The following is a 72,089-nucleotide window of genomic DNA, read 5'->3' as shown; positions in this document are numbered from 1 at the left end:
TGTGTTTCTCTTTAAAAAAAAAGGTTTCCTCAACGATTCTGTCTATGTGGTTTTTCTCGACAACTGTCAACCACAAGGCAGAAACTTTTTCCTGTGACGTCGTCCAACAACTGTCGTCGGACAAGTTATTTTTACTTTAGATGTCAAATACTCAATGACATTAAAGAGGTCAAAAGCAAAGTTCAGACTGATGTCAGATTTGTCACATCGTTGGTCATACTGGAAATATATTTCCTAAAAAACTTAATTAGCCTCGGGTAAAATGTAAAATTGATTTAGCTTGACTCGGCTCGACTCTATTCTGCTCGATTATCTTATTAAATAAATTTAAAAATCATAAAACTTGACTTTGGCTTGAATTGCTACCGTCCAGAATTCAACTATTTATTATATTCGTCCATTGATGGTGAAGCTTATCTATCAATATTTCAATTAGATAATATGAAAATATAATAAATATATATATCTCAAATAAATAAGAATATTAAAATAATAAATAAATTAAAATTTATTTAAATATAAATGATAATATAAAAAATATTTAATTTAATTATTTAAAAGAATTTATATATCCGATGTCATTTAATGAGATAAAACTTTATTCTGATTGTTGAACAATTTTGCATTAGCCAATAATTGAACTTATAAGCTCGCATTGAGCTCGTGATTGCAGATCGGCACGGACTAGTCGCGAGTCGCGGCCACAAAATGGTTGCAAGTTTGTGGCTCGGCCGTGAGAACTCACAACCAAAGAAACCCTTATATGCCATTTACACTCTTGAGGATCAGAGGATGGATGTAGAAAAATAAATTGCATAAGTGTTGAGATAATTTTCGCTTGTAAACGTATAATTTTGAACAAATCTTTCTTCATGATTAATTTATTTCCTCTTTTATTCGTTCATCTGGATAAACAGAGCATTCGTCTGAGTGAAGGAAAAGGCAGAGAGGTGACTGAATAGAATACAATACTACACATGTGAAGACGTGTTGGACTCTGTTCGAATATATTACTCTTACACAATTCATTGTTTATAACACGTGGATTTTTGCTAATTTTGCACAACTGCAAACTTCTTTTTCAGTCGAATTAGATGAGAATGCTGAACGACCAACCATTTGCTGCAAGTTTTCTTCATCTAACTGATAAAGACTCGATCTGCTTGTCAGTTGTGTGGATATTTTAGAGATCAACTACTGATTATACACAAGTTGTAGGTTGGAACTCGGACATGAACTTATCAACGTCAAAAGTTAATTTATAGATGATATGATGCGGAAACTGCAGAATAAATTTTTGAATGTCATAACTTGATTCGGATATAAGGACGATACGCACTAGATCAAATTGTTTTTTAAAATTCTATAATTAATTACCGGATGGAGCCCATAATAGATCGGGTTCGGATCTAAAAATAACATCTAAGATATTCTTAGAGACTCCAAGCAATTTTTATTATTATTTAAGATTATTTTATCTTTTACATCATTAGATTTTTGAAACTATTTATATTTTAAAAAGTTTTTGATAATGATAATTTTTCAACTGCCGTCTCCTTCCGAAGATACATGGGACATGTAGTTCGGATCCTCTGTCCAGAACCTTCTCTGTCCTCATGTTTCATTGTCGATCGGACGGTCTAGATTACATCTCAAGGCTACCTTGCACATCACAAGGATACTGCACACATCTTAAAGATGCCATGATGCCTTAAGATGTAATCTGGACCGTCCGATCGACAGTGGGACATGGGGACAGAGAAGGTTCGGGACAGAGGATCCGAACTATGGGACATGGGGTTGGGTTGAAGAATGAGTCTGCTCTCCGGTATGTGAGAGCTTGGGATCGTGGCATGCTCGGTGCTCGGGCAAGTGTGTACATTGAGATCTTTTGGTGCAATGCTGAAGACTCGACCGGGAAGTCTATAAATATTAAATTATATATTTATTTATTTATAATTTTAAAGATAATTTAATCATTTTTCTTTTTATATTTAGGGTTTAAGATTTATTAACTGGACTATATAAGATTTTATACTCTGTATTTATAAGAATTAATTTTGGATTCAATAATATAATTAATTTTTTCTTTTTTTTAAATTTTTACATGGTATCAAAGCGATTCTCCTTTTTTGATTTAATTTTTTTTATCGCTCGTTATTATTTTCTGTTGCCGCTATCGTCTCCTACCGCTGCTATCGATTTTGACGCCGACATCTTTTCTACTGATTTTGGCGCTGATTTCGTTTGTTGTTGATTTCAACGATGCTCTTTTCTACCAATTTCAATGCCGATATTCTTTTCTGCCGATTTCGGCACTGATGCTCTGTCCTGCTGATTTCGAAGTCGATACTCTTTTTTGCCAATTTTGGCTCTGAAGTTCTTTTCTATCGATTTCGGCGCTAATGCCCTATGTTGCCGATTTCAGTGTCGACGTTCTTTTCTATCGATTTCGGTACCGACACCCTGTGTTACCAATTTCGGCACTGACACCCTTTTCTATTTATTTCGACACCGACACCCTATGCTACCGATTTCTACGTTTGACATCCTTTTCTGCCTTTGATTCTTTGTGTGACCACGGATCGTCCTGACATCCATCTTTACGGATTATACAGATGTGTATCCTTACTGTTTGGTTATTCTGAGCATTATTCATTTTGTCATCATACCTGATTGTGCAGATACTTCATAGAAATCTGATCTGTGTATGTTGGAGCAGTTTTAACAATTTCTTATTTCACAACCCTCTGTCATGTCAGCTTCCTCTTGTATAGGTTTATCATCGTATGATATTTCAAATATATCTTCATTCTTATAATTTTTTAACTTTGATGTCTCCCATCATATGTCATCTAATTTATCATTTTTGTTTCTTTTTCTTCCCGTTCTTCTATATTTATTGTGACTGTTGATGGTACTCCTATTTCATTAGTAGGTGTTGATTCAATTATTACATTTTGTTTATCTCTTACTAATGTTTATTGTACTCCGAATTTAATTGTAAATCTTATTTCTGTTAGTAAATTATGTGAGTCTGGATATCATGTTTCTTTTTCTTCATCCAATTATTATATTCAAGACCCGCAATCTCAAAGGTTAATTGGGGCAGACCATAGGTAAGAAGGACTCTATGTTTTAGATCAACTCAAAATATCTAAAGTTGTAGCTTCGAGTGTGGATTTATTATCTTTTTAGCGGAGTCGTTCATTTTCTAATTTTTATTTATGGTACTCTCATTTAGGTTATGTTTCAGCGTATCGTTTGCAGTTTTTAGCTTCTACAGGAGTATTAGGAACTTTAAAAAGTTCTAATATTTCTTATTGTAGTGGTTGTAAACTGGTCAAATTTTCTACTTTATCATTTTCTAAAAGTCTTTCTTTTTTCTTATGCTCTATTTGATTTTATCTATTCTGATGTGTGGAGACCATTTCCTATTCCTACAAGGGGGGGTCAAGGTATTATGTTTTGTTTATTGATGATTGCACTAGTTATTTTTGGGTCTATCTTATGAAACACGGGTCTGATTATCTTACCATTTTCAGTAACTTTAGAGCTCTTGTGAAAACTTAACATTCTAGTGTCATAAAGTGTTTTCGTTGTAATTTAGGGGGTGAATATACTTCGAATCATTTTTCACTTTTACTTGCTTTTGATGGTACTATTTATCAAACCTCTTATACAGATACTCCTGAATAGAATGATATGACTGAACAAAAACATAGGCATCTTGTTAAAACAACCCACTCATTTTTATTGTCTGCCAGTGTTTCTAGTATCTTTTTTTAGGGGGGGGGGGGAGAGAGAAATTCCTACCGTTGCTCATGTGATTAACAGAATTCCAACCTTATACAATTTAGGTTTGTCACATTTTGAAAAATTATATGTTGGATTGATGCATGCTAGGAAGGGGGGAGGGTGAATAGCACTCGTGACTTTCACGTTCGTTTAAAACAATCTCAGAGTAAGACGCAGCGGAATAAAGAAAGAAAACAAAATATAAGCGCTAACACTTTTGGTTACTTGGTTCGGAGCATGTGACGACTTCTACTCCAAGGCCCGCGATCATCGATCATTTTCATTGGGCAATCACTATAGATTCGGAAAGTTACAACTTGAAGTACAATTGCTATATAAAATTAAGTTACTAACAATAAAGGATTAAGAAGATGTTTGTCGATTATCGGAGCAGCGGTTTGGCGTTGTTGAGTAGTTTTGGAGCAGCGCACACGTTAGAAGATCATTCTGTTTCAGTTGTTCCGAAGTGCTGGTCGAGGCCCCCTTTTATAGCCAAGCTAGACCTGATCTAGATTCACTGATTTTGGGATCATGTTTGACTCGACGCTGATCGATCGACATATCCAGGTGTTCGATCAATTGAACCTGCCCGGCTTTCCATCTAGATACTGCTACTCGGATAAGAGTCTTTGTTCGGTTGACCGATCCCGTCGTTCGATCGACCGATCCTGCTTTCCTAGCTGGCTTATCTGATATGATTAACTCAGCCCGACCATTTCGACGCCTATCCATTATTTGGTCGACTGAACCCATGGTTCGACTTATCCCTTGGTTGAACCTGATCAACTAGTTAGAAATTTGATCCTTTTGTTTGAGGGTTCGGTCGACCGATCCAGACGTTTGGTCGATCGAACAAGGCACCATCTGACCCTATAAAAATGTTAGTCTTTCTGCAAAACAGAGTTAGACAAGTAGCAAACAATAGAGCAATAAAATAATAACTTTTGACAACCTCCAGATTGTCCGGTTATGATTTTCGGATTTCCCAGAAACCTAGGTCGAACCGACCCTTATTGTTCCCTCTTCGGGGGAACGCGTCCTCACTTACTCCTCTCATGAGAGTTTACCTTTTTCCAGACCGGTCCTCCAAACCGTTTGAACTTTTGTTCAATGTCTGAGACTTCAGGTCTTCATGCTGAACGTCCACTCCACGACCCGTCAGACTTTCACCTGATCCGCGACCACCAGAATCTTCACCTAGAGTCGTCGACTCTAGAATTTCGCCCAAAGTGCTCGACCCGCCAAGACTTTGCTAGTTCCTCGGACCAAGACTTCATTACCTAACTACAGCTAGGACTTTCCATAACGTAGGGTTACCACCCCTAGGACTTAGGGTTATCTCCCCCTAAGGTTTTCCATCTTTCTAGAATCTACTAGGATTTTTACTTAAGAACACTTAAGACTTTCATAAAAGCTCATTCATACTTGTTAGACATCAAGTAACCTTAACTTTGAACTCCTTTCCATTATCAAAATACAGGTTCAATCGTCTAGTGCTCCCTGCACCAACATTATATGGGCGTGCTTCTCTCTATTCCTTGTTGCGTGTTTTTGGTTATACTTATTTTGTCCTTCATTCACATGTCGAGCGTAATAAATTAGCCTCTTAGTTTGCTCTTTGTGTCTTTTTGGGTTATAATGTTACTCAAAAATGATATCGTTGCTTTGATCCCATTAGTAAAAAATTGTATGTCTCTCGTCATGTTATATTTTTTGAGCATATTCCATTTTTTTTCTATTTCAGCTAGTTTGCATAATATAATAAAGTCAAATTTGCTTTGCATTGATTCTTTTAATAGTGACATTAAGGAAGTTTTACCCATAGCTCCTACTGGTAGTTCAACTAAATCTGGTACTTTGGTTCCTGAGATATTCGCTCCACATGCTTCTCCTTTTGTCACTACCTAATCATCTCTTGAGGTTGCAGATGATTCTTCTCTGCACCGTTGACAATCCACTCGTGTTTGTAAGTTTACTAAACTACCAGATTTTGCTTACTCTTGTTATTCTCATTTTTTTGCTTCATTTGTTACATCTATTCATTATCTTTTTGAGTCTGTATCATATAGAGAAGCTATTTGTAATCCACTTTGATAGAGTGCTATGGCTGAGAAATTAACTACTTTACATCAGACTCATACATGATATTTGATTTCATTGCCACCAGAAAACACACTATTGGTTCTTGTTGAGTATATAAGATCAAAACTAAATCTGATAGATCTATCGAATGATACAAGGCTAGTCTTGTTGCTAAAGGTTATTCTCAAAAGTATGACATGGATTATGAGAAAACATTTGCTCTTCTTGTAAAATTGATGACTGGTCATACTCTGATTGTTGTTGCTTCTGTTTATCAATGGAGAATATCTCAGATGGATGTCAAGAATGTATTTTTAAATGATGATCTTCATGAAGAAATTTATATGACATCTCTTCCTGGTATTTCACACCAACCTGGTGAAGTTTGCAGGCTTCGTAAAGCTCTTTGGGATCCAAGCATCATGTTTAGATACTTGGATCCTAAGGTAAACTTTTCTAACTGTTCTTTTAACTCTTTAACTTGACTTTTTAAGATAGAATTTTCTTCCTCAAGATTTGTAGCTTGAGTTAAATTTCTATTTTGAACTTCGTCAGTTAAGAAGGTTGAGCTTAGTTGTTCCTTAAGGATGTTATTTTCCTTAAGGAGGAGTTTAGCATGTTCCTCGATTTTTGTTAATTTTTTGTTTAAGCAAGAAATATTTTTTAAAAAAAAAAATTTATGGTATAATTAAATGTTACCCTAGTTGGTTCATCTAAACCAAATGTGGATCCGTTGCTCGACGCGTATTCAGATTCTTCTTCTTGATTCGTTTCGCCTCTAGTTGTCATCAGCATGAGGTAGCTAGTTTGCTTTGGTTCGTCAGCTTTGGATCTGTCTGAGGAAGACTCGTCCCAAGTTGCCTTGAGTGCTTTCTTTTACTTTTTCTTCTTGATCTTGTCTTCATTCAGGCATTCGTGTTTGAAGTGCATGTTCTTGTTGTAGCCGTAGCATGTGATGTTAGCCTTTGAGTTGTCTATCTTTTTGTCGCATTTGGTAAAGTTTTTCTTGCGTTTAGTGAATATCTTTCTTACCATAATCACTAATTGGTCTTCTACATCTGATTCTGAGTCAAATTGAGTTTCTACCTCGAGTTTAGCTCTCTTCGAAGTACCTGCAAAAAATGCAATTCTTTTCTCGACCTTTGTAGTATTAGTTTGTTCATGTAGCTCTAATTCACAAAATAATTCATCTAATTTTAATTTTGAAAGGTTCCTCGAAACTTTATAGGCATCTACGATCGATGCCCATAGTGAGGTTCGAGGAACAGTTCAGAGCTTACAAATAACATCGCAGTTCTTGAGTTGATGTCCGATCATGTGCAGGCCATTGAGAATATCTTTGATCCTCACATGTAGTTGGCTTGTTGTTTTTCCGTCCTGTATTTTAATATTAAATAAAGTATTTAGAAGAAGGTGCCATTTAGTTACCTTGGCATCATTGATTCTTTCATGTGATTCGATGAGCTTGTCCCATAGCTCCTTTGCATTTTCGTGCAAGCCAACTAGGTTGAGTTCTTCTTTCGTGAGTCTGCACTAGATCGTGTTCAATGCCTTCAAGTCAATCTGAGTCTTTTTTTTATCATCTGGGTTCCATCTTTCTGGATCAAGTGATAATTTAGTTGCTTTATCTACAATCGTTCGGTACCCTCATCAGATAGTGAATTATTGCTCGATGCTCGTCTTCAAGTAGACCTCTATTTTCTTCTTCCAATATGAAAAGTTGTTTCCATTGAAGAGAGGATGATGAGCGATGTTGTATTCCTCAAGTTGGGCCATTTGAAATATCTTGCAAAAAAAAAAAAAAAAATATCCTACGACTAAGTTTTGGATTAGCAGAGTTTGAGGTAAAAATAAATATCGAAAACTCTAGTGGTGTTGCACCAACTTCGAGTTAAAACCGAATGAGAAAGATTTATTTGAAAAGGTAAATGTTACCAATTCAAATAAAATACTAAAAACTAAAATCCAAAAAAATAATTGTCCTGGCTTGATTAGTAGTTGCACCAATTCAGAGCTAACTTGGCTCTGATACCATTTGTTGGATTGAGACGCATGTGAGACGGGGTGAATCACGTGGTTTTCAAAAACTTTTCTTTTTTTTTTAAAAAAAAAAAATCAAAGTAAGTGCAACGAAAATAAGAACAGAAATATAAAAGGATAAGAATGCAAGCGATTTTACTTAGTTCAGAGCCTTCGGCGACTCCTATTCCAAGACCTAGGTCCCGCGGACATATCAACGAGTAATCACTAATAACCCCTTCCGAAACCGCTAGAAGAGGGGATCGAGTACAAAAAGAGTAGGACAAAATGTAACATGCTCCACTTTTCCTTTTGCAATATTTAAGTATAATATTAGAACTCGTTACCCAACACTTTCGAAGATGACCAAATCATGTTCGATGTTGGACGATTTTTCAGTGGCAGTTAGGCATAGCATAGTCATAGTAGGGTAGCAGTAGGAATTTGGAGCAGTCATAACGCCAAATAGACACGTAGAAGCTTGTAGAATTGATGTGTAAGAAGCCTTGGTCAAAATGGTCTTTTATAAGGTGTGGAAGGCGTCTTCCATATCATTGAAGGCACCTCCAATATGTAAAATTTGATCCTGAACAGTTCACTCCTTATTGTCGATAAAGTCTGATTTTTTCCATTGGAAGGCATCTTCCAAGCTCCCGAATGCACCTTCCATGAACAGTACTGAAGGCGCCTTCCGTCGTCTAGAAGGCGTCTCGGGTACTATTCACCCGAGGACTTTTGTGCTTCCATTACCTGTAAAATATGTTAGTCCAATATAAAATATTTAACCTACAAAACAAGGTTAGCACAATAATGATATGATTAATTTATGACTTAGACCATGTCCTCCATATTATGAATTAGTCAGAGTCTCAATTTAGGTTTCTGAAATAGACCTAAATTGGATCGACACTTACTGTCCCCTCAACTGGGACGCGCCCTCACTTAGTCATTCTCCTCCAATGACTTACCTTCACTTACGAGTATTGAGTTATCTTCTCGATGTCCAATCTAACCCACCAGGTCTTCCTACCAGAATCACACATTCGGATTTCGCCAACTGGAATTCGAGCATCCCGATCTCCTATCGGAATAGCACATCCGGACTTCCTCCTGCCATAATCCCACATCTAAATTTTGTCAATCGAGAATTAAATATCCCAACTAGACTTCCTACCTGGTGTCAAGTCTTCTTGACCCGTCAAGTTAGTTAACCTTGCACACTCGATAACAAGGTTAGATCATAATATATCTAACTTTAACCTATTTATCATTAATCAAAACTCAGATTTGATCATTGGTGTTAAATGCACCAATAGTGTCCTTATCCAGAAAAAATTGGTCTAACAAATTAGATGATGCTCTATAGGCAAACCGAGCAACCTAAAAACTTCCATCGATACGACTCTGTTTCAACTATTTTATGGAAAATTTTGTCATTCCAATAGAGTTAGAGCATAAGGCTTACTAGACAATCCAACGCCTAAACCTCAACTTAAAGACAGCCAGTGAAAAGAGAAAACTTCAGTTAAATTAACTAGATGAATTGAGGATGGATGCTTATAGGTATGAAAGATCATATAAGGAGAGAACCAAGCGGTGTCATGACAACACATTATGTGAAGGGAATTTAATGAAGGAGATCTTGTTTTATTCTTCAATTCAAGGATCAGACCTTTTCTAGGAAAACTAAAATCATGGTGGTTGGGACCATACATAATCAGGAAGGTATATTTGTATAGAGTAGTAGACATTTGGAGTAAGGAATCGAGATCTTTTAAGATGAATGGACAAAGATTGAAGAGGTGTTTCTTTAGCATGCCCATTGAGATGGAAGAGGAGCAAGACTTCTTCAAGTTAGGCACCCCAAATTAAGATAAACAAAGGTTCCTCCTCCTCCTTATTAGTGTTTTTGTTTTCATTAGGGGTAATGAAATGTTTAAGTCTAAGGATATGAAATGTTTAAGTCTGAGGATATACATATGTTAGCCTAGTTTTTAGTTTAGATTGATTAGTTTTGTCATGTTTTTTATGCATCATAATGTTTTTTTTATCATGCTTACATGTTATCGTTCATGCATATACTTGTTTGTTTCTTATAGCATGACATTAGCATGATAGACTTTATGTTCTTGTGTAATTTGCTAGTATGCTTAGTATTGTCTTTTCTTTTATTAGTAGTAGCATGACTTAAGTAGCGTTTTGACTGTAAGAGTAGTTTTGGTGTTAGCCTAGTTGTTTAGGATCTCTTTACACTTATGCTTGATTTTGATAGTGATATATCTGAAAATAGTCATGATTTATAGGATTGGTCTAGTATTCTTATTTCCTAGGTGACCCCTCAACTGCATTTTAGTTACTGTATAAACTCATATCATAGTACTCATTGAAAAAAAAAATCAAAATCCTAGAAAAAAAATAGAAAAAAAACAAAAAGTTGTTCAAAGCATTGCACCTTACTAAGAAAAAAAAAGAGAGAAAACAAAATATAAGATAAAAAATAGTTATCATGAGTGGAAACTAACAACATACCCTTTTAAGACCGAATTAGGTTACTGAAGAAATACTTATTATATTTCTCTTGATACCAAATAATCCTTTGAGACATTGTACAGATGGTGCATAACACTTTTGGGGGGGAACAAACCTTGCTTGTCGCAGGAAAGTGTCTATCGTCGGAAGCATTAGGAACACGATTAGAAGTTGAAACTAGTAAAAGTTGAGCCACTTTTTGCATTGAGCATGGAGAACTTTCAGTTAGGCCACACTAACAGAATTTGGTTATCTTGCTCATTAGCGAAACTACGTGATAGAATTAGGCTAATTCGTTAGGGATTATGATGCATCAATCACACACATAAGTCTAAATTACAGATTTTACTTGAGGACAAGTAAAAATTTAAGTCTGGGATATTGATATATGCGTTTCTTATATGATTTTTAGCATTATTTCGTATACATTCTATGGCATCTCTAGAGCATATTTCATATTTTTGCATCTTCCTTTTGTTTGTTTTACTCTTTTAATTTGGATATATGTTCTTTACTTATATTTATTGAAAGGGCATATATCTAGAGCAATAATGGAGTAATTAAGCATTTTTGGTCATGCCCCAAAATATGGGTGTGTTCCTTAAGCTAAAGTCAATCGAAGAACTGAGCAAAAATGACATTTCCAGCACTTGACATGGTTGTGCCTCTCAGGAATGATCGTGCTTTCCTCCACAGTGTTGGACAACTACAACTAGGACTTGCCAGTCATGGTCGCCTCTCATGCACGACCGTGCTTTTCTCCACAGAGTTAGACAGTCGGACGCCATGACTGTGCCTCTCAAACACGACCATATTTTTCTTCACAGAAATAGATACAGGCAGGTAGTGCCTTTTGTCACTGCACTATGTTAGGACCGAAAAGTAGCTAGAGGGGGGGGTGAATAGCTTCGCGTGTGCTCGTCGTGCTTCGTTGCTTGTTTCTTCAAAGTGATGCGCAGCGGAATACAAAGAAACAAACTACAACAATGCTAACAATAGGATTTTACTTGGTATCCACCTCACAAGAGGTGACTTGTCCAAGGATCCACGCACACACACACACCTCCACTAATAAACACTCCTTTTCGGTAACTACCGAAGGCGGAGAAGCCCTACAAGACTCTTAATACAAGTAGAAGAAAGGGTAGTAAAGAATAAGCAAAAGCTTACAAGAGATGCAGTAAAAACCCTAGCTTCTTCTTCTTCTTGTTGCAACTCGCCTCTTGACTTGGATGAACCTCCAAGAACCTTCAAGAACTGGCGGTGAGGAGCTTAGAGAGTGATGGGGAGGAGCTGTGATGAATCTGGAATGAATCGGTGAAGTTCTACCGAAGGAAATGAACACCTGCGGCTTAAATCGACGCTAACGGTCGAATCCCGATCGATTGAAATGGTCCCAATCGATCGGGGAGGCTTTGGATCGATCCACGGATCGATCCAGAGCGCCTCTGTGCTCTGGAAAAACTTCTGGATCGATCCACTGATCAATCCAGCGCTTATTGCGCGAAGAAGCAGCGTCTCAATCGATCCACTGATCGATTGGGACCTCTGGATCGATCCACCGATCGATCCAGAGGGGTTCTGTTCGCGGGGACTCACCGGATCGATCGGTGGATCGATCCACTGATCGATCTAGATCTGCTGGATCGATCCACGGATCAATCCAAACCTGCTGGATCAATCCACGGATCAATCTAAACCTGCTGGATCAATCCACGGATCAATCCAAACCTGCTGGATCAATCCACGGATCAATCCAGATCTTGGTTTTTGCCCAAAACCAAGCCCAAAGCCCCCTAAACCAACATCTAGTCAACCATGACTTGTTGGTACATAAGACCTAGCATCCGGTCACCCTTGACCAGCTAGGACTCTCTCACCAAGTGTCTGGTCAATCACTTGGACTTTTCTCTTCTTGCCAAGCATCCGGTCACTCCCTAAGACCTACTTGGACTTTTCTTCCTCGTGCCAAGTATCCGGTCAATCCCTTTGACCTACTTGGACTCTCACCAGATGTCTGGTCAACCTTGACCCATCTGGATTTCTCTTGCCTGACTTCACTCACCAGGACTTTCCCAATTGCCTAGCTTCACTCACTAGGTCTTTCACCTGGCTTCACTCACCAGGATTTTTCTCCTGCCTAGCTTCACTCACTAGGACTTCCCAATTGCCTAGCTTCACTCACTAGGTCTTTCACCTGACTTCACTCACCAGGATTTTCCTCCTGCCTAACATCCCAGTTAGGACTTCCCAGTCAAGTATCCGGTCATCCTTGACCTACTTGACTCTTCTTCAATCAATCATGAACCTTTGAAGGTGGTTAACCTTCCGTTAAGAACATGCTCAAGGTTGAGCGTTTGAACTTTAATGGGGAGTGGATATCCTCATTGTTCAAGTTGTTTCAAGTGGATAGTGCCCAAAAATGGGGCATGGTTTGATGTGTGCCAATAGGGGGAGAATGAAAGGAAGTAAGTTAGGCTTTTATCACCTAGAGGGAGTTTGCCCTCTTAGGGGGAGAATGAAGGGCTTAACTTATGTATTCATTACCTAGTGGCATGAAGAAGGTTTAGGCTATGTGATTAGCCTAACTTACATGTGGTATTGTAAGTGATAGTGTTGGCATTGTCAAACATCGAAATCCAAACCAAGACTCAAGCTTGGTCAACCAGGTCAACCTTGACCTGAGGAATGTTGCACCAACAATCTCCCCCTTTTTGATGTTTGACAATACCAACACTATCACTTACAATACCACATGTAAGTTAGGCTAATCCCATAGCCTAAACCTTCTTCATGCCACTAGGTAATGAATACATAAGTTAAGCCCTTCATTCTCCCCCTAAGAGGGCAAACTCCCTCTAGGTGATAAAAGTCTAACTTACTTCCTTTCATTCTCCCCCTATTGGCACACATCAAACCATGCCCCATTTTTGGGCACTATCCACTTGAAACAACTTGAACAATGAGGATATCCACTCCCCATTAAAGTTCAAACGCTCAACCTTGAGCATGTTCTTAACGGAAGGTTAACCACCTTCCAAGGTTCATGAAAAATAATTTTCATATCTTTAAAGAGTCCCTCCCCCTAAAGACATGGTGGTAACTTCTGTTATTGCACCAACAATGACTTGGAATCCCCAAAACTTTAGGAAACCCAATGTTAAAAGTTTTGAGGTTCACATATTCAAAATTTGAAACAAACCTCAACCTAAACTTCAACTTAGCCTTCCTTAACCATTCCATCCTTGTTTTCCACACGAAAACACCCTTTTTATGTATACAACTGTATTTTCAGGGGTTTGGAATGGTTTCCTAGACTAAAATAGGTTCAAAATGCTGAAAATAAGCTTTCCCAGCCAAAATCAGCATCTTCAATCAATTGGAGTTGGGTTCCAATCGATTGAACCCTGCTGAATCGATCCACTGATCGATTCAGTCTTCTTGGATCGATCGGCTGATCGATCCAGAGAAATGCCTTCTCAATCGATCGACTGATCGATTGAGGCACTCCAATCGATCCACTGATCGATTGGAGGCCTGAAATTGCTGAAATTCAATTTCAGCCAATTTCAGAAACCCCTAGAAAATTCTACAAAATTCCAAAAATCGTAAAAATTTGTGTAGACATTATTTAGGGTATAATTTATCATGGAAAAATAGTTTTCTATGAAAATACATCATATTTTCAAAGATTGACACAAACTTGAGAACTTGCAAAAACTTTAATGTTTTCTTCAAGTTTGTGTCTAACTATTCAATGGTGATTACTATCAAAAGATAGCCTTCACCAAGGTTTTCCAAAATCATTTTAAAAACATTTTCAAAACCAATATCCCACCATGTTCCTTGGGCTTAATGCACATGACTTGTACATTAGCTTTCCCAATGATGGGAAAACACATAACTATGTGTTTTGATGAACTTAAAAACTCAAAAGAGTGCACTAAATCAACATCTTGAGCTTTGTTCATCATCCTAACATCTCACTTGTATCTAATGTGCACTAAAGCACATACAAGTCACCTTATAGTCTTTGTGAGATGTAGATTTTGGTTTTGCTCTAATCTAGGGATCATGCATATCTATCTAGGCATTTTAAAGATATTAGACATCCACCTAAGATGTCACTTGTTAATAAGTGTTGTTAAATGCCATTTGTCCTTAATTACAAGGAATTAAACTAATGCATGATAATGTTATGGCATACATCAAAATAAAATAACTTTCAAAAGAAAGATTCCTATAACTACATGATGTATGAATGTCATGACATGGTATTTTTGGATTTTGCATAATAAAACATGAATGCAAAAATAGACATGATGTCATGGCATATGATGGGCAAACAATCATGGCAATATTTAGCATAAATAAAATATACCTAGATTAACTATCTAAGTATCCTTAAAATCTTAGCTAAACTTACAACTTAAACCTAGATTGCCCTAAGGTGCTTCATGAAAATGTCAAAGCCTAAATTGGCATTTCTAATTCCCTTGATTAATGCATGCCAATTGAAAATAAGCATATCCTCAAATGTTGGCATATTTCATTTTTCCACAAGAGTAGCACCTTTAAATTAAGGCCCGGATTGCCTTAAATTTCCTAAGAACATATCAAAATCCCAACTTGGTAGTTCTTATGAATTTCCCAATATGTGTCATTTTAAGATTAAAATCAATTCTTCCACCATTAGGCATATTTTACTCTTTCAAGGAGTAAATAATAATTCCATTTCATTTTCAAAGGTTAACAAAACCTTGAAAATGCTCCTTGAGTGTCAATTTTCTCAAAGTTGGGTTAACTACCCTTCTAATCGGAGTTGACACTCTCTAACCCATTTATGGGGTAGAGAAAATGCTCCTAGGAACCCAACACCTATTGGTGCTCCTTGGATGCTCTAGGTACTCACTAGGGATAACTTCCCTAGATACCTTCCTAGTGACCTTGTTGGGCTTCTTAGAAGCCTTGGTCACATTTTCTAGGTCAACTCTAGGGATAGCCTCCCTTGTGACCTTGTTAGTGACTTTCTTAGACTTCTTAGAAGTCTTAGTCACTTTGGTTGCAAAGATACTTCTAGGGATATCTTCCCTTGTATCTTTGACTTGACCTCTAGACTTAGGGTTTGTTCCATAGCTATATGGAACCCTATGATAACTAGGCACATCCCTTTTAGCTTTGAGTTTGTATCTCAAACCTCTATGGCCATTGGATGGCTTTTGTACCCCTAAACCTAGGTTATGCTCATTTTGCCCTTTTAGGATATTTTCCATCCTTTTTAGGGTCTTTTCCATTTTATCAAGTCTTGATCTCAAGACTTGATTTTCTATCATTAAATCCTTAGATTTTGATTTTCATTACACCCATGAGCATTTTTGTTTTTGGGCTTGTATCTATTATCCTTAGTGTTCTTGCCCAAGTGTCCATCTACCTTCCTAACCTTAGGTTGGGTAGTTTTGGCATGTAGGGCCACATGCTTTTCCTTAAAGCCCTCATGCTTCCTATTCTTATGGTAAATCGCATTAAAATGATAAAAATTAGAACTATCATGCTTTTTACCATAATGTAAAGGGGTAGGCTCAATAAAAGATACCTTCTTCTTTACCTTGGAGGCTCCCCCTTGACTAGTGCCTCCTTGAGCCTTGACCACCTTCTTCCCCTTGGGGCATTGACTTCGGTAATGCCCCTTTTGATTGCAAGAGAAGCATATAATATGCTCCTTGCTCTTCTTTGTGTTGGGGATGATCTCCTTGGGCTTCACCTTGCCTCTTTGTGCCACTTGGCCCTTCTTCTTGGCCAATTTAGGGCACTTGCTCTTATAGTGCCCATGTTCCCTACACTCAAAGCATATAATATGATTTTTATTATTAATTGAAATATTTATACCTTTGCTTGTAGGGGTGGCATTTTCTTTGGATCCGGAGGTAGAAGCTTCCTCTTGATCGGACCTTGATTCTCCTCCATTTGATTTTTCTTGACTTGTGGAGGTAGAATCTTCTTCCTCCTCTTTGTCTCTTGACCCGGATGTAGAAGCTTCTCCTTCTTCTTGATCCGGCGTCACCAAGGATTGCTCCCCCTCAATCCTAGAGGTGGAGGCTTCATCATCTTGAATATGAAACAAGGAGTATGCTCCCTCCTTGTTCCCTTCGTTGCATTCCCTTGAGGATGAAGCTTCTTGGATTTCCTCTTCTTCGGAGGTTGAGCATCTCTCAACCTCGGAGTCCTCCTCTTGGTCTTGCTCCAAAGAGTCACCCTCTCTGGATAATTCTTGCTCTTGTACAGTGGAGGGGATCTCATCATGAAGCTTGGCCAATTTGCTCCATAATTCCTTTGCATCTTCAAATTCTCCAATTTTGCAAAGAATGGTGCTTGGCAATAAATTGACCAAAAGCTTGGTCACTTTGTCATTTGCATCGCACCTTTGGACTTGCTCCGAGCTCCATTTGCTTTTCTTGAGAAGCTTGCCCTTGGAGTTTGTTGGAGCTTCAAATCCTTCCATTAGAGCAAACCATTGCTCTATCTCCATCATAAGAAAGTTTTCGATTCTTGATTTCCAAGAATCGAAGCTCGTGGAAGTGTATGGTGGAGCCACCCTTGTGTCAAATCCAAGTCCATCTTGGAATTGCATCTTGAAGTTGAGCTTCTTGAAATCTTTGACTTTTGATGAATTTGCTTCAACTTCTTCACCCTCTAGCTTTTCTTGTTATGCTTGACCCTTCCGACGATGATTCCGGTGAAGAGCGGCCTTGCTCTGATACCACTTGTTAGGACCGAAAAGTAGCTAGAGGGGGGGGTGAATAGCTTCGCGTGTGCTCGTCGTGCTTCGTTGCTTGTTTCTTCAAAGTGATGCGCAGCGGAATACAAAGAAACAAACTACAACAATGCTAACAATAGGATTTTACTTGGTATCCACCTCACAAGAGGTGACTTGTCCAAGGATCCACGCACACACACACACCTCCACTAATAAACACTCCTTTTCGGTAACTACCGAAGGCGGAGAAGCCCTACAAGACTCTCAATACAAGTAGAAGAAAGGGTAGTAAAGAATAAGCAAAAGCTTACAAGAGATGCAGTAAAAACCCTAGCTTCTTCTTCTTCTTGTTGCAACTCGCCTCTTGACTTGGATGAACCTCCAAGAACCTTCAAGAACTGGCGGTGAGGAGCTTAGAGAGTGCTGGGGAGGAGCTGTGATGAATCTGGAATGAATCGGTGAAGATCTGCCGAAGGAAATGAACGCCTGCGGCTTAAATCGACGCTAACGGTCGAATCCTGATCGATTGGAATGCTCCCAATCGATCGGGGAGGCTTTGGATCGATCCACGGATCGATCCAGAGCGCCTCTGTGCTTTCTGGAATAGCCTGGATCGATCGGTGGATCGATCCAGGGCTTATCGCACATAAACAGCAGCTCCCAATCGATCCACTGATCGATTGGGACCTCTGGATCGATCCACAGATCGATCCAGAGGGGTTCTGTTCGCGGGGACTCACCGGATCGATCGGCCGATCGATCCAGATCTGCTGGATCGATCCACGGATCAATCCAGATCTGCTGGATCAATCCACGGATCAATCCAAACCTGCTGGATCAATCCACGGATCAATCCAAACCTGCTGGATCAATCCACGGATCAATCCAGATCTTGGTTTTTGCCCAAAACCAAACCCAAAGCCCCCTAAACCAACATCTAGTCAACCATGACTTGTTGGTACATAAGACCTAGCATCCGGTCACCCTTGACTAGCTAGGACTCTCTTACCAAGTGTCTGGTCAATCACTTGGACTTTTCTCTTCTTGCCAAGTATCCGGTCACTCCCTTGACCTACTTGGACTTCCATCAGATGTCTGGTCAATCCCTTTGACCTATCTGTATTTCCTCGTGCCAAGTATCCAGTCAATCCTTTGACCTACTTGGACTTCCCAACACCAGATGTCCGATCATCCTTGATCCATCTGGATTTTCCCTTGCCTGGCTTCACTCACCAGGACTTTCACAATTGCCTAGCTTCACTCACTAGGTCTTTCACCTGGCTTCACTCACCAGGATTTTTCTCTTGCCTAGCTTCACTCACTAGGACTTCCCAATTGCCTAGCTTCACTCACTAGGTCTTTCACCTGGCTTCACTCACCAGGATTTTCCTCCTGCCTAACATCCCAGTTAGGACTTCCCAGTCAAGTATCCGGTCATCCTTGACCTACTTGACTCTTCTTCAATCAACCTTGCATTGTCAAACATCGAAATCCAAACCAAGACTCAAGCTTGGTCAACCAGGTCAACCTTGACCTGAGGAATGTTGCACCAACACACTAGACCAATCACAATCGTGCCTCCTAGGCATGATAGTTGTTTTTATTGGATCGTGAAGAATCGATAGAGGGGGTGAATATCGATATAAATCTTTCGAACAAAGTAAACGCAGCGGAAAGTAAAATAAAAAGGAACAAGGCTAACACAGGTTCTTTTTACTTGGTTCGGAGCCTGTGTCGACTCCTACTCCAAGGCCCGCACTCGTCGAGTGCTTTCGTTGGGCAATCCACTAGCAATTCGAATAATTGATTACAAGAATTAAGTACATAAAAGCTAGAAATAAAATATCGACAAATATAAAGCAATAAGAAAAGAACGGAGCTTTGTCGGAGTAGCGTCGCAACGTCGCAGGAGCGTAGGAGAGCAGATCGTCAATTCAGAGTTATTTTTTTGTGCTCCGCCTTTGACCCTCCTTATATAGGATGCTCGGGGCGCCCAGCCTGGATCCTCTGGACCGCTTTTTACGGTCCAGGGGATAGTCCCTTAGCATGGATTGGTAAAATGAATGGTCCCCACCTATTTTATGAATGGGGACCATTCATTTTACCAATCCATGCTAAGGGACCATCCCCTGGACCGCAAAAAGCGGTCCAGAGGATCTGCGCCTGGATCCCTTTCGGGCGCCCTGGTGTGACATAGCAGTCCCAACCAGCGAGCTCCACGTGTCGACGCCGCGACTTGGATAGAATTCGCCTCCGGGCGCCCGGACCAGCTTTCTCCAGAAACTCCTTCTCCTGCAAGACAAGGTTAGTCCGAGATAAATATATAATGTATATCCTGCAAAACAAAGTATTAGCACAGTTTATAGTTTTAACATAAAGAGTATGACTTAGATTCTGTCTCTCTGAGACAGGAATCTAGTCAAGATCTCGGCTTAGAGTTTCAAAATAGTTCTAAGTCGGATCGGCGCCTAAGTTCCCTTCCCAGGAACGCGTCATCACAGTCACTCCCTTCCAGTGACTTACCTTTACTCACCTGCCAGACGTCCGGTCAGCCCTTCGACCTGTCTGGACTTCTCGCCAGCTATCCGGTTAGCTCGTCAACCTAGTTGGACTTCGTGCCAAGCGTCTGGTCATCCCGTCGACCCGCTTGGATTTCGTACCAGCTATCCGGTCGGCCCGTCGACCTAGCTGGCTTCGTGCCAAATGTCCGGTCAGCCCTTCGACTCATTTGGACTTCGTGTCAGCTATCCGGTCGGCCCGTCGACCTAGCTGGGCTTCATGCCAGGCATCCGGTCAGCCCGTCGACCTGTCTGGACTTCGTCTGCACACTCGATCAGAGTGTTAGACAACGACAAACCTAACTTAACCTGATTTGTCATTCATCAAAACCTGAGTTAGACCGTTAGTGCTAACCGCACCAACAATTTTCACTCTAGAATCAAATAGTAGGCCAGCCGCAGTCGTGCCTCCTAGGCATGACCGTGCTTTTCTCCACCTAGTTGGTCATAGGCAGGTTATACCTCTAGGCACGTCCGTGCTTTTCTCTCTAGAACCAAACATTAGAGGAGGCACGACCGTGCTTTTCTCCATCGAGCTGGGCACAGATAGACTGTGGCATGACCATGCCATGACTGTTTTGTCACGACGATAGGGTGGCTTCTAACCATTTTTAATGGTTAGAAGGGCTATAAAAAGTTGAAGAAGCCTCCTAACTCAAGGAGGAGAGTTTTCCCTATCCTAGGGACCCTAAAGTCGTTATTCCAAGAGTCGTCAAAGAGATTCGTCCACCAATTGGAGCTTGGAGTTCCTTCCAAAGCTCAGCAACAATCTCAATAAGTCTTCTCTTCTCCTCTTTCTTTGTCTGGAGTTGTTGCTTTCTTTCATATCTTCTAGTTGTACTTTCTTCTCTATGGAGTAGTTATTTAGATTTTAGGATTAGGGAGTAGCTCGATATAATTGTTAACAATCAATTTATTTGTTATCTTTCTAGATTGCATGACATGTTTATTCTATGATTCGACTTTATTATGCATACACGATTGTGACACTAACCTGCAGCTTCATATCTCACAGGATGCGGGGAAGGATTGAAAGATAAACCCAACTCTTCAACACATAAATCATCGAAATATGGGGAGTCGACAACAAAAGTAAGTCGGAACACCACAAGGGGATAGCACCCCAATAGGGGCACCATTGGCTATCATAGAAGCTAATGAATATGCCCTGATTCATCATCACAAGGTAGAGGAGGGCAACTAAGGGGACCATGAGATCATCGTGATAGGGGCCTCCTTGAGAAAGTGGTCGTACTAGTAATTTTGCCTTGAAAGTAGACATGGTGTTTGGTAGACACATTGGTATAATTCCAAAAGTCTATATCAATATTTCGGGATAGATTCACTTGCATGAACAAACATAAAGATAGAAAAATAAACAATAATTAGGATGTCAATGATCATTGTGGCAAAATCAAAATTCTAGGTTCGTTTCCCCAAATCTAGATTTCTCCCTCAACCATTTGCTTGCTCTCAACTTCTTGTTGAGCTCTAGACTGTCAATTCTCTCTCTCCCTCTCTCTCTCTCTCTCTCAAGTCACATAACTTGCAATTCTCTAGATAACTTGCTTCACAAATTCAATCAGTACTTAATCTACAGTCCCCGTAGGATTGATACTTTTTATTATTTGATGATGATCGTACACTTACGGTATCAACACATCAGACGCTTATAGTCACTTCTATGATAGAGGCAAAGTTTATAACCTGTTATGAGGCATCGAATTAGGAGATATGTTTACAAAACATCGCCATAGCATTTCAGATCATCGATGGTGCTACTAAGCCATTGAAGATCAACTGTAATAATAAAACCACATAACTGTATTCAAAGAACAACTACATCTCGTCGAAGTCCAAACACATCGATATTAAGTTTCTGCTGATCAAAGAAAGAGTTTAGAGTAGTCAGATATGGATAGAGCACATTAGTACAAACTTTATGATTGCATATCCACTCATCAAGAGCTTACAATCCAATATGTTTCATGTGCAGGTTGCACATATGGGGGTGCTTTTATTGGGTGAAATATTTGTTTAGTGGAAGTCTGTATATATGCTTGTTATTTTGTTGCTCTATGTAATGAACACTTTTGTTATTATATATATATATACTCATTTTTTACATTCAGTTTCTTATTTATTGCAACAATAATGTATTTTAATTATTACTTTGAAATAAAGATGTCATAATTTACTAATGTAGTTTAGCATTTAGTGTAGTAAATATGATATGAACTCTATTTTGAGTCATAAAAAATAGGTCATGATTTACAATTGTAGTTTAGCTTAAGGTATTTATAAACAAGACATGGACCCTTTGGGTTACTAAGAGGATCAGTTGAGAATGTGCATGTACAAATTACTTTTCATGTAATTTCATGTTACACATCTATTTCAGCTCTATGTTATTAATGAAGTTTGTATTTTGATTACTATGAGACTTGTTATAGTTACGGTAGTTATGACTCATTTAGTCCTTGCTGATAAAATCAATGGACCAGATTGTTTAAAGGGGTATTTTATCTATAAATTAAGATTGACATTGTTATATGTAACTAAGGAATATATTCTATGTTGCGTTATCTTCACATGTAATATAAGTGGGAGATTATTAGATATTTTATATATTTGATAATCCGTTAGTGGCCCTACCGTGAATTTATAACCCACTATTTTGCCACTTAAGTGTAAACCTGTTAAAGTGATATAATTGATTTTTTATTGGGTTTGCTTTTGGATGTGGATATTGTATGCGTTAACTCATTTACTTTATGCCCGTCATCTATTATCATTAATGGGTTGATAATAGATAGAGTGTATCAGGTTATATATAGGGTGTGCTCCCTGCAGGGTTAGATAGATTAATTGATGATTCATTGCTTCCTCATTCGGTGACGATATACAATGCCGAAGTCCTAACTTTTGTGGAAGATCACATTTTGATTTTCGACTTCAAATTTTGGGATAGCGCAAAGACGATGCTTCTGAATTCAGATATGATTTAATTACATCATAAGATTTTCAACTACCAGATTTTTGTTTTCCTTCATGAAGATTGTTGGATGTTGAATGATAACACTGTGTTGAACAATGGAACCGTATAGAACGTCTCATTGACATTAGGTGTTTAATGAGGGTGTGTGTATACTAAAAACCTTCAATTAGATTAGTAGCAATGATTCCATGTACGGAGAAAAGTATAGAAAAGGCAGAGAGGGATGGAGATTAGTCTTGTGTTGAATGGAGGTATATCCACTAGTGCCCTTCTTCTGTGAAGATGGTTACTACTTTGTAGGGAGAAAAGCACAAGAAGTAGAAAAGGAAGGATGATACTTTTAAAATTCCTTCATAAGAGGGGATGATGAACTTGACATCATGTTTTTTTGTGTGTAATATGAAGTTTTATGTGGTAAAAAGGTGAATACGTTCACTCTCAATACCCTTGTCAGTCCGTTCCAGGATCAATATGGAGGAGGTAAATCATAGTGACTGAGAAGACAAGTGACTGATGGGGTGAGTTTACACATATTGTAAGGATTTACGCCCTGTCAGACTTGAGATTCGACCCCAATACCTCATGTGACAATCAACCTGTCACTTACAACTCAGCTAAGCTCGTGTAAACATGTAGTATGAAGTTCTAGGCCCACTAGGAGAGAGAAGGTAAAAGAGACAAAGTGAAGGACAGTGAAGGAGAATGCCATAGCTTTTATCTTATTCTCTATTTCATTTTTTTTTGTTACAATCTTCAAGATTTACGTCAAATTGTTAACATGTATTATCTTTTTTTTTTTTTAATTATCTCCTTGACCACATAATTAATCTAATTGAATTCGAATGGTTCAGGCCACAAATAAGATTACTAAATCAAGGGCAATTTTAATTATTTAGCTTTTAGGTTATTTTAATTTGTGAGAACTAACAAGGTATTTTAGCTTTTAGCTTTTAGCTTTTAGGTTATTTTAAATCAAGCTTTAATCTTTACTAACAAGGTATCCAACTAAAAATTAAGCACGTTCTAACAATCAGAATATCTAACTAATTAACAAGGTATTCAACTCTTGTTATGTAATGTTGAAAAATTAATATGGTAAAGAATATGCCCAAAAAACTTCACTTCTTTGCCGATAAAACCAAGAGCAAACACAAAGCAACTATTTTTCCCTTAAAAAAAAAAGAGCGAAGAGAATAAAAGTATCGGGAAGTAATTCGTAGAGCGGAGTGTGTTAATAAAAAACAAAATGATTCCACCGCTGTGTTTTTTCAAAAAGAAGTCATTTTTTTTAGAACCCTATACCTTTCGGCAGAGACGAAGCAGGATGTTCGACGAGGAACGGCGGAGACGAAGCAAGATCTCCCGTCGAAGGTGGGAAAGGGTCGCGTCGAAGGTGGGAAGGAGACGCCTGTTGCTGTCGACAGTTGGAGGGGGATTTCCCACCGGCGGACCTGCCGAAAGGGATAGAAGCCTCGCCTGTTGCCGTCGACAGCTCGCCTTCGTCGGAACAGACACCTCGCCTGTTGCCGTCGACAGTTGGAGGGACAGAAGCTGGGGAAGGATTAGGGCAAAGAGAGGGTTGCGTCGAAAGAGTTTCTCGCAGCTAAACTGTTCGGCAATTTTGACTTTTTTGGCTTCCGCCTTCGTCACGTGTTTCTCACGAGAAATACTGTTCAAGTTTGTCGTTTTCTGCGTGGGACAGAGGGACAGGGAGTTTCGGGACAGGAGATTTGAACCGCTATTTTGCCACTTAAGTCCAAACATGTTAAAGTGATATAATTGATTTGTTATTGGATTTGCTTTTGGATGTTGATATTATATGTGTAAACTCATTTACTTTATGTCCGTCATCTATTATCATTAATGGGTTCATAATGGATAAAGTGTATCAGGCTATCTATAGAGTGTGATCCCTGCAGGGTTAGATAGATTAATTGATGATTCCTTGTTTTCTCATTCGGTAACGATATACAACGTATATCGCCGAAGTCCTAACCTTTGTGGAAGATCACATTTTGATTTTCAACTTCAGATTTTGGGATAGCGCAGAGATGATGCTTCTAAATTCATATATGATTTACATCATAAGGTTTTCAACTACCAGATTTTTTGTTTTCCTTCATGAAGATTGTTGGATGTTGAATGAAAACACCATGTGTTGAACAATGGAACCGTATAGAACGTCTCATTGACATTAGGTATTTAATGAGGGTGTGTGTATACTAAAAACCTTCAATTAGATTAGTAGCAATGATTCCATGTATGGAGAAAAGTATAGAAGAGGCAGAGAGGGATGGAGATTAGTCTTGTGTTGAATGGAGGCATATCCACTAGTGCCCTTCTTCTGTGAAGATGGTTACTACTTTGTAGGGAGAAAAGCACATGAAATAGAAAAGGAAGGATGATAATTTTAAAATTCCTTCATAAGAGGGGATGATGAACTTGACATAGTATTTTTTTGTGTGTAGTATGAAGTGTTATGTGGCAAAAAGATGAATACGTTTACTCCTAGTGCCCTCGTCAGTCCGTCTTAAGATCAATACGGAGGAGATAAATCATAGTGATTGAGAAGTCAAGTGACTGATGGGATGAGTTTACACAGGTTGAAGGGATTTACGCCCTGTCAATCTCAAGACTCGATCACAAGACCTCATGTGACAATCAACCTACCAATTATCAATTCAGCTAAGCTCGGGTGAGCGTGTAGTATGAAGTTATAGGCCCACCATAAGAGGGAGAGAAGGTAAAAGAGACAAAGTGAAGGACAGTAAAGGACAACGATCGTCAAATTCATTTGTGAGGAGGAGCCGGTGAACTTGGTACTAAACTTTTGTAAGCGGAGTATGGGAAATTAGGAACAAAGGAGGTAAGAAGACTCAATGTTCAAAGGAAGAGATTAAACATTCCTCTAGAAATGAATTGTGTTCCATATAAATACTAGTGTGCTATTCATATATAGAAAAAAAAAAGGAGGGACTAGTGAGTCTCATGTGGAAATCACTTAAGAGACATGGTTTATTTTCTTATATATATATCATTGACAAAAGTTAAGCACCATGCTAAAGGGGTAGTCTAAAGCATGAAATTCCTACTAGTGTGTGGAGTTCCTGAAAGGATCTAGACTTCCCTTATTGTGTAAAAGACTATTTCCGGATTTGAACATAATTCCATGAATACTTAACATTCAAACTATGGCTCATGGATTAGTTAGAATTTAAAGTAGACAACAATATTTTGTCCTGTTTAACCATACAATTCAGCACATATATAATTACATGGATAATTTAGAATACAGGTAAATTAAATATCAATCAAAACCAATAAGTTTTCAGAAATCTTTTAACAAAAAACATATAAATTAATAGTTCTATAGATACGCGTACATGTAATTTGCCTCTCATTCACTAGATAATGTGATCTTTTGTATCGATTGGGCTGATCGATTGGACTGATCGATCAAGTGGAGAGACTGTTGAACTCGTCACAGCGGCGGCGGACCTCTCCCTTTCTGCCCGTCTTCACCCCGACGAGGCTGAGCTTCTCCATGGCCTTGGTGAAGTCGTTGAAGAAGGCGGTCTGGTTGGCGGCGTAGAGCTCCACCAGGGGCCGCGTCCGCTTGTCGGCCGCCAGCGCGGAGTCGGACGCCAGCAGCCCCAGCCCCCGGAGCACGTTCTGGTAGTACAGGTTGTCGAACTTCCCCGGCGTCATCAGGTCGTTGAACGCCGCGATCGTCGAGTCCTTCTCGTAGTTCGCGCACGCCTGCTGCAGCGCCGCCGCGTACCTTGCGATCCCAAAAAACACAGATTGTTTTGATTGATTGATTGATTGATTGATTGATCAGAGTTATAGAACAAAGGTACGTACTCGGAGTTCATCGTCGGGTCGTGGCCGCCGCTGCCGTCGTAGTTGAAGACGCGGGAGGCGAACTGGTTGCAGTGGGAGAAGCCGACGGTGTGAGCGCCGGAGAGCGCCACCATGTCCTGCACCGTCATCTTCTTCTTGGCGAATACGTCGATGAGCTGGTCCACGGTCATGTTGGGGCTCGGCAGGTTCCCGGGGACGGAGGCCGCGGTGGAGGCCAGCGCATCCTTCCGGCCGAGGCGCACGGTGTAGAACGGCCCGCCGAGCATGAGCACCAGGTCGCGGGTGGCCAGCGCGAGCACGTCGGCGCAGGAGACCACGCCGGGGCACTGCAGCTCCAGCGCGGTCTTGGCGCGGATGACGGTGTCGAAGGCGTCGCCGGGGAGAGAGACGTTGTCGTCGGCGTCGCGCTCGGCCCGGTTGAAGGCGTTGGTGGAGATGAGCATGGAGGCGTCACAGCCCCCCACGAAGCAGTCGTGGAAAAAGAGCCGGAGGGAGCCGGCGGCGGTGGTCGGGGTGGAGATCTGCTTCCCGGTGACTACGTCCGATATGATCTGCTCCGCCTTGGGGCACGTCTTTTGGTAGTAACCGGTGGAGAGATTAGCTGCGGTGGGGCTGGCGAGGGAGAAGAGCAGGAGGAGGAGTGCCGGAGGGATGGCCACCGCCCGGGCCGCCATGCTAATGTCTCCGACCTTCTTGGTCATTGGCTGCAGGGGAAACCAATTACGTAATGACCTTCTCCAATTAATGGGGAGACGACATTAATGGCGATGCAACGGCCTGTTTTCCCAGAAAGGGAGAGATAGAAATGCCAGAGAGAGGGAGAGGAGGAGGGAGGAGAGGAAATGGAGGAGAAGAGAATGGGCAGGAGAGGATTCAGGGAGGAGGACGAAGGCTAAAAGTGAAACAGAGTTAGTTACGTTGGTTAGGGAATATTCTTATATTCTTTTAAGGAATTAGATTGAATCGGAGAGGTCGTTGATTAAATGGGGAAGGGAGGTGAATAAATTCCATATATAGGAGTAATATGAGTTGACTTGGTCAACTAATTCAACGAGAAATGATCATTTATAAATTGATCTAACCATTTCCAATTTTCAAATTTTAAATCAGCCATGAATTTGGCCTCTCCGGCCTAACCGAAATCCCCATGGGAATAATTGTTTGGGAAATAAAATCTATCTCATCTAAAGTAGTCGTCTATTATAATTTACTCTTTTCATTTCGTTAATTTAATGATGAGATGACTGAATTAACTATGTAATTGCAGCCAAATTAAAGTTAAATGACTTCTAAATTATAGTCGAGGGCACCCAAATCACAAGTAGGTGGATGAAGGTGGTAGAATTTTAGTATGGGTAAAATGACATTATAACATCATTTAGATAAAGTTTAAATTAGAGTTAGACGAATTTATCCTGCACATAATATTCACGGAATATAATAATTATCTTCAAAATACAATAATGAGTTTATCTTATAATAACAGTACTGGAAATCACAATAATTCTAAACTAAAGAAACTTATTAAACTCTTCAAAATATAAGTGTGGCATGTTACGCTTGATAAAAGTTTTATTTATACTATATGAAACGTTAAAAGAACCCCTAGTTCAATCGTATCTGATTTATCTAATTTGAATTGGATGATACGATTTATCTAATTTGAATTGGATGAACATCTTAGATAAAATAATTCTGTTATCAAAGATTTTGAAGATTTAGTTGAATTTAAAATTATACAGAATTTAAATTCAACTTACAATAAAGATGACTTGAACGGATAATCTTAAGCTGCCAGCAGGGGTTGGTTTCTGCCAGGTGATGAAAACAGTTTGCACAGTATTGACAGAATGGGTTGATCGGCCGAGCAGCACAAGCGAGCGCAGCAGATTAGAAAGGCCGACCAGACAGAAAGGTTGGCCGGACAGTAACATCGACCGGGCGAGCAGACATGCCTGGTGAGAGGTAGGTCGGACGATCTAGTGTCGGGTGGACAGACAGGCAAGTCGAGTTAAGCAAACCGGCCGAGAGAGAGGCAAACTGGGCGGACAGACATGCAAGTCGGGCGAAGCAGACCGGCCGAGAGAGAGGCAGGCTGAGTGGACATATAGGTTTGGCGAAAGGCAGACCGGCCGAGTAGACAGGTCTGGCGAGAGGCAGACATGTCTGGCGAAGGCAGACTGGGTGAGCAGATAGGTCTGGCGAGAGGCAGACAGGTCTGGCAGGGCGAGTAGAGAGGTCGATCGGGAGAACTGACCGAGGCCTGCGATTGACGCAGTTTCCTTGAAACAGATTCGTCCCACCTCTGGTTATGCTTCGAGACTTACTCGGGTCATTTGTTTCCCAAGATACAAAGGTTGATCGTGGTTCCACCAAGTGCTGGCGGACACAGCGAACTGAGTGACACCCGATTGCTATCACGGGCGTAGCATGACAAAGGAGGAGGGAACATTGGCGGAGAGTTGCTGCTTTCTTTGTGTCTTTTCTGCCTGTGATCACAGCCTCCTTATATAGGAGCTCAGATGAACGGCAGCATTAATGGTCGATTAATGACCATTACTCGTCGAGCAGTGAAACGCCGACCGTTTCACTCATTATCACTTGACTATTTTAATTATGCATTAATCTCGAATTTAATGTATCCGTTACACAGCAGCAAAAGGTTTACGTGGCAAAATGTTGGTTGTTCCACTTGAGCAAATTTTGCCCCGACCGGTCCAGCATTCGACGCTCGTAGGTCGTACCCGCACACGAGTCAACATGGTTCAGTGCAAATCTGGACCCTGGATTTGCACCTCCCCTGCGCACCCACGCGTGAGAGAGAGTCTCTCTCCATGCATTTGTTCACATCCTGAATGCATGCGAATCAATATAAACCAACCAACATGTCATGAAACTCCCAATGTGAGACTAAAATCTCATTCACAATGGAACTTCTTTCCTTTTCCACCTCTTATCCATTCACATCACTTATATCCAATAATCCCTCACATGAATGGAGATAGAGTAAGTGATAGCATTCAGCAGTTGAGTCAAGTATAGGATAGGTAGGTTTTACCCTTTGAACTTTTCCTTGTGAAGATTTTGTTACTTATTGGCTGATAGTAGACATGATGTCCTTGAACTATACTGCCTTTTGTATAAGTAGTGACAAATCTCACCCAAAATTCTCCCTGATACAACTCAATTCTCATGAGTGTTTCGTTCTTGGCCATGAACACGTCTGGTTCTGTGAGAAGCTCTAAGAATTGTGCCTCCAATTCTCTTCGAAGCGACCCCACTTCTTTCTCACATATGTGATCCCTCAAGAGTTGTCATATACTCTTCTTGATCATTAAAAGTCCATCGGCTTACCCTCGTCTAGTCACTGTTTCATTGGGTTATCCCCCATAGTGTGTATAGTCAGTGCAGATTAGTTGTCCCTTTAAACCTAGTTCTTGGGATCTCCAATCAGCATAGGTTGAGTGTCCTCTGCACTGATCGCTGACAATGGCATCAAGCTCATTCCTCGTGATGAGCTTGCAACTAACTCTCGATTTAACCCTTTGGTTAGCGAATTCGATAGGTTATCCTTTGACTTCACATAGTCAGCAGTGATAACTCTCGTGGAGAGTAGTTGTCTAATGGTATTATGTCTACGACGTATATGTCTAGACTTACCATTATACAGATGACTCTGTGCCTGACCAATTGCTGATTGACTATCGCAATGTATGCAAATTACCGGCACAGGTCTTGGCCATCTAGGAATATCTTCTAAGAATTGTCGTAGCCATTCAGCTTCTTCACCACATTTGTCAAGAGCTACAAACTTAGATTCTATCGTGGATCTGGTTATTACGGTTTACTTAGAAGATTTTTAAGAAATAACTGCACCTGTTAGAGTGAATACATATCCACTCATAGACTTAGAGTCTTTTATGTCAGATATCCAACTTGCATCGTTGTATCCTTCGATCACAGCAAGATATCTCGTATAGTGCAAACCATATTCACGAGTATACCTTAAGTATCTCAGTACTTTTGTTATCCCTTTCCAGTGTTCAACACTGAGATTACTCGTGTATCTACTCAGTTTACTTATTATGTAGGCTAAGTATGGTCGTGTACAACTCATCAGGTACATCAGACTTCCAATCACTCGAGAGTACTCTAGCTGAGAGATACTTTCACCTCGATTTTTTGATAGATGTTGACTCGTATCTATCGGTATTCGTACCAACGCAGTATCACCCTTGGTGAATTTCTTAAGAATTTTATCCACGTAATAGGACTGACTAAAAACAAGTCTTTCTGTTGTTCTAAGAATTTTGATTCCTAGAATCACATCAATTAGGCCCATGTCTTTCATATCAAATCTTGAGCTCAACATACTTTTTTGTGGATTTTATTATCTTATCATTACTTCCAATAATAAGTATGTCGTCTACATAGAGGCATAAGATGACATAGTCACTCTCTGTGACTTTCATGTAGACACATTTATCACATTCATTGATCTTGAATCTACATTCCTTCATGACATTATCAAATTTTTCATGTCACTGCTTTTGTGCTTGTTTCAAGTCATATAATGACTTCACCAATCTACATATCTTGTTTTTCTGTCCTGGCATAGAAAATCCCTCAGGTTGCTCCATGTAGATTTCCTCTTCTAAATCATCGTTTAGAAAGGCAGTCTTTACATCCATTTGATGTATTTCGAGATTCCATAGAGCGGCAATAGCCAACAATATTCTAATGGAAGTTATTTTCAATACAGGAGAATACGTATCAAAGTAATCGAGACATTCTCGTTGTCGGTATCATTTGATTACCAATCTGGCCTTATACTTATCAATTGTGCCATCTGACTTCCTTTTCTTCTTGAAAACCCACTTGCAACCTAGTGGTTTACTTCCCGGAGGAAGATCCACAAGTTCCCAAGTGTAATTTTGTAAGATAGATTCTATCTCATATGCAATTACCTATCTCCAGTGAGGTCCATCAGAAGAGCCTACAGCTTCTGAGTAACTTCAAGGCTCACTCTCCAACATGAAAGTGATAAAATCTGATCCAAAGGATTTTTCTACCCGAGCTCTTTTGCTCCGTCTAGGCTCGACCTCCATAGGTTCTTCCTCATCATCTTTATCTTGTGTTTCATATGCCCGTTTTGAGGAGCTAGCATCCTCACGGGTCTTATACGGAAACACATGCTCGTAAATATTTTCGAATCAGACACCAATACTTTGGCAAGACACCCCCCACATTCGTAAATATTTGTAGGACGGTTGTCTTCCATTTCACAACTCATAAGGGCTCTTATCTATTTTCTACCAGGGCACCTTATTTAAAAAGTAATTAGCTGTTAACACAGCTTCCCCCCATATGGACTCTGGTAATCCAGAATTCAATAGAAGAGCATTCATCGTCTCCTTTAGAATTCGATTTTTTCGCTCAGCAACTCCATTTTGCTGAAGAATATAAGAAGTTGTAGTTTCATGTCTGATCCTATGTTCAGTACACAACTCAGCAAATGATGATACATATTCACCGTCTCGGTCACTTTGAACCACCTTAATTTTTCTATTAAGTTAGTTTTCAACCTCAGTCTTATAGAGAGCAAATTTCTCTATAGCTTCATCCTTACTTTTGAGAAGATACACATAACAATATTTTATATTATCATCTACAAAAGTAATGAAGTATTTATTACCACCACGTGTTGACGTACCTTTTAGGTCGCACACATCAGTGTGTATTAGGTCAAGTGGTTCGTTACTTCTTTCAATATGTTAAAAGGATGACCTTGTCATTTTCGTTTCAACACAAATCTCACACTTGTGTTTTAGGTCAAGGTGGAATGTAGGTATGCTTTGCATATTAATTAATCTACGCAATACATCGTAGTTAACATGCCCTAATCTACTATTCCACAAACACGAAGACTCAAGCATATAAGTGGAAGAGCTTTCAGTTTTATTTATCTTAGGCTCAATCACCATTACATTGAGCTTAAACAGCCTATCAGATACATAGCTCATTCCTAAAAACACTCCATTTTTAGACAATATAACTTTGTCCGACTCAAAAATAATGCGAAAGTCATGCTTGCTTAGCAGTGATCCAGACACTAGATTCCTCCGAATCTCCGGAACATACAACACATTGTTCAGAGTAAGGTGCTTGCCCGAGATCATCTTCAGCATCACCTTTCCTTGGTCCATGATGTCCGAGGTTGCTGAGATCCCCATGAATAGTTTGTCTCCAGTGACTTCTTCGAAGTTGTGGAGCAGCTCCTTATTGCAGTACACATGTCTAGTGGCTCCAGTATCGATCCACGATTGTCGCCGGTTTGAACCGACTAGGTTCAGTTCTGAGACCACTGCACAAAGGTCGTCTATTTCTGATCCCTCGTTCAGGTTGGCCTCCTTCTTCTTCTTCGGCTTCCTGCACTCCGAAAATTTATAACCCACTCGGTCACAGTTGAAGCACTTCCCAAAGAACTTCTTTTTGTTGATGCCTCCTCTGGGTGCCTCCTCTGGGTCCCATCTTGGAAGACTTAGGATTCTTTCGTTTCGAGATTTGACCGTGCTCGACCTCGTTCGCTTTCATAGTAGCCTAAGAGAACAATTTTCTCTCTGAACTCTTGGTGTCTTCTTCGATGCGAAGTCGAACAATGAGTTCCTCCACATTCATCTCCTTCCGCTTGTGCTTCAGGTAGTTCTTGAAGTCCTTCCAACCGGAGGCAGCTTCTCAATGATAGCAGTCACCTGGAAGGTTTCATTCAGAACCATCCCTTCTGAGTGGATCTCGTGCAAGATCACCTAAAGCTCCTGGACTTTGCTGATCACCGTCTTGGAGTCAACCATCTTGTAGTCTAAGAATCGGCCCGCGATTAACTTCTTGGCCCCTGCATCCTCTATCTTATATTTCTTGTCCAGGGACTCCCGCAGCTCCTTGGTCATTCTCTTCATGCTATACATAGCGTACAGTGAGTCAGTAAAGCAGTTGAGGATGTAGTTTCGGCAAAGGAACTCAGAATGAGTCTATACCTCCACTATACTGATGGTCTGCGCATCAGCATCCTCAGCAAGCTTGGGAGGGTCCTTGGTCAAGAACCGAGCCAGGTTGAGTGTGCTCAGGTAGAAGAGCATCTTCTGCTGCCACCTCTTGAAGTTCAGTCCACTGAACTTCTCTGGTTTTTCCCGGTGGTTGATTGACACAGTTCCAATCGGGGCGGAGAGGGCCTGCATGTGTTGAGTCCGTTGCACCTTAACATTCCATTCAGTAGCCATCTCAACATAATCGAATCTGTTTCAAGATTGTCGGATAAAACAATCTGTGGCCAGAGATTTTGGGGACTTAGCTGAATTTAAAATTACACATAATTTAAATTCAACTTACAATAGAGATGACATGAGCGGATAATCTCAGGCTGTCAGTAAGGGCTGGCTTCTGCCAGGTGATGAAGGGAGACTGCACAGTGTTAACAGAATGGGTTGATCGACCGAGCAGCACGAGGGCAGAAATGCTGACCAGTAACACCGACCGGGAGGACAGACAGGCCTGGTGAGAGGCAATTCGGGCGATCTGGTGTCAGGCGGACAGACAGGCTGTTGATCGACCGAGCAGCACGAGGGCAGAAATGCTGACCAGTAACACCGACCGGGAGGACAGACAGGCCTGGTGAGAGGCAATTCGGGCGATCTGGTGTCAGGCGGACAGACAGGCAGGCCGGGCTAAGCAGACCGGCCGAGCGAGAGGTAGACTGGGCGGACAGACAAGTCTGGCAAGGCGAGTATAGAGGTCGACCGGGAGAACTGACCGAGGTCTGCGACTGACGTAGTTTCCTTGAAACAGATTCGCCCCACCGCCGGCTATGCTTCGAGACTTACTCAAGTCATCTGTTTCCCAGGATACAATGGTTGACTGTGGTTCCACCAAGCATTGGCGGGCACGACGAACTGAGTAGCACCCAATTGATTTACCCCCGACCGGTCCGACATTCGACATGCATATGTCGTGCCTACACACGAGTCAACATGGTTCAGGGCAAATCCAGGGCACCCCCTACGCACCCACATATGAGAGAGAGTCTGTCCCTATGCATTTGTTCACATCCTCAATACACGTGAATCAATATAAACCAACCAACATACCATGAAACTCTCAATGTGGGACTAAAATCTCATTCACAATGGAGTCTCTTTCCTCTTCCATCTCTTCTTCATTCACCTCACTTATATTCAACATATCAAGACCACATTTCTTTTCAAAGAACACAATGCCCTTTCACTTGAGCCCATCTATTTTATCCATTTTGAAATTAACAACTCAGAGTTCTTAACTAAATTTAGGTTAAGCAATTGCAAAGAATCGTGACCAGAAGACTATAAGATCACAGTTACGGTGATCATGATTTTATAACCAATCGCACAATTGCAATTAGGTAGTTGAGTTGGCTCTGAAATTATAATAAAATTGAGGCCAAATGACTATGAAATTACAGCAAGAGGTCGCAAAATCATGAATAAGTGGCTGATCGATCAATAGTACTACTAGGCAGGGTCAGCAGATGGATCAGTAGAAAATATTGAATAAGTGTGAATGGAGAAGAGGTGGAAGAGAACAAGTTTTATTATGAATGAGACTTTAGTTCTATATTAGAAGTTTCAAGATAAGTTTGTTGGTTTATATTGATTCACATGCATTGAGGATATGAACAAATGCATAGGGAGAGACTCTCTCTAACGCGTGGGTGTGCAGGCCGGTTGGGGCAAAATTTGCCCAAGCAGAATAACCAACATTTTGCCACATATATCTTTTTGTTGCTTGTGTAACGGATGCATTAAAGAAAGATTAATGCATAATCAAAACGGCCAAGTGAAAAATGTGAGTAATGATCATTAATTGATCATTAATGTTGTCCTTTGACCTTGAGCTCCTATATAAGGAGGCTGCGACCGTAGGTAAAAGGTTACACAGATAACACAGTGAAAGCAAGCAGAAGCTCTCCTCCTCATTCCCCTTCTCTGTCGTGCAACTCCTGCTCGGCAGATTGCCCGCGGTAGCATTCGGGTATCACTCAGTTCGCCATGACCACCGGTGCTTGGTGGAGTTCACGGTCAGACCGTTGTATTCTGGGAAACAAACCACCCAAATAAGCCTCGAAGCACAGTCGGAGGTGGGGGCGAATCTGTTTCAAGGAAACTGCTACTTGCAGGCCTCGGTCAGCTTGTCCGGTCGGGATTTTGCCCGACCTTACTGCTCTGTCAAGACCTGTTGCTCTGTCGAGACTGCTCTGCAGACCTGGTCTTCAGTTCTGCAGATCTGCTCTAAACATACCTGGTCATTCTGCTCTAAACAGACCTGATCATCCTTTCTGTCATACTCTGCGACACGACCGACCGACCGACCCGACCGATCGACCGACTCGCCGACCAACCGACCGACCCGACCCGCCGACCGACCGACCGACCCGACCGGCCGACCGACCGACCCAACCGGCCGACCCGACCGACCGACCGACCCGCCGACCCGACCGACCAACCTGACCGGTCGACCCGACCAGTCGACCGACCGACCCGACCTGCCGATCTGACCTCATCTCAGCCGATCTGCTTGGCCGATCTGCCCTCTGCTCGGTCGATCCGCCCGCTCGGTAACATAGACTAGTGGCTCAGCCGATCTTCTTGCTCGGCAATTTTTCAGCTCGGAGCAGAAACCAGCCCCTGTTGACAGCCTGAGATTATCCGCTCAGATTATTTCTACCATAAATTGAATTTAATTCAGTACAATTTAAATTCAACTAATACACATATAATCTCCAGTAACATATTATTTGTTTCTAACAGAAAATCCGTTATATAATAGGAAGGGCTGGTTTGTCATCATCTGTCTGTATTGAGATATATATATTTCAATTTTAGATTGGGCGGGTCAATTCTCACCATCTTATTAAGTTTTTCATTTTCATTTTAAATTTTAAATTTTTTTCTCAATTCGTAGCTCAATCTGAACTCATCACGGATCTAACTCATATGACCTGTGGGCTCAGACGGATCGATCTACTTGAACTTATCTTATAATAGATTGATAAAATTTTAATCCAACTTATTTAAATTTTTTGACAAGGTAAACTAATCAGTCTAATCTGATAGACTAATTTAAATTGATGGCTCTATTAATCAAGTTGTTGCGACTTTGCAATCAACTTAGGTAAATGGCAGGTCGAAGGGCGTTTTAAAAAAATTAGTATATAATTTTAATAATTTGAAGAGCAAGGTTTGTAATTTTTGAGAAACTTAAGAGCCCAATGAAAAAAGCTTTTTTCAACTTGTGATGCAGTAAAAGTAGTGATTATATTCATCTCATACCTCTCTTTATGTTCGTCTTCGTATTATATAAACGGTGGATTAGTTTATAGAAGTAATCAAGAGGTAGGAGAAATTTTTCCCCAAGCATATACGTCCAGAAATGAATTCCATTTTATTATATATAGTAAATCTGTAATCCTCCATTCATTTGGACAGTTTCGTTAAAAAAACAAATGATGATTTAAGCACCGTGTAAATATAATAAATAAATAAAAAATAATAATAATAAGTGTTAATTAAAAAATAATTTTATAATTTAACAAAAAAATTTATAATTTTTCACAATTTAAATCAAATTTATATGACTTGTTTAATGGGTAAATCTATTATAATTAGAGAAAGTCTCTTTGTAATATCTATTTAGGTTAGGAGTTATTAGATTTGATTAATCCTATATTTCCTCCTATTCCTTTCTCTTAGATCAACTCCAATGCATATCATTTTACATCATTTTAGTGTAAAAAGAATCCCAAATATTTTCCAACGTAACACTAAAATTTGTACCATTTTGGTGCAAGTGCCTTTTTTTAATATAATATATTATAATATTAAATTTATATTTAAAATATTCTTAAATATTATAAATTAATATTATTTAATTTGAATTTATTATGTAAATTTTTTATTATTTATTTGTTTATGATTGTGTATTATTTTTAAATATTAATATGCCTATTAAATTATTTTCACCAAAATTAAGAATGAAAGTACTAATTTTTATTTTCTTGTAACTAAAAACATAATATCATAAAAATTAGTTATTATGTATCATAAAATTATTAATTTTAATAGTAATTATTATCGTAATCAAAATATTTAATAAATTAATATGTATGTTCAATAATAAATTATAAGATGGAAAAATAGAATATTCAAAGGAATATTCCTTTTAGTGTAGGAATGATGTGTATTGGTTGGAGTTGAAAAATTATTTGGTGTTGAAGTGACACCAAATTGGTGTTGAAATTACACCAAAATGGTGTTGAAATGACACCAAAATGGATTTTGTGGTTGGAGATGGTCTTACTATTTGGAACTAGGGCGCTAAACACGCGAAAGTGCAGCGGAAAACATCTAGTTCCTTTCCAGAAGATCCAAGCGAAAGGAAACCATATACTAAGTACTAATTCTTCTACATGAGAAAGTTATACCTTTGTTGCGTGCCCTTCGCAATCCCGACAAGAACGTTTCTTTAAATGTGGATCTCAGCGCGATCAATACGTCCGCGCCTCTACGGTATCCACACGAACACGTTCTCCGTCCGTCTCATAAACTCACAACTTGGAGAAGAAACAATATTCGTTGTGCTAGCAACTCTACAAGGTTGTTTTTGGCCAAGAGAAGAAAAGGAAGAAGAGCAAAACCAAGAAGAGCACACTCATCCAAAAGGTCACTTCATCTATATAAGGTGACTTCACAAAAGGGTTATTTTACCAAATAGGTTACTTCACCAAAAAGGTTACTTTACCAAAAAGGTTACTTCACCTAAAGGTTACTTTTACAAATGACTTTTGTATTCATCCAATGAATACGAAATACTTTTGTCTCTTGATCTTCCTTTTGATTAATGATATATTAATCTTTATTAATATTCATTAATCTTAATGGGTTGGATTTAGAATATTGGATTAACCATTAACCCAATAAGCCATTAACCCAATAAACCAATGAGTCTAACCCATTACTCAATAAGTCTAATCCGAATTCATTCGAATCTAACTCAATGTATATAATTCGGATTAAACTTAACCCCATAATCCATCTCCAAGTCAACGTGTTCTTTGTGTGTGACCCAATAGGCTCTCGTAACGTTGGTAATGTATCTAAAACCATTTAGATACATAACCAATGAGTGACATCTAGCAAGGCATCATTGCTACCCAAGTGACGAGAAGGTCAAGATCCGACCTAACCTGTCCGTGGCTATTATCTTGTATAACTTGGTCCCTCTATCCTTGATATTTAAGTTGATCAATGATGCATAGACCGTGTCATCCTCTTATCAACCTTTATGTTTCTTGATCTCTAAGTAGACACACTCAATAAAATAAGCTCAATATCTCATATTGACTCATTTGCGCATGACCATGCTTTCTTGTGTCCTACTAATCAAGGGGCCTACAAATATCGCTTTCGTCATATGGAAGGGATAGATCCCATCTACATCACTCACATCCCTCCGCATAATTCATTGCATATCCAGTGATCGACTTTATTGTCCACCTTGTTAAAGGTGGCGTTTGCCGATACCAAAGTATACAACTCCTTATATAGGAAACCGTAGTGACTTTAGGTCAAAGGACTATTCATACCAATAATCACATGAGAATGTTTATGACACTCATATAACATTCCATGAAACATTCTCATGGCGGGTCATTCAGTATATATTCTCTAATATATACTCATGTGTCAACCTGATATCTCATATCTATGACTTGTGAGATCAAGTCATCCGTTGACCTACATGCTAGTCTCAACACATTAATATTGTCCTTTGTATATTAATGCTTGACTAGGAATAGTTAAGAGTAGTGTTCTCTACAATATCTCACTATCAATTCAACCAATTGATATATTGTAGATAATAACCTACTACTTAAGGACATTATTATATTTATTCAATTGGCACTGAACTGAAATAAATATAATAACCAACTTTTCCTTTTATTAATAATGATATATGATACAATAATATGCCCTTTACAATCATCTCATAATTGGTACTAGGGCTAATACTAACACTTACACCACAACTGTCGTCCACCTCTTTTATCCACGCCTCTCAACGTAGTCGGCATTGTCGTAGCCGCCACCTTGCACCTGACCACCGGTGCAGCCCAGCTGACTCTCTCCTTCCCTTTTCCACTAACGCTCACGCTGTCTTTGTTGTTGTTGCAACAATTTGACCATCGGTGCTATCCCTAAAGTGATCTACCATTTGTCAAGGTTGAAGAACTTTACCAACGTCTACCATTTCTTCCCTCGGCGAGCCACAACAACTGTTGCAACACCCACCATAGTTCTTTGGCCTTCGGCTGTGAGCAGTGCCAGCCATTACTATTGCTAGCCCCGGTTGACTCCTTCCTGCTCACCATTGTTGCCAAGCTTTGTAGGGATTTGAAAGGGGATCACCGACTCGCCACCTCCAGTAACTACTGTCGCAACCCGACATGGTCATTGCTGCAGCCTCCAGCTGACCATCGCCAACCGCCATGGGCAGTTTGCAGGGAAGAACCCGAGGTGACGAGAAACCCTTCACTAAGTGTTGTTCATTTATAGATTTGGAATCTGATTAGCGACAATTACTGGAGTAATCAATCTCATTATATGAAATTAGAATTTGGTCATGAATTTAGAAAGGATAACATTTGGTGGTTGTGTTGAGGTGATAAACTTCTTAACGATGAAGTTGATGATGTCAATTAGAATTTGAGTGTAAATGAAGGTTGATTGATTCTTGTTATTAGGTTAGCAAGTTAAGGAAATGAAATTGAAGCATGTTAAAGGGGAGGTATTGGCTATAAATTGAATTGAGATTTAATTGGTTAGTTAAGTTTAATTGGATGAGTGATCCAATATTAATCATATTAGGATTAGGTTTAGCTAATTGATTTATGGTAGAATTTAACTATAATATGTATTTTGTGTTGTGGGATACTGATTTGAGACAAGCATTCTGATGTGGAGATAGTTCAGGATGATCTATATTTGTGGTGAGTATTTCTTCCTCTCTATAGACTATTAACCTTAGCTCATGGATATAGTTGATTGATTTGTTTATTTTACTTTGACTTTATTCTTATTTAACTGAAGTTGATACTTATGTGCTTGATCTTAGATATGATATATTTATTGTCACTACAAGAAAAAAGCTAATAGACAACGCTTTTAAAACGTTGTCTTTGTGCATGAAAAAGCGTTGTTAAAGGCACTGTTGTTAAAAGTCTGCTCAACGACAACGCTTTTAAAGCGTTGTCGTTTGTAGCGAAGACAACGCTTTTGCAACACTATTACAACGCTTTAAAAGCGTTGTTGTTTTTTTACAAAGACAATACTTTTTGCAACGCTTTAAAAGCATTGTCGTTTTAAAGAAAAAAATTATTTAAAAATTATTATTTTTATATTTACGAAACTATTATTTTTCTTTTACCATGTTTAGATTTGAATTTTACATATAATCAACTCAGCTAATGATTTCAAACTCATACCAAAATAATAGAATTCTGATATTGAAGTAATATTAATATTTAATTACATGAGAAGCTAGTAAATATCAAAATTAACACTAATTCTGTTTCAAAGTAGATAGTGATATTCACAAATAAAACAAAAGAGAACAAAATAACTAGTCGACCTCGAAGCCAACAATCTGTTTACTTCTACTAGCTACACTCAAAAATTATTATCGGCTTGAGAACGGGACAAAAAAGTACAGTAATTACTACCACAATACTGAAGAAGTAGCTTGTCTTTCTCAATCTTTTACAGGAATAAGCAATTGGATTTTGCCTAGGATCTTTGTGAGCTTTGAACAAATTGAACAGTTGGCCTGAAATATAAACAAAAAAATTACTTCTACTAGCTATTTTCTATAAATGAACCAAAACTCATTACTCAGAAATGAAATGCTTGCAGAAAGAAAGAAAGAAAGCTTGCAGAAATACAACGTTTCTTCAAACTGCAGAAAGAAAGTTTACAGAAATGAAACGCATTCTAAACTCTAACAAATAAAACATGTGAATGAGCCTTTAAAGTATTCAATTGCTAATGCTATCAACAAAATCCGGCTTCAAAATCATTAATCTTGATCATAGAAAAAAAACATCCTGATAAGTATTACAGGCAATCAAAATGTTGGTAACGTACATAACCGAGAATGCATGCCTTTACCAGGTCCACCAGTAGAGAATGATCCACCACCTCCCATAAGCACCTGCAACATTCATTATTCATTATGAATCACGGGGTGAGCGAGAAAAAAAAAATCCTGTGAGTAGCATATCCTTTCAAGACACACTGTGAGTTTAATTTGACACTTCAACCTGAAGAACGGTTGCTGCCATTGCTTCCTTCTCTTGACGCCAACCTCCAGGAATTTCAAATGCAAGTGCAATATGAGTGCTCTGTTTCCAGTGAGAAAAGATCATTGATATGTAAGATGAAATCCAAAGATAGGGCCCAATTATCCACTAACCGGCAAATCAGATTGACATCTATGCTCTCCTCCAACATAGACAGATTTTGGCTCTTGTGGACGTGGCACTTTTGGAAGATCAGATAAAAGTGGTTCAGCCAGTGATACCAATTCCTTGTGTTCCACACCTGAGGCTGCAAGTACTATCCTAGGAGCAGTATAGTTCTCCTGTAATTATTATACTGACAGTCAAGTCAACAATCTACAATTTGAGAAAGTAAATGGAGTGACAAAAGGAAACCTATCTTACAGAAACGAACCCCTCCAATATGGTTCCATTTAAATGGCTTATTGCAGACTCTGGAGCAATTAAAGGATTTGCCAAGGCACCAGAATATCCTGCTGAATGAACAGCCTCTAAAAGCAAGCCCTGAGGATTGCTAGAGAGCTCTCCTAGCTCTGTCTTCAATTTCTTAAGCTGTGATAGTGAAATGGAAATTTACTAGTGAACTTCTAACAGTAAAGTAAGAATGCTTGAGCATACGTTTTCCCCAATCAAGGAAAACAGCATTCCTGACACTATCTATAAGCACCTCAACCATTTGAGGCGTGTACAATTTCAGAGCATCGTAAGTGTAACCCATCTGTTCACGAGAAGCTGATGCTTTAGCACTTCCGCCTATGGCTTCTATTTCACGTACCATTCGCAACTGACTCCTATTTCTTGTGGTTTTGAATGACATTCTTTCTAAAAGATGAATAGCACCAAATGACAATGGGGTCTCTTATATTGAACCACAGTCAACATACAGTCCTATGGATGCAACTGGGCTCTGAACAAACATATCCAATTACGAGATACTTAAAACAAAGAACATCAAGTAGAAAATACAGGAATAACTAATTTAAAACATACAGGTGTTGTTTCAGAGGCAATTTTGGCACCATTAGGAAGGGTTGTGATCTTTGTCTTGCCCAGCTCATTGTGAACTTTTAGCAATTAGCAAGACAGTTACCTCAATTCCTTGTTAATAGAACAAACAGTTAATGCATGTAACTAGAGGAGTCCTCCTATAACTTGAGTAATATTTCATAAATTTCCAAAGACTTATGAAAAGATACAATAGAAACCTCTACGAATATTTTTTCTATATAACTTACAAGAAAAATCAGCTTAATCAAAAACTGAATTCCGAATGACATGCTGATCAGATAAACTATTTCCCATCGTCTCTAACAAATTAAAGCATTTATAATTGTATTAAGGAGAAATAATTAAGTCACATCGGATAAATAAATCATCAGATTATTCATTAACAAGCGATACTAACCCACCCCATAGTCCAACAAAGAAAATCATTACAGTCCAGGAATGAAATATGGACTGGACAATTCTACATTAACAGTTTCAAGTCTGGGAAGACCTCAAATTTCTCGACAAACTCCATTGTTTAAAGCTTGAATATGCAACCGAAACAAACATCAATTCCTTTTTATCATCTGTTGATTACAGACAAAAGCTTGAATACAAACAGGCAATCAAGAATTCAATTAAAATATTTTTCTAGTGATTACTGGGATCTGTGTATTGGCTTGAATATGTTTGTTTCTTTTGGCCAGATGATAAAAAGGTAGTATTTTAAGCAAAATCAACAAGAAAAAGTAAATGTTGTCACTACAACTTCCTTTTCCTACATGTCTGCCCAATTGGGGCAAAAATAAGACTAAGGAATTGGATAAAATCTAATTCCTTCTCCTCTCCTCTTTCTTCCTTGTGAAGGGATGAAATTGACAAATATTTTTTACTTTTTAATACTTGCTATTAAAAAGTGTATGAAAATATGACAACGATGCAAGAAAAATCACAATTTCAAAGGTCAAGATTCAAAATTCATGTCAACAACCATAAAAAAAACCATCAAAACAAAGAGAAAATTATTTACAAAATGTGCAATGCTATAATCTAAAAATGATACAGTCATTATAGAAGCAACTGATGTAAGAATTATATAGAGTAACTGGTTAAGAAGCATAACACTCCACAACATATGTAGGTGATTAAAAAATCTAGGAATCTCGCTTCGTAATAAGTTTAGATTATTTCTCTTAAAGGGAGATAGGCTTACTCACTTTCATTGATCCTCCGATGAATGTTTTGAAGATTGGGCGGTTGCAGTGCTTCTTCTTTGAGTTCCTATATCATCACTCGTATCTCAGTACAAAAAAGTGAACCTGTTGTGATAATGTTAAGGCAGAAGTTGCAGAATGACTAAAATAAGAAATAGAAGAAGAAAAAATAGAGGCAAAAAAGACCTCTTTCGTTGGCAATATGAACTCATCCACACAGGCAATTCAACAAACAAGTTAGCTTCGACCCTAAACGAGTAGTGAGAAGGTACCTGGAACCAGATCCTCCTCCCCTTATCCCACAACACAGTGAGGCAGATAAGGAGGCTCAGGCTTGTTTGGGTGGTGGGAATCGAGGAAGACGAGCACAGGCCACTCCATCTCGCAGAAATGCCTAGCTAACCTCGCTGCCTCCTCTACCATGGAGGAAATCTGCCTGTTGGGCTCGATCGGGGCTTGCCCCTCGCATCCACAGGCAGTGATAAGATCATGGAAGAACGTTAAAAAAATGGAAATTTTACAAGGAAGGAAGAGAGGTATGCATGAATACACATCGCAGATCTGTAAATTGCTAAACACCCACTCAACCTCAGATCTGTAAAGAATACACATGAATCGAGCAGAAAACCCCCAAAACAAACATCCTGACCAGAGAAGGAATAAATCGAAGGAGCGATCAGACGAAAATAAGCGAGGGAAAGGGCGAGATGTAACCTCCTGTTCGGCGAGCGGCTTGCACTGCATGAGCTGCGCGATCTGCTCGTCCAGGTTGCCATGGGTGTCCGAGGCCAGCACTGGACTCACACTCATCTTGTCCTCCTTATACCAGTCACCACCTCAACGTCGGGGGCAAAGGAGGCGAAGAGATGGGTCGATCTGTCGTGGTCGATCACCTAAGCACTGGGATCTGTCGCTTGACGAAGGTGTGGTCTTGACGGAGAGGAGTTCGGAGGAGTGGTTCGCCAGAGAGGAGTTGGATGGAGAAGGCCGCGTAAGATGAGGAGTTGGGAGAAGGGTTCGGGATCAAAAACGATCGGAAGATAGGAGTTAGGAGAAGGGTTCAGATTTTCTACTCCTTATTTAGATCCAACGGTTTGTATTAATCAAGATTTAGATGAGAACTTAACAATAGACAACACTTTTTAAAAAATGTTGTCGTAGATACTAAAACAAAGTCTAATAGACAACGCTTTTTACGAAGCATTGTCTTTGACCTGTAAAAATCACTAATAGACAACGGGTTTTAGAAAAGCGTTGTCTATTAATAAGAAAATAATGAAATAAACAATGCTTTTCACTAAAAACGTTGTTAAAAAAAAATAGACAACGCTTTTTACAAAAAACGTTGTTGTTTAAGTGTTGTAGAATCCCAATTTTCTTGTAGTGTGTCTATACAGTCTCATCTTTAGCTATTCATGTTTTGTAATTGTATACATGTGTATGGTATGTACTAAAGAATTATCATTGTGGCTATTCATATTTTGTAGTAGTACACACGTGTATAGTATGTATCATAGGAGTTTTATTTTAACTATTCATATGCCATAGATAGTATACACAAGTGTGGTGTGTATTATAGGTGTTTCTATTTGACTATATATGTTGTTTAGTAGACATCTGTTGAATTCTTACATATATGTATGTATGATTGCTATATTTTACTATTGGATATACTGGTGATATTGTTACATGGTGATAACTATAACTATTGTTGGTGAAAGGTGCACCAGAATCAAACCTGAGTTTTGATGTTGTCAAAGGTTCAAGTTAAGTCTTGTTATGATTTAATGATTTGGCTAAGTATGCAGGTTATTTACTCAATCGAGAAAGCCCTAGTCACGGCCAGACAATAAAGTCCTAACAGGTCTGGAGGACCTTGTTGGTGCAATATCCCTTAGGTCAAGATTGACTGAGTTGACCAAGCTTGAGTCTTGGTCATAGTTTCGATGTTTGACAATACATGGACAATGCAGGTGCAGTTGTTTCATGTGGGGAGATTCTGATCAGGGACTGATCAGTGTGGATGAAGAAGAGTCAAGTAGGTTACCTGACTGGGAAGTCCTAACTGGAAGGTTAGGCAGATAGAAAGCCCTAGTGAGTGAAGCTAGGCAGATGGAAAGCCCTAGTGAGTGAAGCTAGGCAGATGGAAAGTCCTGGTGAGTGAAGCTAGGCAGATGGAAAACCCTAGTGAGTGAAGCTAGGTGAAAGTCCTGGTGAGTGAAGCCAAGTAGATGGAAAACCCTAGTGAGTGAAGCTAGGTGAAAGTCCTGGTGAGTGAAGCCAGGCAAGGGAAAATCCAGATGGATCAAGGATGATCGGATATCTAGTGTTGGGAAGTCTAAGTAGGTCAAAGGATTGACTGGATACTTGGCACGAGAAAATCCAGATGGGTCAAGGTTGACCAGACATCTGGTGGAAGTCCAAGTAGGTCAAGGGAGTGACCGGATACTTGGCATGAAGAGAAAAGTCCAAGTGGGTCAAAGGGATTGACCGGACACTTGGTGGGGAGTCCTGGCAGGTCAAGGGATGACCAGATGCTAGGCATAATGTACTAACAGGTCAAGGTTGACCGGATGTTGGTTTGAGAGGTTTGGGATTTGGTTTTGGGCAAAAACCAAGAGCTGGATCGATTAGTGGATCGATCCAGGCTTTTCCCAGCGAACAGAAAGCCTCTGGATCGATCAGTGGATCGATCCAGAGGTCCCAATCGATTAGTGGATCGATTGGGACGCTGCTGCTTCGCGCGATAAGCGCTGGATCGATCCGTGGATCGATCCAGGCATTTTTCCAAGAGCACAGAGGCGCTCTGGATTGATCCGTTGATCGATCCAAAGCCTCCCCGATCGATTGGGAATTTTCCAATCGATCGGGATCCGACCGTTAGCGTCGATTTAAGCCGCAGGCGTTCATTTCCTTCGGCATCGCTTCCACGACAAAGCTCAGATCTTCGCCAGCTCCTCCACAGCGCTCTCAAAGCTCAGATCGCCAGTTCTTGAAGGATCTTGGAGGTTTTCCAAGTCAAGAGGCAGATCAAAGACAAGAAGAGAAGCTAGGGTTAGGGTTTTCTGTACTCATTGTAAGCTTTGCGCTTGTATTTTGTTTCCCTTTCCTTCTTCTTGTATTGAGAGTCTTGTAGGGCTTCTCCGCCTTCGGTAGTTACCGAAAAGGAGGGTTTTATTAGTGGAGGGTGCGTGAGTAGGTGTGGATCCTTGGACTAGTCATCTCTTGTGAGGTGGATACCAAGTAAACCAACCTTGTTAGCGTTGTGTGGTTTGTTTCTTGTATTTCCGCTGCACATCTTTGAAGAAACCAACAACGACGAGTACCTAGCACGTGATGAGCTATTCACCCCCCCCCCCCTCTAGCTACTTTTTGGTCCCAACAAGTGGTATCAGAGCGAGGTCGCTCTTCACCGGAATCATCGCCGGAAGGGTCAAGCATAACAAGAAGAGCTAGAGGGTGAAGAAGTTGAAGCAAAATTGTTAAAGTCAAAGAAATTCAAAAGCTCAACTTCTACAATGGAATTCTGAGATGGGCTCGGATTCGACACGAGGGTGGCTCCACCATACACTTCCACGAGCTTCGATTCTTGGAAATCAAGAATCGAAAATTTTCTTATGATGGAGATAGAGCAATGGTTTGCTCTTATGGAAGGCTTCAAGACTCCAACAAACTCAAAGGGCAAAGTTCTCAAGAGGAGCAAGTGGAGCCAAGAGCAAGTCCAAAGGTGCGAGGCCAATGACAAAGTGACCAAGCTTTTGGTCAATTTATTGCCAAGCACCATCCTTTGCAAAATTGGAGAATTTGAAGATGCAAAGGAATTATGGAGTAAATTGGCCAAGCTTCATGAAGAGATCCCCTCCACTGTACAAGAGCAAGAAGAATCCAGAGAGGGTGACTCTTTGGAGCAAGACCAAGAGGAGGACTCTGAGGTTGAGAGATGCTCAACCTCCGAAGAAGAAGTCCAAGAAGAATCTTCTTCTTCAAGGGAGTGCAATGAAGAGAACAAGGAGGGAGCATACTCCTTGTCCCATGTACAAGATGATGAAGCCTCCACCTCTAGGATTGAGGGGGAGTGTAGATCAATGAACCCGGAGCAAAGAGGCCTCCACATCCGAGTCAAGTGAAGAAGAAGAAGATGGTGCCACCTCCAAAATTCAAGAAATATCAAATGGAGGAGCAAGTGCCATCCCTATACAAGAAGGTATAAATGTTTCAATTAAAAATAAAAATCATATAATATGTTTTGAGTGTAGGGAAAGTGGGCATTACAAGAGCAAGTGTCCCAACTTGGCCAAGAAGAAGGGTCAAGTGACACAAAAGGGCAAGGAGAAGCCCAAGGAGACCACCCCCGGGACAAAGAAGAGCAAGGAGCACATTGTGTGTTTCTTGTGTCAACAAAAAGGGCATTACCGAAGTCAATGCCCCAAGGGGAAGAAGATGGTCAAGGCTCAAGGAGGCACTAGTCAAGGGGGAGCCTCCAAGGTAAAGAAGAAGGTAACATTTATTGAGCCTACCCCTTTACATTATGGTAAAAAGCATGATAGTTCTAATTTTTATCGTTTTAATGCAATTTACCATAAGAATAGAAAGCATGAGGGCATTAAGGAAAAGCATGTGGCCCTACATGTCAAGACTACCACACCTAGGATTAGGAAGATAGATAAAAACCTAGGCAATCACACTAAGGACCATAGTTATAAGTCTAGAAAAAAAAATGCTCATAGGTGTAATGAAAAATCAAAATCTAAGGATTTAATGATAGAAAATCAAGTCTTGAGGTCAAGACTTGATAAAATGGAAAAGACCCTAAAAAAGATGGAAAATATCCTAAAAGGGCAAAATGAGCATAGCCTAGGTCTAGGAGCACAAAGGTCATCTAATGACCATAGAGGTTTGGGATACAAACCCAAGGCTAAGAAGGATGTGCCCTCTTACCATAGAGTTCCATATAGTTATGGAACCAACCCTAGGTCTAGTGGTCAAGTCAAGAATACTAGGGAAGTCATCCCTAAGAGTATTTTTGCAATAAATGTGACTAAGACTTCTAAGAAGTCTAAGAAAGTCACAAACAAGCTCACAAGGGAGGCTATCCCTAATGAGTACCTAGAGCATCCAAGGAGCACCAATAGGTGTTGGGTTCCTAGGAGCATCTTCTCTACCCCATAGATGGGTTAGAGAGTGTCAATTCCGATTAGAAGGGTAGTTAACCCAACTTAGAGGAAATTGACACTCAAGGAGCATTTTTAAGGTTTTTGTTAACTTTTGAAAATGAAATGGAATTATTATTTACTCCTTGAAAGAGTAAAATGTGCCTAATGGTGAAAAATTGATTTTATCTTAAAATGACATAAATTGGGAAAACCTAGAGAAATACCAAGTTGGGATTTTGGTATTCTCTTAGAAATTTAAGGCAATCCGGACCTTGATTTATGTGATTACTTTTGAGGAAAAATGGAATATGCCAACATTTGAGGATATGCTTAATTTTTAAGTGGCATAAACAAATCAAGAGAAATAGAAATATCAATTTAGGTTTTGGCATTTCTTTGAAGCATTTAGGGCAATCTAGGTTTAACGTTTTAAGTTAAAACAAGTGGTATATTTTGAATTAGCTAAGTGGTTAAGGATACTTAGATAATTAATCTAGGTATATTTTATTTATGCAAAATCTTGCCATGATTGTTTGCCCATTATATGTCATGACATCATATTTAGTTTTGTATTTTGCATTCATTTCTTTATTATGAAAAATACAAAAATACCATGTCATGTCATACATACATCATGTAGTTATAGGAATTTTTCTTTTGAAAGCTATTTTATTTTGATGTATGTCATAACATTATCATGCATTATGTTTATTTCCTTAAAATTAAGGACAAATGTTTTTACCAACAAGTGGTATAAACAAATGACATTTATGTACAAGTTATACCGACAAGTGGTATTTATACACAAGTGAAATCAACAAGTAACATCCTTGGTGGATGTTCACCACTCAAAATGCCTAGATAGATATGCATGATCCCTAAATTAGAGCAAAACCAAAATTTACATCTCACAAAGACCTATAAGATGACTTGTATGTGTTTTAGTGTACAATAGATACAAGTGAGATGTTAGGATGATGAACAAAACTCAACATGTTGATTTAGTTCATTTCTTTGAGTTTTAAGTTCATCAAAACACATAATTATGTGTTTTCCCATCATTGGGAAAGCTAATGTACAAGTCATGTGTATTAATCCCAAGGAACATGGTGGGATATTGGTTTTGAAAATATTTTTAAAATAATTTTGGAAAACTTTGGTGAAGGCTATCTTTTGATAGTAATCACCATTGAATAGTTAGACATAAACTTAAAGAAAACACTAAAGTTTTTGCAAGTTCTCAAGTTTGTGTCAATCTTTGAAAATATGATGTATTTTCATAGAAAACTATTTTTCCATGATAAAGTATGCCCTAAATAATGTCTACACGAAATTTCATGATTTTTGGATTTTTGTAGAATTTTCTAGGGGTTTTTGAAGTTGGCTGAATTTGAAATTCAGCAACTATCAAAGCTCCGATCGATCCATGGATCGATTGGAGTGTCTGAATCGATCAGTGGATCAATTCAGAAGGCAATTCTCGCGAGCAGAAGCTCGCTGGATCGATCAACCGATCGATTTACACATGTTGAATCGATCAGTGGATCGATTCAGCTAGGTTCAATCGATTGGAATTCAACTCCAATCGATCCAGGATGCTGATTTTGGCTGAGAAAGCTTGATTTCAGCATTTTGAACCTTGTTTAGTCAATGTAATCATTCCAAACCCCTCAAAATATATTTGTATATATAAAAAGGGTGTTGTCATATTGAAAACAAGGATGTATTGATTAAGGAAAACTAAATTGAAGTTTAGGTTGAGGTTTGTTTCAAATTTTAAACATTTGAACCTCAAAACTTCTAAATTTGGGTTTCCTAAAGGTTTAGGGATACCAAGTCATTGTTGGTGCAATGACAGAAGTTATCACCATGTCTTTAGGGGGAGGGACTCTTTAAAGACATGAAAATTATTTTTCATGAACCTTGGAGGGTGGTTAATCTTCTTTAGAGAAAATGCTCATGAATGAGCATTTGAACTTGAAATGGGGAGTGGATATCCTCATTATTTCAAGTGGTTGAAAAATGCTCAAGGTTGGGCATTTTTTTACATTGCGGAAGAATGTAGGGAAAATGAAGGGTATGGGACCTTCATTATGATGTTGATTACAACCTTGAGAAACTCTTCAGGGGGAGAGTTTCAAAAGGGATAAAGGTTCAACGAGTGCAGTTGTAACCAATGATGAGTATCTCTTCAGGGGGAGAGATAGTGTTTGTTTGATGTGTGCCAATAGGGGGAGAATGTGTGGTTTAAGTTAGGCATTCACTACCTATGGGGGAGGTCATAGGGGGAGAATGAAGAGAACCAACATTCATACTTTGCCATGAAGAGAGTTAAGGCTATGGGATTAGCTTAACTTAGAGTGGTCCCAACTTAAAGGTATTGTCAAACATCAAAAAGGGGGAGATTGTTGGTGCAATATCCCTTAGGTCAAGATTGACTGAGTTGACCAAGCTTGAGTCTTGGTCATAGTTTCAATGTTTGACAATACATAGACAATGCAGGTGCAGTTGTTTCATGTGAGGAGATTCTGATCAGGGACTGATCAGTGTGGATGAAGAAGAGTCAAGTAGGTTACCTGACTGGGAAGTCCTAACTGGAAGGTTAGGTAGATGGAAAGCCCTAGTGAGTGAAGCTAGGCAGATGGAAAGCCCTAGTGAGTGAAGCTAGGCAGATGGAAAACCCTAGTGAGTGAAGCTAGGTGAAAGTCCTGGTGAGTGAAGCCAGGCAGATGGAAAACCCTACTGAGTGAAGCTAGGTGAAAGTCCTGGTGAGTGAAGCCAGGCAAGGGAAAATCCAGATGGATCAAGGATGATCGGACATCTAGTGTTGGGAAGTCCAAGTAGGTTAAAGGATTGACTGGATACTTGGCACGAGGAAATCCAGATGGGTCAAGGTTGACCAGACATCTGGTGGAAGTCCAAGTAGGTCAAGGGAGTGACCGGATACTTGGCATGAAGAGAAAAGTTCAAGTGGGTCAAAGGGATTGATCGGACATTTGGTGGGGAGTCCTGGCAGGTCAAGGGAGTGACCAGATGCTAGGCATGATGTACTAACAGGTCAAGGTTGACCGGATGTTGGTTTGAGAGGTTTGGGACTTGGTTTTGGGCAAAAACCAGGAGCTGGATCGATCAGTGGATCGATCTAGGTTTTTCCCAGCGAACAGAAAGCCTCTGGATCGATCAGTGGATAGATCCAGAGGTCCCAATCGATCAGTGGATCGATTGGGATGCTGCTGCTTCGCGCGATAAGAGCTGGATCGATCCGTGGATCGATCCAGGCGTTTTTCCAAGAGCACAGAGGCGCTCTGGATCGATCCGTGGATCGATCCAAAGCCTCCCCGATCGATTGGGAGTTTTCCAATCGATCGGGATCCGACCGTTAGCGTCGATTTAAGCCGCAGGCGTTCATTTCCTTCGGCATCGCTTCCACGACAAAGCTCAGATCTTCGCCAGCTCCTCCACAGCGCTCTCAAAGCTCAGATCGCCAGTTCTTGAAGGATCTTGGAGGTTTTCCAAGTCAAGAGGCGGATCAAAGACAAGAAGAGAAGCTAGGGTTAGGGTTTTCTGTACTCATTGTAAGCTTTGCGCTTGTATTTTGTTTCCCTTTCCTTCTTCTTGTATTGAGAGTCTTGTAGGGATTCTCCGCCTTCGGTAGTTACCGAAAAGAAGGGTTTTATTAGTGGAGGGTGCGTGAGTAGGTGTGGATCCTTGGACTAGTCATCTCTTGTGAGGTGGATACCAAGTAAACCAACCTTGTTAGCGTTGTGTGGTTTGTTTCTTGTATTTCCGCTGCACATCTTTGAAGAAACCAACAACGACGAGTACCTAGCACGCGACGAGCTATTCACCCCCCTCTAGCTACTTTTCGGTCCCAACAGACCTAACGTTTGACAAGTAGGTTGAGGTAAATAACTGGAGGAGCGACAATGAGGTCGGGTTCCTGAAGGGAACAACCTAAGGTCGCTGATCCAACTGAAGAAATCGGGAAAGTTTCCAAGTTTAGATCAAGACAGTCCTAACTGTTATACTCATGCATATTACTACTCATGTATTATAACTGTGCTAACTTTGTTTTGCAGGAATATTATTGTTATATCGAACTAACTTTGTGTTGCAGAATCATATGACCCGTTGGACTTCAAATGATCATAACTTTTGACTCAGAACTCAGAATCAGGCTCTGTCAGCGGCCACGCGTTCAGCACTCAGAAACCTTCAATTTACCAAGGGTTCAGTCAACTGAACAAGAGATTCAGTCAACCGATCAAGGCATTTCATCAACCAAAAAAAGGTTCGGTCGACTAAACAGGTAAATTTGGCAAAACAGTTCAGGCTCGCAAACATGGTATCACAGCATGATCGGTCGATCGAAAATGAGGTTCGATCGATCGAACAATAAAATCATTAATGGAGCATTAAGAGCAGATCTCGACGAACACGGAAGGTCACTGTTCAGTCGACCGAACAACGGGATCGGTCGACCGAACCATTAAATATCAGTTAATGCAAAAGATCGAGCCAGCGTCAAACTCCAGCCAGGAAGGAAGGGAGCGGGTTCGGTTGACCGAACATAGGGATCGGTCGACCGAACAACAATGACACTTATAAAAGGAGCTCGAGGTCTGAGGCTCAGAATACTCTCTGATCAATAAAAGTTCTGTTCTACAAGCAAACCGTGCTACAAGCCTTCATCAACTCAGCAAGCCACACTATCCAGGAGTGTCGACCAAAGCTTCAACTGCATTTACTTGTCGGTATATTTTTATATAAGCTTGCATTGTAATTCACTTAAGCAAGATAGTAGGGTTGTTACTATCTTGCTCATTTGTATGATCTGCTTTTTTCCGAGGATCGGAAAGAAGGGTTATAGTGATTTGTCTATTGATGCGATCAAGTATCGCGGGCCTTCGAGTAGGAGTCGAGCTAAGCTCCGAACGAAGTAAATGAACTTGCCTCTTTCTATTTTCCGCTGCACAACTCTGATTTTAAAAGGATAAAGAAAAGATTTAAAACCGCGATATTCACCCCCCCCTCTATCGCACTAATTCAATCTATCAACTATGTCATGATTATATGCATTTTACACATCATTGCATTGTATGCATGCTATCAACGGTTGTCGCTTTTGCAGTTGAGAGAGTCATCAGTCATATTATCTACCCACTCGACCACTCAGGGATACTAATAGTTAGAGTTACGTACAACTTGTCATGTCATGCCACTCACTATTTGGGTAGTGGTAGCAAAGTTGTATGCAGACAATGATCTCCTTGTTATGTACTCAGATAGCTATTTTGCATCATGTCCGACCGACCACTTAGATATAGTGATAGTTGGAGTCGTGTATAGTTGTCATAATCTTGCCGACTCGATCACACAGATGTCATAGTAACTGGAGTGGTGTGTAGGAGTGATACATACATATTCATATGCATGTGGTGTGTGTTGCATTTGATAGAGACACTATTGCATATGTCTGTGATATGATACATATGTTTGAGGTATGAATGTTGTATATGTTTAACATTGTCATACATGTTATATGCCATTATATGTGGCTACGAGTAGTTTCATTGCAGATCCTCAATTATTACTGAGCATTATGTAGGACCGTAAATATGCTAGAGGGGGTGAATAGCGTTCGTCGAAAATCGTGAGTTAACACAGCGGAAAAGGAAAACAAAAAAAAATAACACTAACAGTGCCAAGTTTTACTTGGTTCGGAGCTTCTGATGATTCATAATCCAAAGCCCGCGATCGTCAATCACTTTCATTGGGGAATCACTATCAGTTCGTAAATGGATTACAAAAATTTAGTACAAGAACTGAAAATAAAACTATTACCGACAAACAGAAAGGAAATAGAAAAAGTCTTCGTTCTTCATTCTTCGAACTTCGGAGTAGCCTTTCAGTGTCGTCGGAGTCTTTTCGGAGCAGCACTTGGATATAAAAGTTGTAGCAAATGATCTTTTGAAGCTGTTGGTTGAGGACTCTTATATAGGCCCAGTCCGGGGGCCGAGACTGTTGATGTGGGTTTGGCCAGTCATCGCGCTCCAACTCAACTTCTCGATAACTTTTTTGGTCGGGACGCCTGGACCGCCAGGATGCTTGGGCACCCGCCCGAGCGTACCTGGTTCGGGCACCCGTACCACTTTTGAGTGCCTAGACCAGCTCCGGGAGCTTGGATACCCTTTTTTTCAACCTTTTTTCCTATAAAAAAAGAGTTAGTCCTGTGCAACAAAAATATATTTATCCTGTAAAACAAAGTTAGCACAATTTAGCAGGATAGTAGTAGTAATTAGATCTTGTCTCTCCGATACTAGGATCTAGTCAAGGTTTGAATTTAGGTTTCCCAAATGGACTTAAGTTGGACTGATGCCTACAGTTCCCTCAACCGGGAACATGTCCTCACTAGATATTTCCTCCAATTGCTTACTTGCACTTACCAATTGCAGTCGCTTGACTTGCCTTTGACCCACCAGATTTTTTCGCCAATTGTCAAGTCCAACCGACCCAACTGCACTTTGGCCAATTGTCAGATCCCGTAGACCCAACCAGACTTCCCACCAGATATCGGGTCCCACAGACCTATCTGGACTTTGCATTATACTATCAGGTTCCACGAACGTAGTTGAATTTCAACCTAGTGTATGGTCATTCAGACCAGTCAATTTCTGCATACTTAGTAGAAATGTTAGACAAACACATATCTAACTTTAATCTATTTGTCATAGATCAAAACCTGATTATCAGTGCAACCTGCACCAATAATCTCTTCCTTTTTAATGTAATGACAATCTGAGTTAGAAAAAAAAATATAATTAAGCAAGCATAGAGTTAAATTGAGTAAAGCGAGTTAATTTTTCTAACCCAACCCGTTATTCTTCCTCTTTGACATACATCAAATAAATAATGTCATGCATCAAGTAGAAATAATAGCAATTCAATCAAGGAGTTGATCTATTTACCAAGCTAAAGCTAGTTTTTGAAAACTTAAATAAAGTTTTAGCAAACTAAACTTTGCAAACTTAGTTTTTTAAGTAAGTTTTCAAATAATGATTTCACGTTTCTAAATAGTATTTTCGAAAACGAGTTTTTGAAAATAATAAATGTTACAAAGATACATTGTTTTCGGAAAAAAAAACTTTATTGTAGGGAGGAGTAAATGAAAAAAATTTCAAAGTAACTTTGAAAGATTTCAAAATTTATAAAAGATTTTCAAAATAATTAAGAAAAATTTGAAAGGAATTTTCAAAAACAAAGCATTTTGTAAATGATTTAAAAAAAATAAAAATAAAACATTTTACAAAGATAGATTTTTTATACCTGGTCCGAGCGCCCGGGCACACCTGGTCTGGGATCTCGGACTCACCTGGTCCGGGAGCCCGAAGTACGGGGCGCCCGGACACCCTTTTTTCCAACCTTCTTCCCTGTAAAAAAGAATTAGTCCTGGGTAACAAAAATATGTTTATCTTACAAAACAAAGTTAGTACAATTCAGGAGGATAGTAGTAGTAATTAAATTCTATTTCCCTGAGACCAGGATCTAGTCAAGGTCTCAAATTACGTTTCCCAAATGAATATAAGTTGGACCGACGCCTACAGCTCCCTCTGTTGGATGCTACTCGGAAAGCCTAATGGTTCCACTGTACAAAAATTTTGTACAAATGTCTGAACCTTTCCTAGCTACCATGTGTTCTTTTAAATTAAACTTGGATCGCCTGCGGAACTTAACACGTTTGATCCCAAGTTTAACTTATATATTCTTTTAGGTTTAGACTTGGATCTCCTGCGAAAATTAACACGTTCAATCTGTTGGTGCGGTTAGCACTAACGGTCTAACTCAGGTTTTGATGAATGACAAATCAGGTTAAGTTAGGTGTGTTGTTGTCTGACACCTTTATCAAGTGTGCAGGAAAAGTCCAGCTAGGTCGACGGGCTGACCGGATAGCTGGCGAGAAGTCCAGCTAGGTCGACGGGCTGACCGGATAGCTGGCGAGAAGTCCAAGCGGGTCGACGGGCTGACCGGACGCTTGGCGAGAAGTCCAGACGGGTCGACGGGCTGACCGGACGTCTGGCAGGTAAGTGAGGTAAGTCACTGGAGGGGAGTGACTGCGAGGACGCGTTCCCGGGTAGGGAACATTAGGCGTCGATCCGGCTTAGATCCATTTCGGATGTCTAAGTCGAGATCGTGACTAGATTCCGGTCTCGGAAAGACGGAATCTAAGTCATACTTTGCTCATCTATAAAACTGTGCTAACATTCTTTTGCTGCAGGGTACATTTGCCTCGGACTAACCTTTTCTTGCAGGAGAAGGACTTTCTGGAGAAGAGGGGTCCGGGCGCCCGGAGGGGATCCGGGCGCCCGGAGGGGATCCGAGCGCCCGGAGGTCCGGGCGCCCAGAAGGGATCCGGGCGCCCGGAAGGCAAATTTCATCCAGCCGAGTCGTCGCCACGTGGAGCATCATGGTTTGTGCAGCTACGTCACATTCCAGGCGCCCGGAAGGGATTCAGGCGCCGGAACGACATATAAAAGAAGCCCCAGCAGGAGCTTCAATAGAGATCAATTATCACTGAGAACTCTTCGACGCTAACAAAGCTCCGACAAAGTGCTTCTTCGTTTTTGGTTAATTTTCTTGTCGGTATTACTTTGTTTCATTAAGCATTTCTGTATTCATTTTGTAATTATATTCAATTGCTAGTGATTGCCCAACGAAAGTGGTCAAGGACCACGGGCCTTGAGTAGGAGTCGTCACTCCGAACGAAGTAAAAACAACTGTGTCTACTTTACTTTTCCGTTGCGCTAATACTCTATATTTTGAATCGATATTCACCTATCGAACCTATCGGTCTTACAAGTGGTATCAGAGCGGGTACCGCTCTGATTTGGTGCAACCACCAATCAGACAGGGGGTGAAATAATTTTTAATTCCAAACTGATATTATTATCTTTTTGGAAGATTTTTTTCGTTACACTTAGAGTTTCTATTTTTTACCGCACTGCTAATCCAAGACGAAGTCTTGGAATTTTTTTCTAGTTAATTTAGTGTGTGCGGGATAAGATGTCTCAACAAGAAGGCTTCAGCACAGTTCGTCCTCCCTATTCAACGGGGATGATTTTTCGTACTGGAAGAGAAGAATGGAGGTCTACATGAAGACAGACTACGACCAATGGATGAGCGTCACAAAGGCTTATAAAATTCCAGTAGACAACTCCGGGAAAATAATAGACCCTGAAGAATGGACAAATGATTTAAAGAAAAAGGCATCAATGGAGAACAAAGCCATCAACACTCTACACTGCGGACTAACACGAGAAGAACTGAACCGGGTCGGACCGCATGAAAACGCTAAGGAGCTCTGGGATAAACCGATCGAGCTGCACGAAGGCGAAGGTAACAAAAAGAGATTTGCTGTTAAATAAAATTTTTAATATAAAAATGCAGGAAGGAGAAACGGCAAGTCAGCTCCACGCGAGAATCAAAGATATCCTCAACGGTCTCCACGCGATAGGACACCAAATGGAGAACCGAGACTTAATAAGGTACGCGTTAAATGCTTTTCCGCGAAATAATTTGTGGGCATCAATTGTAGATGCTTACAAAATTTCAAAAAATCTATCTAAATTAAAATTGGATGAACTCTTTTGTGAATTAGAACTTCATGAGCAAACTAACGCCGGGGTCGAGAAAGGTGTAGCTTTAATTGCAGGTTCCTCTAAAGAAAAGAAGAACAAGCCCGAATCTGAAGAAGATTCCGATCAAGACTCTGAGGACGAAGAACACCTGGTGAACCTGGTAAGGAAGATGTTCACCAGGAAAAAGAGAAGCTTCAACAAACAGGATCTTCAGAAGATCAGTTCGCCAGCCGACTCAAGAAATGTCACATGTTTCGGGTGTAACAAAAAGGGGCACTACAAGAACGAATGCCCAAGATTGAAACTTGACAAACCAAAGTCAACAAAGAAGAAAGCCCTCAAAGCAACATGGGACGATTCCTCCTCCGACGAATCGGAGGGAGAAAGGCAAAACACCAAAGTCACCTCGCGAAGCTGAAACGGAAGACGAATCAGAGGAATCGGAAGACGGGTCCGAACCCGAATCGAGCCACGAGTCCGCACTCGTTTCCGAAGGTTCCGAAGAGGTATACCGAAACTTAAATCATAAATTCTTTAGAATTATCTCGTGTTTAAATAAAAAATTAGTTAAATTGGAAAATGAAAATAAATCGCTTCTTGAGGAAAATCAAAACCTCAAGGAACAATTAAAAAATTCGAATCCAACTCAAGACCGAACACTTGAGGAGGAGAATATATCATTAAAAAGTGAAATTAATAAGTTAAAGGAATTGTTGGAAAAATTCACAACAAGATCTAAAAATTTAGATTTAATTCTAAATAACCAAAAGGCATGCTATAATAAAACCGGACTTGGATATAAGTCAAAATCAAACAAAACCTTTAAATCATTATTAACCCAACACAAAGCAACTAAACAAGCTTGGGTTCCGAAAGCGTGCTTAACCACGCAAGTAGGACTTAATCAATTCTATATACCTAAAGATAAAATACATTATATAAACTTGAATAAATCAGATCAAAAACTAAAAAATAAATTTAACTTAAAATCAAAATTCAAAACTCAACAAAATTTAGACTATCACCAAGTTGATTATAACTATAAAAAAAAGAATCGACACAAACCCAAAATCTAAATTAATGGCCAATAATTCAGGGGGAGGCTCCAGAATAGCTGGCACCTCCAAAACTAACATACCCGAGTAAACTAACTGGCAGGGTAATCGAGGTTAGTTAAAAAAAAGGTTAACGACTCATGGTACTGGTGAAGTTTTTGGATGATAGTACGTTAGGGAAGCTTGGGCATCGCATGTCTAGAAAGATATGGCTTCGATCTGGTGCATTTGGCCAAGTGGAACTGACCGAAGCTACCCTTAAACGAATCCTAACCAGTTAGACCAAGATTTAGTACTAAGTTCCGTGGATAGGACTATTCGGAAAACTTCGAAAGGTTGGTTACTTCTAATGATGTCCCTGTGACTCACCAAGCTTAGAAGTTTATCCGAAGAATGCCTATTTGTGGAAACCAAAACTAAATCTGAATCTAACACAAGTTAAACCAAAAGTCTGTAATCAAACCAATTTCATCTCACAAAATCATAGGATTCCCTGATTGATAATATAGATCGGGTGAGATGAATAAGGCTTAACTTAATTTTAAATTTTCAAAAATTTTAATTTTAAACTTAAAAATTATTTTCAAAAATTTTAATTTTAAACTTAAAAATTATTTTCAAAATTTTAAACTTAAAAATTATTTTCAAAATTTTAAACTTAAAAATTATTTTCAAAATTTTAAACTTAAAAATTATTTTCAAAATTTTAAACTTAAAAATTATTTTCAAAATTTTAAAATTAAAAATTATTTTCAAAATTTTAAACTTAAAAATTATTTTCAAAATTTTAAACTTAAAAATTATTTTCAAAATTTTAAACTTAAAAATTATTTTTAAAATTTTAAACTTAAAAATTATTTTCAAAATTTTAAACTTAAAAATTATTTTCAAAATTTTAAACTTAAAAATTATTTTCAAAATTTTAAACTTAAAAATTATTTTCAAAATTTTAAACTTAAAAATTAGTTTCAAAATTTTAATTTTAAACTTAAAAATTATTTTCAAAATTTTAAACTTAAAAATTATTTTCAAAATTTTAAACTTAAAAATTATTTTCAAAATTTTAAACTTAAAAATTATTTTCAAAATTTTAAACTTAAAAATTATTTTCAAAATTTTAAACTTAAAAATTATTTTCAAAATTTTAATTTTAAACTTAAAAATTATTTTCAAAATTTTAAACTTAAAAATTATTTTCAAAAATTTTAATTTTAAAACTTAAATCAATTTCTTAAGTAATGATTGATTAAAAAATTGATAAACTAAGACTAACATAAATCCTACGTGTTGTAGGAAACCAAGTGGATTTTGGACAGTGGTTGCTCCAAACATATGACTGGAGATCACACCAAGTTCACTCAATTAACCTACAAAAGCCTAGGAACAGTTGCCTTTGGGAACAACGGTAAACTCAAGGTAATTGGTATAGGTAATATTGAATTAAACATAGATTTCATAATTTCAAATGTTCTACTTGTTGAAAATTTTAAATACAATCTTCTGAGTATAAGTCAATTGTGTGACACTAGGTATAAGGTAAAATTTCTATCCACAGAATGTTTGATCAAACATCTAGATAATCCAACTATAAGCCTAAAAGGCTTTAGAAAAGACAATATCTATGCCATCAACTTAACCACTTCTTCAGTCAAGTGTTATTTAACGCAAAAAGAAGAAACCTGATTATGGCACAGAAGAATGTCACACACCCATTTCAGAAACATAAGTAAATTAAACGGTCTAGTTAGAGGCTTACCAAAATTACCTAACTTAGATTCAACAATATGTAATGCTTGTCAACAAGGCAAACAAACAAAATCTACCCACAAACCAATTAATGAATCCCAAACCAACTCAGTCCTAGAACTTTTACACTTAGATTTATTTGACTCCCATGGGTCAAATCAATAAATGGAAGTCTATACTGTTTAGTTATAATAGACGACTATTCTAGGTTCACTTGGGTCAAATTCTTAAAACATAAAGATGAAACTTTTGAAATTTTTTCAAATTTCTGCAAACAAATTGAAAATGAAAAAGGCATAAAAATTAAAAGAATCAGAAGTGATAATGGAGGAGAATTTAAAAATCATAATTTTGATAAATTTTGCCTTGAAAATGGCTACCATCATGAATTTTCTTGCCCTAAAACTCCCCAACAAAACGGAATTGTAGAAAGGAAAAATAGAACCTTACTTGAAGCATCTAGAACTATGCTAAATGAATACAACTTACCTAAATATTTTTGGGCAGAAGCTGTTAGTACAGCCTGCTATGTACAAAACCGAACAACACTAAACAAAAACCACAATAAAACATTTTTTGAAATATTTTACAACAAGCAACCTAATATAAAATACTTTAAGGTATTTGGTTGCCCAGCCTTTATCCTAAATACTAGAGAACACTTAGGCAAATTCACTTCCAAAATAGAGAATGGAATTTTTCTAGGTTACTCTCTGAATAGCAGAGGCTACAGAATTTATAATAAAGTCACTTTAAGAATTGAAGAAACCACCAATGTAAAATTCAAAGAATCCAATCAAAACCTAGAACAAGCCCAACCTCAACCAGTTGACTCTGTTCACGAACATATCAATTCTGAGGGAACAAACCAAACCCAAAATAATGAAGAAGAAGAACACCTACAAGAAAGTCAACCTCCTAGAACCATAAGAGTCAACCCAAACCATCCTACTAATCAAATAATTGGTGACCCAGACCTGAGGGTTCAAACTAGGTCATCTTTCAGAAACCTAAGTCAAATCTCGTTAATCTCAAATATTGAACCCAAAACTGTAGCTGAATCTCTACTTGACCCAGACTGGGTCATAGCTATGCAAGAAGAATTAGCTCAATTTGAGCGCAATGAAGTTTGGGACCTAGTACCTCAACCTACCGATAAGAAAATAATAGAAACCAAATGGGTATTTCGAAACAAATTAAGTGAAACTGGAGAAATTACTAGGAACAAGGCCAGGTTAGTTGCCAAAGGGTTCAGTCAAGTTGAAGGACTTGACTACGATGAAACTTATGCCCCGGTAGCTAGACTAGAGTCCATTAGAATGTTACTAAGCTATGCAGCCCATAAAGGATTCAAACTATACCAAATGGATGTCAAGTCTGCCTTTCTTAATGGATTGATAAAAGAAGAAGTGTATGTAGGTCAGCCGCCAGGTTTTGAAAGCCTAGAACACCCTGATTATGTCTACAAATTAAAAAAGGCATTATATGGACTTAAACAGGCACCTAGGGCATGGTATGAAAGACTAACCTCTTACTTAACCTCTAAAGGGTTCAATCAAGGTCAAATTGACCCAACACTATTTGTGAAATCAATAAAAAAAGATATTTTTATAGCTCAAATTTATGTAGATGATATCATCTTTGGTTCAACCAACTCAGAATTTTTAAACGAATTTACAAACCTAATGGAACACGAATTCGAAATGAGTCTGGTAGGAAAATTAACTTATTTTCTAGGGTTACAAGTCAAACAAACAAATGAAGGAAATTATATTTATCAACAAAAATATACTAAGGAGTTACTTAGAAAATTTGGAATGGAAAATACTAAAGAAATAAAAACACCTATGGCCGTAAACACAATCCTAGATGATGATCCTAATGGAAAATCAGTAGACTTAAAACATTATCGGAGCGCGATAGGTAGTCTACTTTACTTAACTGCAAGCAGACCTGACATTTTATTTGCAGTTAGTATGTGTGCTCGATACCAAACCTGTGCTAAAGAATCTCATTTGACTCAAGTCAAAAGAATCTTTAGATACCTCAAGGGAACCACAAATGTAGGTATTTGGTATCCTAGGACCAACAACTTTGAATTAATAGGATATTCTGATTCAGATTATGCTGGATGCAAATTAGACCGCAAAAGCACAAGTGGTGGATGCCAACTACTTGGTCCATCCCTTGTCAGCTGGTTTAGTAGAAAGCAACACTGTGTTGCACTATCTACAACTGAGTCAGAATACATAGCTATAGGCGAGTGTGTTGCACAAATATTATGGATGATGCATACTCTAAAAGATTTCAACTTAAATATCACAAATGTAAAAGTATTAATTGATAATATAAGTTCGATTAACTTAACCAAGAATCCTGTGCATCATTCAAGAACCAAACATATTGAAGTTAGGCATCACTTCATCAGGGATCATGTTACTAAAGGTGATATTGAACTCAAGTACATTGAGTCTAAATCAAATTTAGCTGACATTTTTACAAAACCACTCCCTGAAAGTGAATTTAGCAACTTACGACGACAATTAGGGATGTGCTCAATAGACTAGGATCCTTCATAAATACTTTCAAAACTGATTTTATCAACTTATAGGCTAAACTTGTTTGTTTTCAAAATTTCCATTTTTAAACTTTCAAAAACAGTTTTGGCCTTAGACTAGTCTTACATCCTTAGAAAGCATGTACCCATAGGTTTAGTTCTTGAGCATCTCACCAACACCTTAGGTTTACCTTGCTTGTGTTTGACAAACATAGAAAGGGGTGAGATGCATAGGCCATCTGTCTGGACTTAAGATGCTTATTTCAGTGCATCAGTATAAGTCTGGACGTTAAATACAATTCAAATATTAATCAGATTAAAGTTCATCAGTCAAGTCAAACACTGACTGATTATAATTAACTTAATCTGACTAACCAAGTGAAAGCTACTATTTTCTAATAGTTAGTTAGTACCTAATTGGTTAGACAGCTGGTTAAAGTTAGATATCAAATTCAGGGGGAGAAATAAACTACTTTAGTTTTCCAAATTGAATTTTAAACTTAATTTTGAAAATCAGAGTTTAAAAATAATTTGTTTAAAATTGTGAAATTTTTAAACTCACAAACTCTTTACCTATTCTTTGAAAACTGAACTTTTCAAGTATTTTAAACCATGATTTTGAATCTAATACTTTTAAACTTTGAAAATTTTGATTTTGAAAAACAAATTTCATCTTACGTTTACCAAGACTCCTTTGAAAACTAAAAGTAAAGATTTAAACTTAATTTTACTTTGAAAATTGTCCTGAGTCTACTTCTTAAAAATTTGACTTTACTTAATTTTGACAATTTAATTTGAAGGATAAATTTTACAAAATTTAGTAGCATTTCAAAATTATGTTTAAGTAGCATTTCAAAGTTGAAACTTGTTTTGAAAATTTTTTTTTAGACCTTATACACTTATGTTTGAAAATTAACCTATCTAAACTTAGCATTTTTTTTCTAAAAGCTAAAAGCTAATGCTTTAAACAAATTTTCAAAACTTTATACTCCCCCAAGTCAATTTGATCTTCTCTTGGATTTAAAAACTCAGTTATTGTTCAAGGTATTATTGTTTTCGGTATTTCTCACTGTGATTGTTTACCCTTGTTTTTTGATGAATGCCAAAGGGGGAGGGTTAGGTTGGTTAAGTTAGAGTTAAGTTAGAGAAACTAAATGAAAACAAAAAAAAAACTAACTTAAACCTTAAAAAACCTCAAAAATCATGCCTATTTTTGCATATTTTTATAACTAACTTAACCAGGTTGTCATTCCATCAAAAAGGGGGAGATTGTTGGTGCGGTTAGCACTAACGGTCTAACTCAGGTTTTGATGAATGACAAATCAGGTTAAGTTAGGTGTGTTGTTGTCTGACACCTTTATCAAGTGTGCAGGAAAAGTCCAGCTAGGTCGACGGGCTGACCGGATAGCTGGCGAGAAGTCCAGCTAGGTCGACGGGCTGACCGGATAGCTGGCGAGAAGTCCAAGCGGGTCGACGGGCTGACCGGACGCTTGGCGAGAAGTCCAGACGGGTCGACGGGCTGACCGGACGTCTGGCAGGTAAGTGAGGTAAGTCACTGGAGGGGAGTGACTGCGAGGACGCGTTCCCGGGTAGGGAACATTAGGCGTCGATCCGGCTTAGATCCATTTCGGATATCTAAGTCGAGATCGTGACTAGATTCCGGTCTCGGAAAGACGGAATCTAAGTCATACTTTGCTCATCTATAAAACTGTGCTAACATTCTTTTGCTGCAGGGTACATTTGCCTCGGACTAACCTTTTCTTGCAGGAGAAGGACTTTCTGGAGAAGAGGGGTCCGGGCGCCCGGAGGTCCGGGCGCCCGGAAGGCAAATTTCATCCAGCCGAGTCGTCGCCACGTGGAGCATCATGGTTTGTGCAGCTACGTCACATTCCAGGCGCCCGGAAGGGATTCAGGCGCCCGGGACAGCATATAAAAGAAGCTTCAGAATCACTCATCAACTGAGAACTTTCGACTGCTGGTCCCGCTGCTCTACGTTCCTGCGACGCTAACAAAGCTCCGACAAAGTGCTTCTTCGTTTTTGGTTAATTTTCTTGTCGGTATTACTTTGTTTCATTAAGCATTTCCTGTATTCATTTTGTAATTATATTCGAATTGCTAGTGATTGCCCAACGAAAGTGGTCAAGGACCACGGGCCTTCGAGTAGGAGTCGTCACAGGCTCCGAACGAAGTAAAAAATAACTGTGTCTACTTTACTTTTCCGCTGCGCTAATACTCTATATTTTCGAATCGATATTCACCCCCCCCCTCTATCGAACCTATCGGTCTTACACAATCTAAATCACCTAGGTCACAAAGTTAATTAAATATTAATTTCCAAATTTGGCTTCTAGGACTGCATGGCGAGGTACATGGTCTTCTTGGATATGGGAACAACCACCACTGCCTAGACAAGGCCTTTTAAGGAAAGTTAATATTTAATTTCCTTAAATAACTCTAGGTTAACCAAAAAGAATAATCGAAGCACAAGTTCGAAAAGAAAACAAAAGAACACAACATCGAAAACTAATTCGAAATTTAGAATCACATGCCTCTTGTATTTGGTATTTTTACAAAGAAATAAAACTAGCATGATGGGGAAATTAAATACTAGTGTACCTTCTCTTTTGTAAGCAAAAAACCTCTAGGTCTTCTACCGTATTCCTCTTCTAACCTCGGACGTTGTGTGGGCAACGATCTTCCGAGATGAGAAACCACCAAAGCACCTTCTTCTCCTCCTTGCAAGGTTCGGCCACAAAAAGAGCACCTCCAAGGATGAAGAGATTTAACCACCACCAATGCTCCAAGGGATGCTATAAAAGAGACTTCTTTTCTCTCCTTCATCTCCTTCTTAGATCCGGCCACCAAAGCTATCTCCACCAAGAGAAGGTTTCGGCCACACAAAGGAGAGGAAAGGAAAAAAGAAGGGTCGGCCACACCCAAGGAGAAAAGAGAGGAAAAATAGAATAGAGATATTCACCATGAAGCCTCCTCTACCCCCTCTTTTATAATCCTTGGTCTTGGCAAATAAGAAAAATTTAATAAAAACTTCCTTAATTCTTTTTCCATTGAAAAAAAAATATTTAATTAAAAACAATTTTCTTCTCATCAATTATAATGGCCGGCCATATTAAAACTACAAACAAGGAGAGTTTTAATTAATTAAAACTTCCTAATTTATCTCCAGAAATTTATAAAAAATTTCTCCAATAATTTTCATCCCTTCATGATTGGTTAATAAAAAGAAAATTTTATAAATTAAAATCTTTCTTTTAAACATGTGGAAAGAAAGTTATCTCTAAAAATTAAAATCTCTTTTAATCTACAAATAAGGAAAGATATCAAATCTTTTCTTAATCTCTTGTAGAAACTTATAAAAGAGAATATTTAATTTTTAAACTCTCTTTTAAATCATGAACATGGTTAAAAAGGAAAGTTTTCTTAAAATTTAAAATCCACCTTTTAATCAACAAATAAGGAAAGATTTCAAATTTTAAACTCTCTTTTAAACATATAGATGATTTACAAATAAGGAAAGTTTTTACCAAAAATTAAAACCATCCTTTTAATCTATAAATAAGGAAATAGATTAATATCTTCTCTTAATCTTTTGTAGAAAGCTATAAAAGGAAATTTTTAATTTTTAAACTTTCTTTTAAAACCATGATATCCACATAAGAAACAATTTTAATAAAAATTCTTTTTAATATTTTAGCGGTCGGCCACCTAAGCTTGGGACCCAAGCTTTGGCCGGCCACCAACTTGGCTCATCCACTTGGTCTTGGCCGGCCCTAGCTTGGGTTCCAAGCTAGCTTGGCCGACCCCATTGGATGGGTAAGAAGGTGGGTATGTGGTGGATATAAATCTCTATATACAAGAGGCTACGATAGAGACCGAGAGGAGGAATTGGTTTTGGTCTCCCGATGAAATTAAGCATCCCGTGTTCGCCTCGAACACACAACTTAATTTCATCAATAATAATTCATTTCACTAAAGAACTATTATTGAACTACTGCACCAATCCCAAATTACATTTTGGGCTCCTTCTTATTATGAGTGTGTTAGTCTCCCTGTGTTTAAGATAACAAATGTCCACTAATTAAGTAAGTTACTGACAACTCACTTAATTAATATCTAGCTCCAAGAGTAGTACGACTCAACTTCATCGTCATGTCAGACTAAGTCCACCTGCAGGGTTTAACATGACAATCCTTATGAGCTCCTCTTGGGGACATTCTCAACCTAGATTACTAGGACACAGTTTCCTTCTATAATCAACAACACACACTATAAGTGATATCATTTCCCAACTTATCGGGCTTATTGATTTATCGAACTAAATCTCACCCATTGATAAATTAAAGAAATAAATATCAAATATATGTGCTTGTTATTATATTAGGATTAAGAGCACACATTTCCATAATAACTGAGATTTTTGTTCATTTATAAAGTCAGTATAAAAAGAAACGACCTCTAATGGTCCTACTCAATACACTCTAAGTGTACTAGTGTAATTATATAGTTAAGATAAACTAATACCTAATTACACTACAACCTTCCAATGGTTTGTTCCTTTCCATCTTGGTCGTGAGCTACTGTTTATAATTTATAAGGTACTGATAACATGATCCTCTGTGTGTGACACCACACACCATGTTATCTACAATATAAATTAATTGAACAACTACATTTATCATAAATGTAGACATTTGACCAATGTGATTCTTATTTCTAGATAAATGTTTATACCAAAAGCTAGACTTTTAGTATACATCCTAACACCCTCAACTCGGAACACGTCCTCACTAGATCTCTTCTCCCGTTGCTTACCTCCATTTACCAACTACAAGCACTTGACTTGCGTTTGACCCACCAGATTTTCCCGCCAGTTGTCAGGTCCAGCCGACCCAACTGGATTTCGTTCGGTTGTCAGGTCCCGCGGATCCAACCGGACTTTCCGCCAGATATTAGGTCTCACGAACCTATTTAGACTTCGCACCAACTATCGGGTCCTGCAGACCTAGATGGATTTCAGCCTGGTGTCTAGTCCTTTAGACCAGTCAACTCCTGCACACTTGGTAGAAAGGTTCACTACAAAAATATCCAGCAATACCGACGGAATTATCCGTCGGTAATGGGCATTGCCGACAGATTACCGACGGATATTAATCTGTCGCGAGAATATGCGTCGGGACCTATTTTCCTGACGGAGGCAATATTTCCGTCGGTAGCTACCGACAGAAATCAATTTCCGTCAGTAAACACGTGGACACCTGGCGCCAAACTTTTCCGACGGAAATATAATTTCCGTTGGGGGGGGCCTGATTAAAATCTTCATATCGTAATATTCCGACGAAAATATTATTTCCGTCGGAAACCACCGACGGAATTGGTATTTCCGTCAGAAATTTCCGACGGAATTAGTTTTTCCGTCGGTATATTACGATATGGAATACCGACGGGATGCATATTCCGTCGGTATTCCGTCAGTAAAACAAAAAAAAAATTGCCAGATTCTTTTTGTTTCCCATTCACCCCATGTATACAAATTATAATCACAAATACAATCACAGCTATAATCTCAAATACAGATATAAACTAACACAATCACAGATATAATCACAAATATCGACACAGATGCAATCACAATTTACAAATAAACTAACCCTAATCACAGATACAATCATAGTTAACAAATAAACTAACTCAATCACAGTTTACATATTCTAACAAAACATATATAAACAAACATAATATAAACAAAATATTTCCGTGCTCAAATGTATAAATTCATACCATGATAACAAATAATCCAAAAACAACTAATAGTGTAAAATCCTGCAAAAAGTAAAATACAATAAATTATGATGAGATTGATATCAATCTATAATTCGAAATGTTACATAGATGTATAATGAATTTTACATTTAAAAAAATAAACACCTAGATAGAAATAAAATGATGATGATGATCGTGCTGAATATATACACCCTGATGCCTGAAACATATATTAATGTAAATATTAGAAATGAGCAGAGTAGAATAAAACAATCAAATATATTTTGCATGTAACTTGTATGATAAATAAAGATTTAAATAGTAGTTGAACAAACCTCGAAACATAGCTAATCATCACGGTCTGATGGGTCTTGAGTCTCCTGGGACTCAAGACCATCTGGCGTCTGGGTGCGAGCGAAATTTGCCACGATCTCTCGCATACTGGCAAAGAGAGTTTCCTGGTCGGTCCTCCTCTTCTCCTCAGCAACCCTCCACTCATCCATAGAAGCCATCCTCTCATCCATTGTCTTCAGTTGAGTGCGCAGTTCTTGATTTTCGCGTCTTAATGACTGCACCTCACTAGAAGAAGAGGAACTAGCACGGCCCCTAGGAGTCCTCAAACGATCAAATGCCACTTTGTCCTGGGAGCCAAGGCCGTAGAGGGTGGAGTTTTTTGTCCTTCCACCGACAACATCATAATATATCTCATTTAGCGTGTCAGTGGATAGAGACTGTGGCCCCCCCCCCCCCCCCCCTCTGATGGTGGCTGAGAGGCCTGAGCCACTCTTTCTGTCATTTGATCCTGTGTTCAAAATTATAATATATCAATATTTAATTTGATAACAATTATTAAAATTAATCAAAATAGAAATGCATGAACAAATGAAATAAAGTTAATAATCTTACGTGTAGGGTCTGAGATTGAGAATCGACAAATGACCCATCTTTCTTCTTATGGGTCTTCAGAAATACCTCCATGCATGTGGGCTGCCGAGCAAGATCATGCTCCTACATACACAAATATTTTGAGACATAATTATACATACTAATGTGATAATAAAATAAAAAATTGTTAAAAATTATAGCTTTAAATTAAATTACCAAATCTATAGCATGCTCAACAATAGATTTCGATCCTGACGTATGCCGAGCGATTCCGGTGCTCGGGCCACCTGGCTCTGTATTCCTATTAGATCGAGCCTTTTCAGCATTTTCTCGCCATCTTTCTGCAACCCAGGTGGTCGTCCATGCACTCCATATCGTCTCCGAAATATACGCTGGCCTAGTGCCCTTTTTCCTGATATAATACATGAGGTCTCTATACAGTTTAGCACAATAACTATTCCATGTAGCTTTAAATTGTTCTTCTTGACCATCTTCCCATGTATACCTTTTCTGCAATTATAAGTATAGATTTTAGTATACGAAAGGATAAATATATTATTGAATACCAAATATATTAATTTTACTTATTACGAATTCATTGTAATAAAATGTCTTCATCTCCTGATCTACATGCCTCCATGTAGTACCAGAAGCACATACTCGCTCTTTAAACTTACTAGTGATATAAGAGGCTACCCGGTGGCCATCAGGAACAAATCTGCAAGGAAAAAAAATAGATATGAATAATAACAAGTCTTCGACAACTCTAATAACTTGTATTAATCATAACAAAAATACATACGTATCTCCGACAACTCTAATAACCTTGTAGCCACGAGGTGCTACTGTCTGCTGCTCAGCCATAATAATATATCTGCACAAAAACATAGCATGCATGTACTAGTAATAACATTAACATTAACATTAACATCACAATACAAAAATATATATACACACATGCATAACATTAACATTAGCAACACAATACAAAATTATATAGAAAAGTACAATTCAGACATTACATTAGCAACTATTTAATCAACATTAATAGTTTCC

The 72,089-nt window shown here is 38.9% G+C and overlaps 2 protein-coding genes across 2 annotated transcripts; both read right to left on the bottom strand.

Annotated features, from left to right (window-relative positions):
- Window positions 1-26,194: 26,194 nt before the first annotated feature.
- LOC122033771 (peroxidase 31-like) lies at window positions 26,195-40,177 on the bottom strand. Its single transcript, XM_042592933.1, has 4 exons — window positions 40,096-40,177; window positions 27,412-27,494; window positions 26,603-27,306; window positions 26,195-26,519 (listed from the first exon to the last, which is right to left on the bottom strand). Exons 1-4 carry the CDS (start codon window positions 40,175-40,177, stop codon window positions 26,195-26,197), a joined length of 1,194 nt encoding a protein of 397 aa, XP_042448867.1.
- Window positions 40,178-41,670: 1,493 nt separating this feature from the next.
- Window positions 41,671-44,436, bottom strand: LOC122033770 (mitochondrial-processing peptidase subunit alpha-like). Its single transcript, XM_042592932.1, has 6 exons — window positions 44,411-44,436; window positions 44,330-44,366; window positions 44,228-44,291; window positions 42,158-42,300; window positions 42,006-42,086; window positions 41,671-41,896 (listed from the first exon to the last, which is right to left on the bottom strand). Exons 1-6 carry the CDS (start codon window positions 44,434-44,436, stop codon window positions 41,810-41,812), a joined length of 438 nt encoding a protein of 145 aa, XP_042448866.1. The 3' UTR covers window positions 41,671-41,809.
- Window positions 44,437-72,089: the final 27,653 nt, after the last annotated feature.

The sequence above is a fragment of the Zingiber officinale genome, chromosome 11B (genome assembly GCF_018446385.1).
Source record: "Zingiber officinale cultivar Zhangliang chromosome 11B, Zo_v1.1, whole genome shotgun sequence".
Lineage (NCBI taxonomy): Eukaryota > Viridiplantae > Streptophyta > Magnoliopsida > Zingiberales > Zingiberaceae > Zingiber > Zingiber officinale.
Note: the sequence above shows the minus strand (reverse complement) of the source record. Positions and strands in the feature narration are given on the sequence as shown.

Coding starts and splice junctions, on each gene's coding strand:
- LOC122033770 (XM_042592932.1), bottom strand. CDS start 44,436: ATGAGTTCATATTGCCAACGAAAGAG. Junction 42,087..42,157: donor GATGTCAATCTGATTTGCCG/GTTAGTGGATAA, acceptor CACTGGAAACAG/AGCACTCATATTGCACTTGC. Junction 41,897..42,005: donor TGGCAGCAACCGTTCTTCAG/GTTGAAGTGTCA, acceptor TGAATGTTGCAG/GTGCTTATGGGAGGTGGTGG.
- LOC122033771 (XM_042592933.1), bottom strand. CDS start 40,177: ATGGCGGTTGGCGATGGTCAGCTGGAGGCTGCAGCAATGACCATGTCG. Junction 27,307..27,411: donor TCCTCCTCTCCCTCTCTCTG/GCATTTCTATCT, acceptor TTTCCCCTGCAG/CCAATGACCAAGAAGGTCGG. Junction 26,520..26,602: donor GACCCGACGATGAACTCCGA/GTACGTACCTTT, acceptor TGGGATCGCAAG/GTACGCGGCGGCGCTGCAGC.